This window comes from Hyalella azteca, unplaced genomic scaffold (assembly GCF_000764305.2).
Source record: "Hyalella azteca isolate HAZT.00-mixed unplaced genomic scaffold, Hazt_2.0.2 contig560, whole genome shotgun sequence".
Taxonomy (NCBI): domain Eukaryota; kingdom Metazoa; phylum Arthropoda; class Malacostraca; order Amphipoda; family Hyalellidae; genus Hyalella; species Hyalella azteca.
Genome location: NW_025930907.1, coordinates 4,468 through 65,415, shown reverse-complemented (window position 1 = coordinate 65,415; position 60,948 = coordinate 4,468). Strand labels below are relative to the sequence as shown.

General features: G+C 37.4%; 2 protein-coding genes across 2 annotated transcripts; one reads left to right on the top strand and one right to left on the bottom strand.

Moving 5' to 3' along the window:
• The first annotated feature begins 2,765 nt into the window (after positions 1-2,765).
• LOC108683228 (zinc finger protein 91) lies at positions 2,766-29,406 on the top strand. The gene is made up of 7 exons (XM_018172523.2): positions 2,766-2,867; positions 5,256-5,605; positions 19,848-20,022; positions 23,205-23,277; positions 23,996-24,164; positions 25,147-25,288; positions 25,587-29,406. The coding sequence occupies exons 1-7, from the start codon at positions 2,766-2,768 to the stop codon at positions 28,620-28,622; spliced, it is 4,047 nt and encodes a 1,348-aa protein (XP_018028012.1). The 3' UTR covers positions 28,623-29,406.
• A 21,661-nt stretch (positions 29,407-51,067) lies between these two features.
• Positions 51,068-60,617, bottom strand: LOC108683227 (solute carrier organic anion transporter family member 74D). The gene is made up of 13 exons (XM_047880351.1): positions 60,501-60,617; positions 59,988-60,222; positions 59,532-59,729; positions 57,157-57,297; positions 55,870-56,079; positions 54,982-55,146; positions 54,238-54,421; positions 53,510-53,633; positions 53,284-53,337; positions 52,424-52,617; positions 52,001-52,104; positions 51,673-51,774; positions 51,068-51,279 (listed from the first exon to the last, which is right to left on the bottom strand). Exons 1-13 carry the CDS (start codon positions 60,615-60,617, stop codon positions 51,116-51,118), a joined length of 1,992 nt encoding a protein of 663 aa, XP_047736307.1. The 3' UTR covers positions 51,068-51,115.
• Between the last annotated feature and the right edge of the window lie 331 nt (positions 60,618-60,948).

The following is a 60,948-nucleotide window of genomic DNA, read 5'->3' as shown; positions in this document are numbered from 1 at the left end:
CAACAATGCGCATTTTGCCCTGTGCGAGTCACCTTGACCTAGCTTTACCCTTGGATCAAAAAGGTGGTATCAGAGCTGCGTGCAGAAAGCGTGTCACTTTTTGGATAACTTTAACCATTAATTTTTTTGTGGGTGCACATAGCACACTTATTAAAGCTGCGCCGTTACTCGACCGCGTTCGTCACAACGCCGACATAAATATATCAGAGCTCCTCTACATCCAACATTGTTTTACATTTCCAAATTATTACAAGAAAGCTCCAATGATAAATCAATAAATTCATGTTGTACACATCAGTGAAATATAATCAAATTAAACCGTAAATTAGTTGTACACAACTGAGAAAGTTTTCGAAAAGCTCCAGGCAATCCATCTTTGATGAACCATCTTGGTCCGTACTCCACCTGGTCCGTTTTGCCTACAATGGTCCAGTGAAAATCTTGGAATGTAAATCCTTGTGACCAACGCCAGCAAGAAAGATAGCGGAAGAAATGATAATAAACTGAACTATAATAACGGGATTGTACCTTCAGTTTTGAATTCAAATAAGGCCCCCAGCGTTTATCGTTGTTGTATTTTTTATTTCCACCGCCTCTGCATTCACTGTCTTGTTTACTGCAGAAAAAACTCAACGATAGAAAAATTTAGCGATAATGACAGAAAAACTTTTTATTTTTTCTGCCTCTGCATTCACTGACTCGTTTACCGCAAAAAAAAAATAAATCACAAAAAATTCAATGAAAATGAGAAAAACTTTTTCATTTCTACCGCCTCTGCGTTCTCTGTCTTGTTTAATGCAGAAAAAATACAAATAATTTACTGAGCTGATAACCTGCAATGAATCGTTAGTGTTGAATTAATTGTTGAGAAAATATCTTCACTATGAATTGAATATATTATTTCAATTATCTTAAACATAGCATTCATTTGGCGAGCTATTTATTGACAATCATCCGTATGACATTCCTATGCTTTCACCAAAGATTAGAAAAAATGCAACTGGCATGTACATGAAAGAAATAACTTCCCTGCTGCGATCTTCAAAGAGTTCAAAAATATAGTTCTATATTTTGATTTCACCTTCATATTTATTGCCTTTCACTATGAGCTTGCCGCATGCTAACTAAGAATTTAAAACCAACAAATTGCCTAGATAATTTACAACATTTTCGTTGAAAAAATTTTGGAAACCGGCTCCTTCCTCATTTAGTTTGGAAATATTTTCAGTGAAAACATGGTATATTTTTTTTCAACAGTATTTGTTTCCATATTATTTGTTAATTCACGATTTCAACAATCAATCGACCTCGATAATTTTTAATTTGTTCCTTCAAGATAAGAGCAAACATGTAAAACAAGCTTGGTTGGATGAAACACACGAGACAGGTGCTATGGACATGGGACAGGTGTCTCGTGTGCTATGGACATGGGACAGGTGTCTCGTGTGCTATGGACATGGGACAGGTGTCGTGCGCCCAAACCTAGAGTTTGGAAACGTCGTATGGTCGCCGAAATTTGAAAAGGACAAAAATTTAGTAGAGAGTGTTCAAAGACGCGCAACAAGAATAGTTCCGGGCTTGAAAGGCAAGTCCTATGAGGAAAGAAAAAAATTACGAAGCTTCCAAACCTCTGTTATCGACGTCTGCGTGGGGAGATCATTGAAGTATACAAGAATACTCATGGCTTATACAAGGTCCCAGAAGGATTACTAGAATTTGAAACAAGATCCAACACCAGGGGCCACGGCTATAAACTAAAAAAACAGCGTTGGAACATATCCATGCGACAACATTTCTTCTCGGTTCGAGTCACCAACATGTGGAACAGCTTCCCTGATAGCATCGTTGACGCTGCGAGTATGAACGCCTTCAAGAACAGACTAGACGAAGCTATGCAGGAGCATATGTTCAGTCTTAAAATGCCTAGCAAATTACGGATCAGGCAATAAGTCCAGCAGCTATCTCAATCAATCGTCAGCTGTGAAAAGATCGGGTTCCATAGGCCGGATCCCTTGTGTATCAATTAAGTCACGAGAAGTTCAAGAATCGGCAACAGGCCATGGGCCTATTTCTTTAGTGCCGACACTTCTATTCTATTCTATTCTATGGACATGAGACAAGTGTCTCATGTGCTATGGACATGAGACAGGTGTCTCATGATCACAGACAGCTGTGGTAACTCTCACAAACCGAAATCAAGCTTTAAAAACTTGGTTTTGTGGCCTGAAATTCTGTAACAAATTATAATTTCCATCTTACGACAAAGAGTATAAGTCTCCTGCAAACAATTCAATCATTTATGCAATGATTCATCGCAATGTCATGAGCACCTGCGTCAAGTTATTGTGCATTGAAATGCATGATTTTTAAGAGAATTAAATTTTTTAAAGATTACTTCTCCATATGAATTAATAAATTAATGCAATGCATGAAAGATGTAGTCGAGTATATGTGAAAAGGCTGTACAAAACTAGATCCCTACGTTAATTTTACTACTCGGAATAGACGCGCCTGGCATCAAACTCAGTGACATTTCAATTGAGCGCAGAGAAATACTGAAATGCATTGATTGCAGGAGATGCGAAACCTGAATTAAACAATAAAAATTTAGGAAGCACACAAATTCTGTCATGATTCATATCCATCCAGCGCCTTTTCCAAAATTCCAAAATTACATTCGTCTAATTCATGCTCCTGGGATGACGTTTATTTACCCTATACAGCTGCAGCTTGAGCGATCACAGGTGCAGACGTATATACACGCAATGCTGTACACGCTGTACGGAGGCGCAGCTATAGATGCTGCAATGGTGGCCGAGTATCTATTTTGGTGGCTGCACGAGGAAGCCATGGCGTCGCGTGGATGTGTCTGTCCTCAGAACTCAGGAGTTGAATCACATGATTTACATCGCGTGGGTTCAAACAAATGCAATATGATTATATGGGACTCAGTGCTTTGATTGATTGGCTTATAAAACAGAAGTTTTTCAGGTTTAGTATAACGATTTTCGCATTATTAGATTTTATAGAATGAATATTTAAATTTCATTAGATTACTTAAACTTTATTAACCTTTGAACGTGTGCTTGCAAAGTCGGTGTGTATTTAATTCGATATTACCTTAGCACAATTATCGACCTTCATCCCGTTTATTAATTCGATCTGTAAACTTTGCAGATTTATTTTTACATAGTGATTACTTTTTGACGTTATCTACGAACAAACAATATGCGGTGTGTTAAGACCATTTACAAATTTTAATGAAATTCGGCTTAGAATGGTTCTGGTGCCGGCACTGGCCTGTAATTTATTAATGTAATGCGCTACAATAACCTCTAACACTTATTTTCAACGATCTGTTCTGGAAAATCCAGTCCTCGGTTGTAATCGGTACGTTATATATATATAAAACTGCTTGAGATTTTTCACTTTCGGGAATAATCTTCAGATCATTAAGGTACTTTGAAGGACGATTGATCGGTTACCATATCCCCCAGACAAATGCTGCATTCAAACATCAACAGTTTGGTTATTGAGAGTTCCAGAACTGACGTGCGAGCAAAGGTAACCGATGATAGCGACAGAGGTAAAAACTCCCTAACGATGGGAGAAGCTGGAAAAGTTCACTAATCAGTGACAACAGCTTCCCTGTGCACATATTAAACGCTCTTCGAATAGCACTATTTCTGCAAACTCAATGTGTCTACCGCAACCGACAGAGTTAAATAATAAGCATTGTTAAAGAGTGTTGTACATTTTCCGGTTGTCGTTTTGGTTGTTGTTGTGACTGCCTATCCTGGTAATAGCGACCATGCAGGGAGGTGGGTGACAGGTCAGTTTTCAGTGTGTTACTGGTAGTTCCACGGCCATCACTGGCTCGCTGACCACCAATTACCATTTTGTTGGCATTACACTACACCCTGCATAAGCCGGGTACTTATTTATAAACCAGAAGCTAGTGGATGAATGGCAGAGTTGACCATAAGCTGAGTTTCCCGGGAAAACTTGTCCCGCGTGGGACTCGGACCTGCAGAGAGCTGGGTGCCAGAGACGGAGTCTCTCACTACTGCACCATGCAGCTCTGTCCTTCTGGCAGAAAACCTTTCCTCACGGGAAATGAGGCGTTTTAAACACACGCCGAAACCCGGAGTTTTAATATTTATAGAGGTGAGTTTTATTATTGAAAAATTGCCATCAACTTCAATCAAAGGCTTCGGAAATTTCGTACTCTATTCATAATTATAGCAACTTTTTCTGTACAGATCCTGAATTTTTGGCGCTTAATTATAATGACCACTGAAATAGTGTCGGTTATTGTTTTATAAAAACCATGATACAGCTGCCGGTCTAGCGACCAGTTTTCAAGATTCAGTGAACATGAAATATCTCCCAAAGAAATGAACGCAACTCGATGAAACTTTGCACATGCGTTTATTAGGCTATATCGGTGATGTTTAGGCCTTGATTATTTCATATATTTCGCCGTCGTTTCCAACTTATACGGACATACTGACCAATATTTACAAAATTACTGAGCAGATTTGAACGAAAATTTGTACATAAATATCTAATCATTTAACGGTGATGTTAAGCTCGTGGTAATTTTTCGATTTCGCCTTTATTCGCGAGTTAAACAGCTACAGTATACGGAGAAACGCTACCGGTATTTATGCGGTGGATTGTCAAATTTGTAGTCAACAAGAAATATCTGAGAAACTAATAAACTCAGCTCGATGAAACTTTGCACATAGGTTCATTGGAACTGAATGGTAGGGTTTAGGTCATGATCAATTTTTCGATTTAAATTTCGTTTTAGACTATAAGGCTATACGCGGAAACCAATATAATGAATACATGAACGTAATTTGAAAGAAACGTTATCACTTTATTCACTTACGTCGCAAACGCAAGCGAGTTTGGTGCGATTTTAGTTAATTAAAGATGTCCCAGCATACTTAATAGTGCTAAAGTGATGATTTGACCAATAAATACCTAATTAAGTTCCTGCGAGTGAGCTTATAAGAACGAGTAAAATTCAACAATGCAAGGCTGCCATGTAAAGAACATCTTGCTTTTGTGTGGCCTCGCATGGAGCTCCATAGCACGAGGCAGCAGAACGGCCACGGTCAACGATCGACCTCCACATATGTGTGTCACTCAGCACAAGTGGGTCACCCGGCACAAGTGGGTCATTCAGGACAAGTGGGTCACTCAGCACAAGTGGGTTGGTCACTCAGCACAATTGGGTCACTCAGCACAAGTGGGTTACTCAGCACAAGTGGGTTACTCAGCACAAGTGGGTTACTCAGCACAAGTGGGTTACTCAGCACATGTGGGTCACTCAGCACAAGTGGGTCACCCAGCACAAGTGGGTCACCCGGCACAAGTGGGTCACTCAACACAAGTGGGTCACTCAGCACAAGTGGGTCACTCAGCACAAGTGGGTCAATCAGCACAAGTGGGTTACTCAGCACAAGTGGGTTACTCAGCACATGTGGGTCACTCAGCACAAGTGGGTCACTCAGCACAAGTGCATGGTCACTCAGCACAAGTGGGTCACCCGGCACAAGTGGGTCACTCAGCACAAGTGGGTCACCCGGCACAAGTGGGTCACTCAGCACCTGTCTCTTATACACATCTAGATGTGTATAAGAGACAGGTTGTCATGTATCGCGATGTCTTAAATCCATGATATTATTCTGTATGTTGTCATGTATCGCGATGTCTTAAATCCATGATATTATTCTGTACGTTGTTATTATTAGTCAGCGAAGTTAACTTTTTTGAAACGATGGTGGAACTGACGATACAAGGTGTAATTTTATTGGTTCAACTGTCGATCATGCGTACAATTGTTGTTCAGTAATCAATGCTGACTTAGAGTCATGGTCTGAACTTGAAGTTCTTACCCAACAGTCCCCATATGATCACAAACTCCCTACTATAATTTTGAGCCCTAACTCCTGGAAAGATCAAAGCATACTGGAGCCAATTAAAATCTGTTGTAACAGTTATTTATATTTAAGGTTATTTCATGTCACTCACAATAGGTAGAAAGCTTTAGGCTAATAAACTTAATTCTGGAAAGCTCCAATTTGGCTGTTAATAATAAAGTAATGGGAGTTTAAATACGAACATTTCTCAATTGTTCGAGCAAATATTTATTGAATCTTGTCATTATAAAAAAGAGAGTGACAGGTTGGCACGTTACTAGGGTGAACAATTGGATGATGGGTATTGAAATGTACTCTGCAATAAAAAAGTTATATACTGATTAGCCTGCAAAACTGTCTAGAATAAGAAAAAAAACTTTGATTTTTTTTCTGTACCAACATTTATTCTGCATTGCTTCGTCGAAATCCATGGTACGTTAATAAAAGTTTACACACTGATCAAAGTTCTGTTCTAACTGATGATTGTGGAGTAAAATACTTACTGTGTCGAATATTTATAGTTATAGTTAAAAAAATTCGGGTGCAAGCCGCATCCTATACGAGAATACACGGGATTTTATTGCGTGCGCAATATCAACAGGTATCATATGCATTTGCAGTAAGGCGATAATTTTCAGTTAATCACATGCACCATAACACCGCAAGCTCCTAACTTGAACAACATTCAAAATTATGTGTTAGTAGCATATGCAACATCAGGAAAAACTCTTATAAAACGTCGCAATTCAAAGAATAAATACATGAAGAGTAAAGTATAGAGAATGAAATACAGAATGTGTGAATTTATACAGGGTGTCCCAAGAAACGATACTCAACTTTGAATGGCTGTAACTCGAAAAGTAATAGAGTTAAAAATTTTTTGGAAGGTCACGATTGGTTTCCTATGTTTTTCTCCATCTCTCCACCAAAAATCAGACAGATCGATGTAGCCTCAAGCGTTTTATAGAACTTTCAGTGACATGTGCTAAAATCGTGCTTGCGCAAAGTTTTAGTAAGATCATTTTGCATAATCATTACGTTTTCTTGACATGTTTTCTCTTCGCTGTTTTATTGTTTGTATCTTTGGTGAGACAAAAACATGGCACTCTTTGGTGAGAGACAATCGTGACAATCTTTGTGAGAGACAATCATGACAATCTTTGGTGAGACACAATCATGGCAATCTTTGGTGAGAGACAATCATGGCAATCTTTGGTGAGACACAATCATGACAATCTTTGGTGAGAAACAATCATGGCAATCTTTGGTGAGACACAAGATCATGGCAATCTTTGGTGAGAGGCAATCCTGACAATCTTTGGTGAGAGACAATCATGACAATCTTTGGTGAGACACAATCATGGCTATCTGTGGTGAGACAAAAAACATGGCAATCTTTGGTGATGTCTCACCACAGATAGCCATGATTGTGTCTCACCAAAGATTGTCATGATTGTCTCTCACAAAGATTGTCATGATTGTCTCTCACCAAAGATTGCCGTGTTTTTATCGCACCAAAGATACAAAAAATAAAACAGCGAAAAGAAATCATGTCAAGACAACGTAATGATTATGCAAAATGATCTTACTAAAACTTTGCGCAAGCACGATTTTAGCACATGTCACTGAAAGTTCTATCAAACACTTATGGCTACATCGATCTGTCTGATTTTTGGTGGAGAGATGCAGAAAAAATATAGGGAACAAATCCTGACCTTCCAAATTTTTTTAACTCTATTACTTTTCGAGTTACAGCCATTCAAAGTTGGGTATCGTTTTTTTGGGACACCCTGTATATCTGGGACAGAATATTGAAAAAGCACTGCATAAACAGCTGTAATTTAACTAGCTGTGTATGGCCAAACTTTTTAAAATTTAGGGACGATTAGTGAATGGGAATGCTGGATTGATCGACAACTAGCTGTAATTAACAAGATAATTCGGTTCGAAGAAAGCGAAGAGCCTTGGAGGTGAAACTCGGAGATTGAGGTACAGACAGAGATGCGCGGAAGAGACATCGTCAGCTTAGAGATTGAGGTAAAGATGGAATCGATAGACAGAAACGGCGATGAATTGAGCGATTCAAGCAAAATTTTAGAATATTTTTCGTAAGATTTCAGGGATGGAAAAACGAGAAAGATACAGAGAAGAAAAGGACAAGTTTGTGGGGCAGTGAGAAGCCCACTTAAAACTAAAAATTTGTGATGCAAGGATGGCATAGTGAGAAGAAAGACATAGAGGCAGTAAGAAGAGAGAAGGAAGTAGAGGGAAGGTAAAGAGAGAATAAGTTAGTAGTGCTTGGTAGATTCAGCATATATATTACGAGGAATGTAAAGGATGTAGAGATGGTAGAAGGGGGTAGGGGTAGAGAGTAAAGCAGATAGGAGAGCCATTATAGAGAAATATAAAGTAAGTTTTTGGAGGCAGAATCAGTAGACGGAAAAGGAAGGGATGAAAATCGGGATGTTTTGTGATGCAATTTTAGTGACAGCTTCCTGCAGGATAGGTGTTATTAATTGGCTTGAAAGTAAGAAAGATGCAGTATTTCGAGGAAGGTTGAGGCAACTGAAGAAAATGAAGGCATTAGAAATTAGTCACAGGCAACAGTTTCTTATACTGGATGACGAGTGGAATAAGTTTAGGTAGTAGAGAGAGGTATAGGTATTAAAGGGAAGTGAAGGTATTCAGAGACTTTAAAGTAGAATAGTAGAGACATCAGATACAGCGATATTACTTATATACAGCAGCTTCCGATAAAACGGATGGAAGAGTGCAGAATTATAGCTAATATTAGTTACATGTAACAAATCCTCACTGGCAAGGAGAGAAAAGCAGTGGATGAAAGCAAAGGCAGTAGAATAATAGTAGAATTAAACATATATGTATATTAGTTACATATAACAACTTTCCACTGGCAAGGAGATAAAGGCAATGGAAGAAGGCTAATGCAGTAGAATAAATAGAGAAATTAAATATAGCTACATTAGTTACATGTAACAACTTTCCACTGGCAAGGAGGTAAAGGCAATGGAAGAAGGCCAATGCAGTAGAATAAATAGAAGAATTAAACATAGCTATATTAGTTACATGTAACAACTTTCCACTGGCTATAGGAGGTAAAGACAACTGAAGGAAGAAAAGGCATTAGTCATAGATAAAAGTTTCTTATACTGGATGACGAGTGAAATAATTTTAGGAAGGCAGAGGCAGTAGAATAAATAGAGTAATAAAATATGTAATGTTATATTAGTTACACATAACAACTCGCTACATCATGGCGGGCCGTAGGGTCAGAGAGCGACGGACTTCAGGGATCTCAACGCACCCTATGACCCGCGGTCTGCTCCGACATCGCTGGGATATGCTGAAACAAAATGGCTGCGTTTCTTTTATTATTACAATATAGAATTATCATCATTTACCTGATTACATTCATTTATTACCTATTTTTCATCCTGAAGTATATAAATTGTACATCAATCTTTTTTACAAAAAGGGAATAAATTTTTCGTTTTATTCATTCTTTATCGCTCACAGGAACGCTAATTACTTTAAGATGGTAGATGTCAAACGCAGCACTGCATTATCGATTTAATTTCACTTTATATTTTATGTTATTTTCTATGTTGTTGGACATCGAAGTCACCCTTAGATTATATCTTTCTGTTTAAATTTAATTTAGTTTTACCTGTATTTAATTACTTAAGTTAATTATCTGGTTTATAAACGAATATTCATAAACATTTATAAAATTTTCTTTATGCACACTAATATTTTCATACTGAAGGCGAATAAAATTAACTCTGGACGTACCTATTCCTCGAACTTTTGTCACATTTTAAGAAATTTAATCTTATAATTTTGTCGATTCCAAACAAATTCGGCACGTGTATCTATTTGATAAAGAATACAATATAAAAATACATTAAAATATCCATAAATAAAGGTTTTCCCTACACTCCATATTCAAATACAATTTTTTGCACCTGCAAAGAAAAAAGCCATTTGTAGAAAAAAATGTAATATTTTGTGTAATGCATAGAAATTAGAATACAAATTTATTTCTCATTCAAAACTCTTGTCATTGATTTGCTACATAACCATGCCAAAATGATAGTCTGTAATTTATAAATACCAGTCTATTTTTGGTACACTTGTTGTTTTCAAACCCATTAAACTGAGCTATTCATTACTTATGAATGCTTGATGAGCAAGCATAATAAACGTAAACGTCACTGAAGCAAAGTTAAATAATAGAGAGAATGATTTTCAACTGTAAACAACGAAAAATGTTGGCATACATAATAAGATTTTCCAATATCGCTTATCCTTATTATTGAAAAATATAATGAAAATTGAAGTTGATATAAACAAGTGTTTTACGAATTATAATTTAGCGATCATTGACAGTAAAATCCAGTAACTGAACTTAGCGTGCAACAGTTAATATGGCAACTGTATGGAAAATAGATCCTCGACGGGAGCAGCGGTGCTTGGTCTGCCGCAGTCAACAGCTCGCCACAAGTCAATATAGCAACTGAATGGAATATACCGCCTCCTCGACGAGAGCAGCGGTGCTTGGTCTGCCCCAGTCAACAGCTCGCCACAAGTGCAGGACTTGCGCGTTTCCTGCGTGCCTCTCTTTGGCTTCCGGTGGAGCCTCCAGCGGCTGTTAACGGGGCAAGATATTGCTGCTTCAGTTACGGGCTTCACAAGCGTTTTAGCGCATTTTCTCATTTATGGAAAAATGCCCTATTGTGCTCGTCATGTCCGTCAGTCTGTCTGTCCGTCGGTCTGTCCATGACTTCACGTTTTCGTCGATGAGAAAATGTGCTCTCTGTCGCTCCCTGCAGTGAGTACTGAGTTATATTTTTTCTTAGTACGACTTATCAAGCTTCCTTCCAAGCTTAGTACGACTTATCAAGTACACGCTTTCAAGGAAAGCTTAATAGGACTTATCAAGTACAAGCCCAGTGAACCTCTTTGCAAATTTCCAAGAGCATACGTATATCTCCGCAAGTGTCACAACTTGCCTCTCAGCCAGTCTCCATGTCTTAACTCAACATGTTTCCAGGTGTAGACATATATACCTCTCGGCAACTATCCATGTACTCACGCACGTCTCGTCAAGTTTTCATGTACTAATGCCTCTCTCAGCAACTTACCACGTACTTACGCCCCCGTCGATAAGTTTTTTGGGACATTCCATTTACGTGCGACTCTCTCTTTCAATTTCCGTGGGTGCTTCGTTTAATTAAAAAATCATACATATAAATGAATTAATGTGAAATTGTCAAGAAATAATTTGATATAAATAATACTGACTTTTTTAATTAAACGTCAATTTATGCTCAAGTTTCGCGAGAATCAAAATTGCAAAATAGTTCTCTCCACGCAACATTACGTTAAATGCGAGATAAATGCAGCATTCTCGAGTATTAGAATAAATCACGTTCTGTGCCTGTTCAGACGAGTATTGGGTGCACTATTCATTTCTAGATCATCGATCCGTGGCTCCAAACTTTTCGAAAACCTTTTTATGTTTTCATAAATGTATTCGTGCTTGAATAACGTCTTTTACAATTCATCATGAAAAAATATATCACACTTCTATGCAATTCAAAAAGTCTTTCATGTGAATTGATTGACATTAAATTTATTCACCCTTTGTCTGTACAATGTAACACAGGTTAGGCTCTAGAAGGACATCATATGCATCCGTCTAGAACTCAATCTTCTTCAATATCAGGGGCATCTCGGTTCTGCTATAGCTGGGCAACGTGTGCATTCTGCAAGAACTCAACATGTTTGAGCATCAAAACTTGCATCCGCTGAAAGAGCATCAATGGCGTTTTTGATCCGTTTCGCCCTGCATATCATAAATGTGCTTGTGAGGCATCAAGTACAACTGAAGAAAAGTAAGTCTAAACTTTTTGGTCCAAAAGCCTTTTAATTTGCCGACAATGTTTCCAGCGGTGTTTGCTTCTCCATTCATTTCTATCATGATAGTCTTCGCTATTTTTGCAGCAATTCATGCACTTCAAACCTGCTTACTCGAACACATCAGCATAAATTACCATGCCAGAAGAATGTATTACAATATAGAATTGTAATATATAGAATAATATATTAATATAACACTCCACGACATGAGAGAAAATATTTTAGAACCTAAAATTTCTTGGCGACCTTTGATGTAGTTTTGTGCCTTAATTGGTGATTCAAATACAAAATTCATGTCTATGGCAAACGCGAGAATCATTCTCAGTGTTGATCGAAAACACTGTTGATTAAACGAATTGATGTTGATTTCTCAGTGTTGATTAAACAAAAAACGAGCAGCTTATTTATTTAGAATAATTATTCAACTTGTAGAAACTGTACACTTTTTACCCGCTAGTTCGTGAACCTGACGGTTGTTTGCATAAGATAAGATTCTTAAAAAAAACTATTAAATTATGCAATTGCCATTGAAGATTAAGTAAACAAAGGAAAATCTGTTCAATGAACGGGAAAATAGCATATAGTGCATATATTAAGAATTACAATAAACTGCTCATTAATGTAAATTTCATTTTTTAACTATTCAGCTTGAAAATTCATAAATTTGAAAGGTACACAGGTGCGTTTCTTTAGCCAGAAACGTTCACAGCGAATTTAATTAAACCGGGTTACGCTTTGGGATGCAGTTCTTGATATTAATAAACAATTCACTTCGCCTTTCGGATAATTCCAGGTTCTTACCTGAGTTTTTGATCAATCAAGTCCACAACGAATCATGATGGTTATTTGGAAGAAGGTGGAGTTGTTGGTGAACATCATGGTAATTATTGGCATCCCTACAAATAAGTTTCAGCCAGGAAATATCTACAGATTTTTGAAAATCTTCAATTCAGAAAGAACGTGGATGAGCGAAATTAAGGGGGGGGGCGAAGTGCTTGAAGGGGAGCGAAATGCATCAAGCACTTGGTTCTTTACTTCATGTGTCCCACATGAAATAATTATTAGCTCTAAATTTCAGGTAAGATGCAGGATAGTTAGAATTAAGTAACCAAGACCAAATTGTTATCCAATGATTTGCAAAGCCGTGGCACAATTATTATTGAAAATGTCAAAGCTGAAATTAATTTTGAATTTATTAGCTCCTTGAAGTAACAAAAATATATTTTTAATTTCATATATTCTTTATTTTAATTAATTTTCAATTTTTATTAATTTTAATTTAATTCGGGGAAAATCCAGCTTCCACACGAAATATAATCAATTAATAACTTTCCATACATATAGTATTCATCTGGCGCTAATAGGCCTGTGAGGCTCGTCTTCTTTCTGTTCTGCAATTTTTTCTGCAATTTGTTCGATTTTAAAACACTAAATTACGGAGCACGCTACGAATTCACCAAACAGGTGCCAACTCGGGCGTAATTCGGCAGCTGTGAAAAACTAGATTCACATGTTGGATACTAAACGCTTATTCTTCATGAAATATTTTTGGGACAAAGATGTGGTTCATAAACATGAAATGTCGAGTAACCAACTGGTCGTAATTTATAGTCTTGATTTCGAGTAGAAAGTGAGAGATCAGATTTTGGAAAGACGGACACGGAACGCATGCAGATTCCTTGACCTGCTTCAAGAGGAAGTACCAAAACCCATTGACAGATGGAAGGAAAGGAGCTGCATGCAATCTTAGAGGATAAGAAGAAGAAAGAATGCTGAGTCGTAATATTAGTATTACATTTGAATTACAATCTCGTAACAGCACGAAAAAAAAAAAAATTCCAGCTGCAAATCGAATCATGAGATAACCATTGCAGAAATGAACTAAGTTCCATGCCAACGTGCAGAAATCAATCAAGCTCACAAACGTCTTCTATTTCGGAACAACAGCACCTAAATGCCGAGGAGCCTGGTTTTGATAATACTTTGATTACATGGCAAGCGCCACAGTTTCCTAGGCCTGCTAAAGAGTCCAAAGGCATCAGTCCAATGGAGCTTAAAAACTGGACATATAAAAAATATATAAAAAAGAAATTAGTCATAGTATTCTCTTCTGTGAAAACCGTTATATTACGGGAAACCCATGCACTTGCTGACGAGGGCTCGGTAAATATCAAAATGCCAAGCCGACGACTGTCAAAAGCACCTCACAATTGCAGACTCGAGAATCTAGCACAGCCAAGCCAAGCGTTCTAGGTCCCTGGCTAAAGCTGGCGTGCATCGGGAGCGTCGTCGTGTACACGCGTGCACATGGGCGTCGAGCTGTGTAAGTGTGTCTCACAGACATGGCGCTGCTTGTCGATAGTGGAGCCTTTATACTGCTGCGCTAGCTTCACTACTCCCCCTCTGGCTCCTGCTTTCGAGCGGAAAAAGACCACAGCAACTGCACCAAAACACACCAGCCTCTCCCCGCCATGTTGGATTTACGTTTCTAAGACTGCTCAGAAGAGGATTCTTGAACCGCTGGCAATTTAGAGCAGCTAGGGAATATTAGATAATTTATCTGAACTACTTTCCTTTTGAAACTTTGAACTCATGCTACTGGAAGCGGAATAAATGATTACTTCACGTATAACATCACCTACATATTATTTCAACGTACATTTGTTAATGTGCGTAGAACTAGTTACCTTAAAGACTTTAGTTACTTTTCCTGCACAGAACATTCAATAATTTCTCGTGTACCAAAAATATGTCTTATAATTATACATTGTAACTATGGTTTCAAATCCTTCATGTAATATTCAGTTATTTTTTCCTCTATTACGAAACTACGTACTGATTGGAGAATTTCTGAAAATTCCAGACTTTCGTTTTTCAACATAAGCAACGATACCTGATCTATAACTCATCTAGCGTTTGTTAGAGTCTAAGACCCACGCTAATGAAGAGCAACTCGGGAGAATATAGTAAGGGCGTTCGAGTGGAGAGTGAGGTTGAGAGGTGCGTGTTCTTGCGCTGGTTGCTGCTGCCGCCACTAGAGTTCTCGTCATTGCTTCACCAGCCAGCAACGCCAGCGTTCGCGAGACTCAGTTACTCATTAAAACGGTGAATGTGACTAAATGGATTAAGTCAGAGCTTCAACTCTTCTTGGAAAACATGTAAGTATACGTGATAAATCATTTTATGTGTCTTATAATTCATGCATTTGTTAAATTGTGGTATAAGTTGGAAAATGTTCTTGGCAATCGGGAGCCTCGACGACAGTTCACTGAGCCAGCCGCAGCGGTCGGTAGTTGATGGACTGGTGGTGGTATTTGCCGTGATATTCTCACTAAAATTTTGTTCATTTCGCTCAAAGTACGCTTAGATTGATCATAAGAATCATTTCAAATTTGTGTTTCTGTTTAGTTAAATTAGAATCGTGACTGTTTTCGTGGTGGGAAGATTGCAATATTTTATTTTATAATTGTTGCGACAGTACTCGTCACGTCGCGCGTCTGGCAGCCAAAGAGCTGCGGTTCAGCTGTGCTTCTTCTGCCACGCAAGTACCAAATCAACCTTGACCTGTTCTATTTTTTGAAAAGGAAATTGGATTTTTTTCGCTTGTTATAGTTTGGCTTGTTATGCTAATATCCTAAGTTATATGTGCAGTATGATAGAAGATTTCAAAGTTTCTCCGTTATTGTAGTTTTTCTGAGTTGTTTCGGTGAACATAACTGGAGGCAACGATAAGATAGCGAGCTTGTGCGATTGGATACCGTACATCGCACTGCAAGTCTTGGACCCACGGCCTTAGCTCGAGTTTTTTCTTATGGCATGCATGAATAATATTCGATTAAGGATGCGATTTCCCAGTAAACTTTTGTGTTTAGCATTCACGAAAAGTGAAGAGTACGGGATTGAATTTTATTCCTGCTGCTGAAATGACAACTGAAATGTTTTTTTAAATTAAATTTCGTGTTTACTTTAGAAATTATGCGCGCATTCATTGTATTCCTTGTACTGTAAAAAATGAAGTTTTTCGATAGTGTGCGCATCGCGTCATACAACGATCAGACGCAGCCAGGAAGCGTTATTGAGTCAAGCACTTCATGAAGTTTTGAGCATTAATTCGTTGTGTAACTCATGTTAGCTCATGTGATTAATGCTGACGCACGTGTATTTATGAGCTCCAGGATTTACCAGGCGCGTTCTTTCTTGCATGGAAGTTCAGTGGAAGCTCGGAAAAAATGGGTTGATAAATAATACTACATTCGCTAAATGGTATCGGTGAAATGACTACTGCTCTTCAACTGCATGAGGCAGATGATGTAAAATATTGAATAATCGACGATTCGTCGGCTGGCTATGATTGATATTGCCAAAGAAGCTCTATTTAATTGCTTCGAACTCAAATTTGTTCAAGAACGAACGAACATTGTAATTACTGTAAGCGAGTTCGCAAGTTTGCGTAAACGTGTTCAACGATATGTCCTCAATATACAGGAGGATTTCCTGCTGTCCGTGGAACGTTTGAGCACCGATCAAACTGGCCCAGCTTTGCTAATAGTTCAGTTGGACTTTATTGGATATTATTTAAAAAGTAAAATTTCTTTTCCATTATTCATTATTAAATTGGTTGGTGTATTGGATTACAAATGTTGAGAGCGGAGTCGCGATTACTCTTCTTGAAAAAGAGCTCTTCAATTGTTAATGTTGCTTGAGTTCGATTGGCGTTCAGATTTATTCATGATTTTCAAATTTTGCCTAAGAAGCTTCGTTAAAAAATTCTTATCGTAATGTAAGCAAACTATTTGCAGCCATAAGAGTTATTCGAGTATGCATCTTTACTAATTTTGAGCTACGACAAAAAATCTAAGCTACTTTACCGCACACTAAACTTTACATGATATGGGAATGGTACAGTCCTAATGTCTTGCGAAGAACAGCGGTAATTTACTGACATTGCATGAACAAAACATGAAGTTTTGACGTGCGTCGGGAGTTCCTGTAGTGTCGGTGGCGCGTTGTACAGTCAAGGGAGCATCCGTGTTGATGAGTAGTGAAATCGAGCTGTAGCTGCCTCGCCTCCGAGCTCTGAGCAAGAATGGAGTGTGACAAAGGAACTTGCAGTACACTGAGATGTCCTTGCTTGGAATCATTGCGACAATACTAACTATATTAAACTGCAATGAATGGTTTACTACATTCTTCTAGAGCTACACATCACTAACATTAGTTCTACAAAAGTTATCGCTGGTATATGAAGTATGTGAGCTTCAAGGTCCGTGTTACCAATGCGGACAATTAAGAAATTATTCGATTGTGACGATTAAGTTCCTTATTGCGATGTATCCACCGGACACATTCGTCCACCTTTACGTTTATTTAGTACCGGAAGCTACCATGGGGAGAAGTTGTCTTATGTGTGTAATGTGTATGCGTTCTGAAGTCCACTATAGAGCACATGATTATTTATTTAACTGTTAAACTTTTCACAATTATTCTGCAGAAATCATAACATGCGATCATCCATTTTTATTTTTTTGCTCTTTTGACATATTGTGAGCTTCCAGAATATTTATTAAAGATATTTAAAAGAAAAATATATGATTTTTCAATCGTATTTTCGATCAATTTGTGTCTAGCTCATTCGGATAAAGTGTAAAGGATGGCTATTTTCATTGAATATACATACGCATATAGTGCGTGCGTTAATTCTGATCATACTTCGACGAAAAGTGAAAAAGACCATTGTTACTAGGTGCACAGTAGGTGAATTGATTAATATTCCTCATAAGTTTATTAGTACGAAAATATTCTTTATAAAAGTAGACCTATGATGTTTTCTGTTACTAATTTTCATTTTTTTTCTTGTCTTATAAATCAAAATTGCTGATTTTTGGATAAAGTGAAAAGCTTGATTGGTGTGAAATGAGATTAATCATTTGGACTTCTTATATCATTTTTTCGTCACTTATTTACAAATTTAATAACATTATTACATATTTCTTGCATTTTTCTCTATTGAAACTTACAGCAATGTACTCTGTCACTTGTATGTTAAGGAACGCCTTTTGAATGCGTTTAATAACAGTAATGTCTCACCTATCGCTCGTGTTGTTTCAGATCCGGCACCGCGATAGGTAAAATCCGCAATCCATCCACTGAGAGAATACATTTTTGGCTATTTTTAATTTAATTGCTTGGGTAATTACTTCATCATTGTTTGAAATGTTCATTAATTAACTAAGGCATAAGTTTTCAAATAATTTTCAAAAACCTGCCGATCGACTTCCCCAAAAGATAGCGAGCCAGCGTAAATCGGCGTTTACTATTTTCAGTAATATTTCTTGAAAACTCGCGATGAAGTGAGGCCGCGGTGGGTTAAGCGCGAAATACATAGCTGGAGATTACAGTACTACAAAGTGTGCTTTTAGCAGTTTTCTAGTGCTACTCAAATGCACGATGGTAATATATTTCCGTTTAGATTTTTATGACTTTCCGAGTTCAGGAATAACTCGTTTATATTATTTAATTTTAAAGAATACAATTATTACTTCCGCGAAGTTTGATCGTCTTAGATGTCGTCCTTGTTACGAGTTAGTTTCAGGATTCATCTGTAAATACTTTACATTCAATCGACAGAAAATGGCCTAGACCTCGAGACTAAAAAGTGATAAAAGATGCTAAAGATTACCTCCAATCTTCTATTTAGTGAAAAATCAGTTGCTTGGATACAAAGTTTTGCTTCCTACCTAAAGCTATCGATCATTCAAGAAGATGATCTGAGAAAGTCTCGACATTGCGGGATCTGTTCGAGTATCAATCGCGGCCTGTTTTAGAAAATTAGCAGCCGTTCGTGCTCGAGGATGTGGCAGTACAAGCTTCTCTTTGTCCATGAATTTAATTTCATTAGATTTCATGTCACGTGTTGTACGTTTTTGTTGCCAGTAGGTGAAGGATACAAACAGAACGTGATATTATGGTCGCAAGTTTTCCTCGAACGTCATGCGTACAGTCGATTAAATGGAAGATTGTTAGTGTTGAAGATAGTACTAAGATTGTTCATGTGTAAATGGTTTAAGAATTAGTCTGTTTGTAACAATTTATCTTGACAGCGTAACATTGAGAGTCTCTGTAGACTAACACTAACAGCTTACATCAATTTACAATGGTAAATAATGGTTAAATTCTACAGATACTCGTGTTTTCATAATTGAGAGGTCTATATCACGTAACGTGTCCCATTGCCGCTTCACTTCAAATTCAATTCAATAAATATCTACATATATGAACACTGGCGCACTTCCAAGGTTGTAGATTTAAATTTTGTAAATACCTCCTCGTAAGTACTGCCACTGGGGCTCCTTAGTCAAACTCCATTCGATAAATTCTTATCTGAACTCTGGTGCAATTTCAATGCAGTAGATTGACATCTTGTCAATACCTATTCGTAGGGCTACTTCCAGTAATATGTTACGGTGGCTCTCGGTGATTCATAGACCAGAATAATTTTATACGAAGAGTGTTCATCGTGAAATTGTGTATGCTCTTCTAAAATTAACTCGAGGTGCGCGAGTACGGAGCCGGTTTATGTGAGCTAGAGCCGTCAGTCCATCAGGAGCCAGACGCGCCTTTTGACTCCTTTTCTTCTTATCTACTCTGAAGTCCTCCATTGTAATGATCTGTTATTAGCTCATCTCACCATCTCTTTAGCGGTCAGTCTGTCCAACAGGAGCTGTTATTAGCTCCATCTCACCATCTCTTTAGCGGTCAGTCTGTTCAACAGGAGCTGTTATTAGCTCCATCTCACCATCTCTTGAGTAGTCAGTCTCTTCAACAGGAGCTGTTATTAGCTCCATCTCACCATCTCTTGAGTAGTCAGTCTCTTCAACAGGAGCTGTTATTAGCTCCATCTCACCATCTCTTGAGCAGTCAGTCTCTTTAAAAGGAGCTGTTATTAGCTCCATCTCACCATCTCTTGAGCAGTCTGTTCAACAGGAGCTGTTCGCATCCTTCGACTTTCCAAACGGAAGTGGCAGCCTCCGTCGCTCTTGTGGTGATCACTTCAGCTTCACATTTTCTACGTGACTCTCAAGTCGACGTTCTCGTGCCACAGCGCGATGACAGCGGCAACAGTCACTTGTACGCCGACCTTGCAAGGGTGATTTTGTCACCGTGGTGACTACTTGTCTATCTTGGCGATATTTTCTGAAGTCACCATGGTGACTAGTACTTGCCTTTCTTCCCGTCATTTTCTGAAGTCACCATGGTGATTATTTTGTCTTTCCTCCAGTTATTTTCTGGATTATTTTGCGATTAATAGTCTTCTTTTTCGTGAATCTTTGGTGATTACTAATCGACTACGTGAATCTTTGGTGAACCCATCTTTGAATCATTGTGGTGATGACTTGTCTTTTGAGATTTTCTGCAGTCACAAATGGTTACTACTTGTCTCCCTTCCTAAATGCGTTTGAGTTTCTTTCAAATCTGTTCCGGTAGCTACATACTGGAGCTACGTCTCTTCAATCTTATCAAATTTTTTTGCTCGATTCCTAGTTTGATTCTATAGAGAACCTCGATTAATTCATCTTTGCCTTGTCATACGAGTATTTCGACGTGCGCAAGTCTATTTAGCCCACTGGATTTTAGGTTGATGGTTGATAGATTTTAGTTTGTAAAATGCAAAGTGTATGCAGAGGTGGGCAGTAGCGGTAGCGGTAGCAGCGCTACATTTAAGCAATTGTAGCGGTAGGGCCCGCTACATATTTAAGTAGCGATATGAGGTTTTGCCGCTACAGCGCTACCGCTCCATTTATAGATAAAGCCTTTAGATTTTACTTAATAGTATTAATATTATTTAAAAACCAGCTGCTTACATGCTCCAGCTGATACATGCTTAATATAAATTACAGAATAAAACTGTACGAAAGATTTCGGTGTAATGTTGTCAACCTCAGCCTGTTACTAGTTTCAACATGTTTACACTTACCGGTATTTTTTCATGTTTCAGTTTGCTTGCAGTTATTTTTACACAGTTATTTTCATGTTTCACCTTCCCTACATGGATGTCTACTTTAATCTACCAACCTCAAAAAAATCCACATATATATACAAATAAAAGACTGATTTTTTATATGTATATGTGGATAATTTTTGAGATTGGTAGATTAAAGTAGACATCCATGTAGGGAAGGTAAAACATAAAAATAACTAATTTTTATTTACTGTAATCTAACCCGTACTAGTTCGGTTAGGTTAATTGCAATAAAGTTACATTGATATGTTTTGAAAATGTTTTATTCTCATTAAATGTTTATGTGTAAAGCCCAATAGCAGAACAATAAATATTTAGAGATTTCCAATAATTTTGACCATTGTAGCGGCTAATGTAGCGGCGCTAGATTTTACTGTAGCGGTAGCGGTAGCGCCCGCTACATTTAGAGCATGTAGCGCGGTAGCGGTAGCGGCCGCTACATTTCAAAGTAGCGCTGCCCAGCTCGAGTGTATGTATTTTTGCGGCTACGAATTGAAAATTGTAGCAAATTAAGGTACCGTACTAGCTCTTTTTCCGGGCTTTGAATGATCATATAAACTCGTGTAAACTCTAAATTTGTCAAATGTTGAACAGTCTTCACTTTCAACTTCTTCCATTGTTTTGTTCCCATTTACATTTCCAGTTTTTGCCCATTTCCTAGCAACTTAATACATTTTATCTGTATACATCACGACGATGATTTTGATGCTTCATTACTGAAATTTATCTATGGTATCTGAGTTTATCAAGATCAGTTATATTTTCGCTATTCAATTTAATTTAAAATTCATTTCATCTTTTCATTCTTCAGTTTATTGTTTATTGTATTAATCGGTCAGTTTATTGTATTGATACTTGTTATCCATGAATGGTGTTAAAATCACCCATCAAAATATCTAACTTTATTTTTGCGTTGTGTGATTTGTGATTCCACCGTGAACTCCATCTTTGAATATTTTAGATCTAAATGATGCATTATGAATCCCGCCGTACGTCGCTAAGCAGGAGCTGCTTTGCCGAGCTCGACACAAAGATGGCTGCCAAGCAACGTACTCTCTCCGCACTTGTCAGACTTGTTTAATCTATAACTTAATTATTCAAATTATAACTCACTGAGATAAGTTCACTCAATGTAGTTATTAATTGCCGAATTGAAGACCATTTTCATTATGGATATTTTATGGATAATGGATATTTTATGGATAATGGATATTTTATGGATAATGGATATTTTTATGGATAATGGATATTTTATGGACAATGAATATTTTATGGATAATGGATATTTTTAGAACGTCGTAATGACCAGTACATTGCTGATTTGTTGATAGATTTTTGCCGTTTCTTCCTAAATATTGATCCAACTATGGTGTCTTACGAATATTTATTTTTCAATTTTTTATTTTCAGTTGTGAATTCACAAAAAAATTGTATCTAGGATTCGTGATATCTTTTATTAATCCTAATTTTTCTTACTAATAATTCTATAAATTTTAACTTTACCAGATTAACCCAAATCTTCATCTAAATTACAGTTTATTATCTACCCATAGGAAATTGAGAGACATTTTCACTCATTATCTTTGCAGTGACTATAATTCATTCGCAGCATTACATTAAAGTTACTGTCTCTGATTTGCTCGTAGAGTAACAAGCAGATTTGCTTCTCAATTACGCGAAACATTGAAAAATTATTATTTCTTGTACAGCTGATGTAACTCATCATGTGTGTAGCTGGTAATCAACTAAGTTTGATGGATATAAGAACTCGTGAATATTTCGTACTACGCAGAAACACCTGTTTGGCTGCATTCATTGATAGTGCGATGAGTGAACACCACACACACCAAACCACATTTCTGAAGGTGGGATAGAACACTTGGTCGTATCGATCTCATGCAGCGCGGCGACTCAACAAAAGCCTGTTGGACTGCCCCAGCCCGGCATCCTCGCCGGCTTAGGGCGCACGTCGCGACATGTGCTGAACCATCTTGACGCACCATGCTGTCTCTTATACACATCTAGATGTGTATAAGAGACAGATATTGTGTGTATGACGTACAGGGTAATATTGTGTGTATGACGTACAGGGTAATATTGTGTGTATGACGTACAGGGTAATATTGTGTGTATGACGTACAGTTCAATATTGTGTGTATGACGTACAGTTCAATATTGTGTGTATGACGTACAGGTTAATTTTTACGACGCATGTTCACACGTTTAGGGAACTTGTCCTGTCAAGTTCTCACATGAATAATTTATTTTATTTAGTTTTTACAGCTGTGCATTTGATTTTTCTCTTACAGCTGCACATCGACAGTGCCCATGGTGGCCGTGGAGGCATCACCAGCAGCTGTGAAGGAGAGAGTCCTGGCGCTGGTTCGTGTGATGATATTTGGTCGTAGATCATGTATTATATCGCGGGAAATAATAATTTTGTACGTTTCTCTTCCGCGATGATAGATTAGGCTCAATTTTTATTCAGTTAAGGAGGCAATCATGCTTACAAGAATTTGAGGTTTTATATCGTTACACCGCACGCCTCTTAGTTACGGTACATGTTTGCTAGTAGATGTTTTTTTTCAAGTTCAGAAAACTTAGCTGATGAAATTAGTCTCTTAGAAATACAGGGCCGTTAAGTTGATTATAAACCATCGCGGTTATTGTCGATTTCATAAAGTTATGACTTGGTTCTAAATTCATTAAATTCCATGACCTAGATGTGAAATTTTTATTGTAAATTTGACCTGCTCTCCATTTACTAGATGTCGATACATTGAATTATTTATTTATTTTTGTCTCACTTGCAATAATTTGACAGATTTTATTTTATTTATACATACATTTTATTTTTTATTTGGTCTCACCTGGAATAATTTTACAGACTTTATTTATTTTCCTTGTCTCACCTGGAATAATTTTACAGACTTTATTTATTTTCCTTGTCTCACCTGGAATAATTTTACAGACTTTATTTTATTTTCCTTGTCTCACCTGGAATAATTTGACAGACTTTATTTATTTTCCTTGTCTCACCTGGAATAATTTGACAGACTTTATTTATTTTCCTTGTCTCATCTGGAATAATTTTCTCCAGACCCCAGCACGGCACAGGGCGCTGGGTCCCCAAAGTCGTTCTCATGTCGCCTGTGCCCCTACAAAACTTCTCGCCGCAGCGTCTACAAGCAACACTTGAGTCGCCACACCCCACGCGCCGACTGCATCTTTAAGTGTATGGCCTGCCCATTTTATGTCAACAGTAAAACGTGAGTTTATACTTTATAGTTTATACTTCACAAGAAATCCAGGCTTGTTTCAAACTGTGCAGTGGAAAGTGTCGCGAAATTAACGATCGATATAATTCATTTCTTTTTGGAAATTTTAAATGATAATATCATTAATTAATAACTAAAGATTTTGTGAAATCTGTTAGTGTAGTAACTTACGGGTATTTTTGCTATAAGGGTTTAAGAATGAAACTCGTTTGTTCTACAACGGTAAGTTTAATAATCTACCATGTCTTGGTCTTTAACTTTCGTCCAAGCTCTCAAATTAGAAAATCAAGACATGTTTCAAGCGCGGGAGGTTAGAGTTGACTTTGGATCAATTCCATCCATAGGCTGTCGTGAGCTCGGTTTTTCATATTTGTCTGCTCATTATTGTAGGTTTCTGTTCATCATTGAAGGTTTCTGTTGAGCCCATAAAGTTATTGAATTAAATACATTGGAGTCTTGTAAGATGATCACTCCTTGCCTGGAGTTGAAGTCTCCTGTATTTTACTGCGATGAACTTTGTTTAACGGGGTTAAGTTTTCAAATTTCCTTTCTAAGTTGATATTCTTATGCAAAGTATATACATTTTATTGCTATTCTAAGTTATTAATGTTAATCACGTGCGTGATAAAAATGATTATATCTAGCAATGATAAATTCTGTACTTGGCTGACATTCCAAATGTTCGCAGTATCAACCACGTGAGACTCGATACACCTTATGTTATTAAATAGACTTTAATTATCGTGTTTGTGGACAATATCGCGTTACCAAAGAGAACTTACGTGGATGCGGTTATTAAATGCTGTTCAATTTCGACTCGAGTATATGTTGACCAATTGAGCTGTTGAATCAAGTTCCGTGAAAATTGTAATTAACGCTTCATCTTAACTTGTTAACGTATCATGTCGTCTCAAGAAATAGTGGCCTAAATTTAAATATATTTCGCTTGTATTAATTGAGTATTAATTTGCAGGGAGTTGTTCGAACACTTGCTGGTACACGGCGTACAGGTGCCTGGACCTATTAAAGCTGCTACAGAAAGCGTACCACAGCAACAGCAGCAGCAGCAACAACAACAACAGCAGCTACCGCAGCAACAACTGCAAGAGAATGGGGTAATTTTATTTATTGTCTGCTAATAATAGAAAGTTCCAAGTACTTAGAAGGTAGTTTAGAATTTAAAATCTGCTGCTTGGCTACAATAGGTAAATTACCTGAATGGTTTTTAAGTTGATTTTGCTTGTATCAAATGCTTTTGCAACTAATGTAATTATATTGCTAACAAATTGTCTTACCATTAAAAATTTTGAGCTCTGAAGAAACTTTTTTAACATCATAATTCCACAAATTTCATCTAAATAATAGAATAAAATTCGATGAAGATATTATAACAATAATTTCGTTCACTGACAGTCCGAGTTTGCACCTCTGTACCAGTGCGGGTCGTGCCCCTTTGAGAGCCACAACCGCCCCAAGGTGCTGCACCACCGTCAGTTCCACCGACCTCGGGGCCTGGCCTTCAAGTGCCCACAGTGCACATACAACGTCACGAGGAGGCACCTCCTTGCCCAGCATATACGCGTTCACGGGCTGCCCCCAGAAACACTGGAACAAATTTTCGGTCCCAATGGCGGAGGAACACAAATTTCAAGTATGGAAAACCAGCGGGAACGCAGTGATAGTCCATCACCGTCGCTCACAATCACGCCCATTAACGGTAGTGGAGATACGATCGGCAGCGCCGTGGAAGTTTGTAAAGGTGGAAATCGTCTTTCTGTGTCAGACTTTCTGCCCATATTGCTGGACTCGGCTACAGAGAAACTCTTGGATGTCCCAATGGTATGGACGTCGAAAGGGGATCGATTCTTCAAGATGTTCAAGTGTCGATGGTGCCCACATGTGAACTTGAGGAAAACTAATGTGCAGGATCACGAGAAAATGCATTTTCCTAATGAAGGCAATGTGTCTTTGCCTGAGGGGAGCTTCAAGTGCCCCCATTGCAGTTATGTTTCAGGGAACATTAATATCACTTCGGCTCATGCAAAGGTGCATGAAGGAAGTTTGGGCAGAATCCACGCCTTTATTGATCAAACTAAATCTGATGAAGAACAAATTCATCGTTTGAAATCTCAAGCCATGATGAATTCATTACTGCACAAAGCCAAGGAAGCCAGCAAGTTGAATCTTGCTACTGAAGACATCCTTAGAAACGAAAAAAAGATCAAGCTAGACTCAGCTAAGGACGAAAAAATGATTTATTGTTGTCAACATTGCCCAGCTCGTTTCTTCGTCGAGAAAGAAGTGCTCATACACACACGTTTCCACGGGGCAAAATTTAACCAAACTTTCATTTGCGAAAAATGTGATTATGGCGCTCGTCAGGAACCACACTTGTTAGCACATGCTCGAGTTCACTCTCCGGAGTATAGGGAAAACACCCGCCATCTCTTGACGCAGTACAAAAGTGCTGCTTTGTACCCACCCGTACCAAGCATGTCGGTACCTTGTTCGTCAGTTCCTCCTGGACCGCAAATGGAGACAAAACACAAGGATACTTCAGATGCTCCAAAAGATCCCTCTGGGGTTACACGCTTCAAATGTTCTTTGTGTCCATCGACTTTCAGTAAACAAATCACTCTGCAGTATCATCAGTCGCTACATGGGGCTGATAATCCCCATAAATGTAACCGCTGTACGTACGCTGCTAAGACGCAGGACGCACTTAGTCAACACGTATCACTACACGAGCAGTGTGAGAAAGAGAAGAGAGAAATTGCCAGCAAGAAAGAAGAAATACCGCCCGATGGATTGTCATTCATAATCCAAGGCGCTGGTGATAAATCTCCCGACAATAACTCGTTACATCCTCCCATTAAACTCAAGTTCATTGGTGTCAAGTCACAAAACAGCGCAAGGAAAGCTTCATCTAGCAATGGGTCTTCGTCTAGTTTGCCAAGTTTACCAAAGAAACAATTTAAGTATTACGTTGAGGAACAGGTTCCTCTATCAGGAGTGGATTTACTGAGACACAAAACTGAAATGGAGCAACAACAAATTCCTAAGAGTAAGTTTGACGATGCATGTTTAGCAAAGACTCAGAAGGCCTCCCAGCGGCCATGCAAAGACCAAGAAAACGAGGCTAAACGTATGGGTGATCCGACAATGCATTATCCTCTGCACGTTGACAAAGTCTCTGGAAAGACAAGAGAAAAGCGCTACAAGTGCAAGCTTTGCCCTTCTGCCTTCGAAAAGATAGACCAATACAACGTGCACGCAAATCTACACGGCGCCGATCACAAGTATAAATGCAGAATTTGCGATTACTCGGTAAAGTTTTTCGCTAATTTCAACATGCATATCAATAGGCACAAATACAATGAACGGGTGGAGTGTAAGAAAACCGGGAAGGTAACACCGGATGACAACGACGTTCGATACGAGCCTGTGGTCCAGGTCGCGGATGACAACAACGTGTCGCGGGATACCATTGTCGCCGATCCATCACAAGTGGACTTGACGACTTCAGAGCGCCAGCACATTCTTATTCAGAACAAGAAAGGTCTTGATCCCAAGTCCAAGGAGGACGACAGCAAACGTGTGTTTTACTGCCAGTATTGCCCTTACGCCAATGTTAGGAGAGACGCAGTTGACAGTCACAGTTTACGGCATATTGCTAACGGAGGTAAAGGACTTCATAAGTGTAACTTTTGTGACTACATTGCATCACAACCAAACTTCATCAAAGATCATACCAAAGTTCATTTTAAGCCTTTTAAATACGTCATCCCTGAAGGTTTCATTAAACACGACCAGCAAGACCTTTTCAGTGTGGAATTAGTTACGGAAGAACAACCGGAAGCAAAAGTTCAAGAAAAAGTGAATGTTTTTTCTCACAAAAATGGAACATTTGGTCCCATTTATCGTTCACCTCTTAAATGCGTTGGATCCGATGGAAAGGAAAACGTGATTTCCGATCTTACCGAACTCAACGCCATGGCTGATTCTGTCCGAGACGATGGTATTGTTATTGAATTTTTGTCTGGGGAAGTCATCGAAGCCCCGCCTTCTTATGTCATTACACTGAAGCCTTCCAAGTCCAAACGCGATGCCTCTCAGATGGACAGTGACGTCTCGGAAACTAAGAGCGGCAGAGAATCTCCTGATAGTGGTGAACCGCTGGCGAAAAAAATCCACATTGAAGGCGATAAAGTTCATTTGGATAATGCATGTGTTGAAAATTCTGAAGCTGATAGTAAAAATAATGGCTTCTCTTCACAAAGTAGGCCTGACGATGGTAGCTTGATCAATGGGAACGCAGAAGCTATGGTAATGGGTACTGACGGTTCTGGAAATTCGGCGATACCGGTATGTGTGAAGAAATCCGACAATTTTCTTGGATTCGAGCCCTCAATTCCGGAGAAAAAAAATCTCCCATCTGGGATGCGATAGTTGACCACATTTGGCATTTGGCAAGCGCTAAGTTTTAAATAATTTAATTAGTTCGGCTCCGATCCTACTAATATTCTATAAGAGAAATTCAACTACCATAGCGCATTGATTACGTGAGAACTCATTGGGTAGGAGTCAGTGTACATGAATTATTATAAAGGCATTAGCAAGGTTTGCTTTGCTGGTTTTGTTCTTAATTATTTATATTTTTTTTCTGTAATTTTAAGCTTATCAAGGCGCCCTCGCTTCAAAAGTATTTATTCAAGCTTCAAAACCAAATCCATTGTTTTAAGGTAATCATGAGTTTTAAATTGCAATGGATTTACTGAAGACCTTACTTCACTTCCACCCTCGTTAAATTAATCAGGTTTTAATTAACATGAAACGAACCTGTCATGGTAAGCAAGCCAGTCGCATACCCGCGACTTAAGGACTTTTCTTGTCTTTAAATTTTCTCTTGATTATTTTTAGATCATTCAATAAAATTAAACAACTAATTATTCATCGAGACACACAGTTTACTGTCAGTTTTACTTGAAATTAAATTGATTTCATCCTGACTTTATAATTTTTTTTCGTAGCAATATGTTAATATGACTATATTTTTCTTTTATTGTCACTGCCAATCGTGTTCATACTTAAGCCTTGTCTCATTAACTAGTGATACAGAAAAATAAATGGTGCTCCGCTAATGATGACTAGAACACATTTTAATACTATGACTCGATTTCAATCTTATTATTCATTATTTAACTTTCTCTTTCATCAACAATTCATTTTTAGTTATGCTACTTTATGAATTGCTCAATTTAAAATTCGCTGTGTGAAGAATGTCTGGGGCCATACTTTCAAAACTCGCTGAGTGAACGTAAATACTTACGCTCTATTTTCTTGTCTCTGATTGGTGGATTTTGCTCGAAAGGCCGTCAATGATTGGCTGATGAAGTTACGATCTCTTAAATTTTTTTGAAAGTATAGGCCCTGGTTAACAGCAATTGGGCACCTTGAACATCTCTCCCTCCAAAATTCGTATTTTCAATAATTTTAATTACTAAAATTTACTCGTTTTAGACCGCTTAATTAATAGTTTAAATGACGACGTGCACCTTGCAGGCTCTACTATTTTTTGCAAATACTATCATGAGCAATATTTATTCATTTATCTGTACAATTGTATTAGAAGGTGGATTCGAAATAGAGAAAATTTCTCGCCTGTTTGTAGCTTGATATTGTTATTTTACTTGTGTATTCTAAACGCTTGCTTGCGAATTTATTTGCCGTGTGCGCTTTGCCCAACAATTAAAGGTCTGTCTGAATGGGAATTCGGAATTTTTTAATTGAGTTTCCGCGCTAGGTCCTTACGTCTGCTCTTTTATATTATATATATTTCTTACGGTTTTTCGAAGAACCCATAGATATGAATTAAACTATATAAAGTAAAGTTATTACATCTGTTGGAGTCAGTTTCCTTACTCGTATGAATAATTACTAACTAACTCGCGGAAATTCTGTTATCGTAGTCGTAGTCCCGTGTTGTGTTGCATTTGAAATGCTAAACTTAATATATCTTAAAAAAATTTTGCCCAATGCGGTAGTGTGTGAATAGTTTACAGCTTTATCTGTGATACAGCACGGATAAAGCTCCTAGATTTCCAACTGTGTTTTTTACGATTAGTGTTTTTTCATTTCGTTATTGTATCCTCCTATCGTCATTAAATCCTCTTCAAATGCGAAATTTCAAACCCTGCTCGTGTTCCATGAAATAATGTGCAGGATCGTTGCCCAAGCGACTTCAATAGGGAGACCTAGGCGCCCTGTATTGATGAACGACAAACGCGATTATCGCAGCTGCTATCTTTCTGTTGTTCATTCGCCACTTGTTAGTCTTATTTACTGAGATTGCACTAGATGGAGTTTGTATGCCTGATAGTAAAGATTGTACTTTTGTTTCAGCCCCTTCTAAAGAGGATCTAATCTTACAAAGGATTAATCTTATCCTTTGTAAGAATAAGATTTATCTTCTATTCAAGGATTATAAGCAAGATTTTTTCGTATCCAATTTTATATATTATCCTAATGTTATTGACCCATTTTGTGGCAGCGACCTGCTCGTAATCTACTGACGGGTAGACTTTCTTCATGAGTACTCGGCTGCTGCGGCCAAATAAACGTATAAGCAAGCTACTGCAATTACATGTGTAATTGCTCGATGTTACTCTGGGGTATATGAGGCGGTTTTTCTTCAATTATGAAGTATCCACTGTACCTTGAAGAAGAAAAATAAGACGGCCCAATTTAATGAGAGCTCTCAAGTTCTCTAATCCAATGTGATATTCCCTGCCTTAATAATTACCATCTCCGATTGTACGGCTGCTCAAATCTACATGACTTGCATCGAAGATATTAGAACATTCGAGAGTAATTTATTTATATTCGCTAATTAATTTTCAATACTTAACATTGCTTTCGTAACACGATGTCCATACTTGAACGTGGGAAGAAATTCCGGTGTCACGAATGCCTTTCTGTGCGCTTGGTTATTGACTCGTAAGTTCTCATTCTTCTGCCATTGAATCGTTGGAAATAGTAAATTTAATTGTGAAATTCAGAATCGTAAATGAGATTAGCTTACTTTAGCCTTGCACTGCCCAGCTGTACCTATTTCATAACTATTGAAAATAATAGGTTTGTAGTGATTAGTGTTAAATGAACTCGCATAAGCAGAAAAGATCCAGTTTACATTTGGCAAAGTCAAGTTTGCTGATCTGCTTTGCGAGTTTAGTAGTAAAGTCGCCTGCGACAGATCGGCCGTGAGTTTTTTCGGTAACTTACGTTTTTATTTTAATATATCACTGATATGTATTTATGGTTAAACGCGCTCAATTCCTGTACATATTTTCCTCAACTGGAGCACGTGGAGAGGAGTTCGGCAATTTTGGATTAAGTGTTCTCGTTAGGTTCGGCAATTATTTATTATTTGTTAGGTTTAGGAAGCCATTTTGTTCGTGTGTTTTAATTTTAGTCCATTGATCGGTTCGTTTTCGAGTCGTTACGACTCGTAAAGATAAGCTGCGTAGATTGTAGATACCGAGGTTTGTTCAAAGATGTTAGCTTGTTCCTGCGTTCATTATTACGTACGATATCCTTTATAATGTTTGAGTGTTGATAACCAATTTCGTGTTGAATATTTTCCTACCCACGACAAGTGTTTCCAGTTATTAAAATCCACGTAAAAGATATACCTGTGTTTTAACTAACCCCATTCGATGTTTATAATGATTGAGTAAGACGACATTTTAATTGAAATTATATCTAAGGGTATGAAAAAAATCTTGGTTTCCCCGAAAATTCTCAATGTTCATATATTCAGAAAAGGGAAAACAATGATTGACGAGATATTATATGAAGAAGTTTCACCCACGTTCAAATTCTGTGTAAAATTTGTCAATTTGGAAATTCCAAGTTGTCGCGAGAAGTAACGTAAAAAAAGTGATGCCGTAACAAGCTGTCCATACTGTAATATGCTTCCAATTTACCAATCAGAAGAACCTCGAATCAATTATACGTGTAGCGCAAACTTAGGTTCCTTATATACGCCGCCACCGAGCAAAGTTAAACCTAACCCTGGCATAACGAATGTGCGCCCGAATCTAGAGTTTGGAAATAGAATAGAGAATGTTCAAAGACGTGCGAAAAGGATAATTCCAGGCTTGAAGGACAAGTCCTATGAAGAAAGATTGAAGATTATGAAGCTTCCAAGCCTCAGTTATCGACGTCTTCGTGGGGACCTCATTGAAGTATACAAGTATACTCATGGTCTATACAAGGTCCCTGAAGGGTTACTAGAATTTGAAACAAGAACCAACACCAGGGGCCACGGCTATAAGCTAAAAAAACTGCGCTGCAACTTCTCCACGCGACAAAATTTCTTCTCGCTTCGAATCACCGACATGTGGAACAGCCCCCTGATGACATCGTTGGCGCTCCAAGTATGAACGCGTTCAAGAACAGACTTGATAAAGCTATGGAAAAATTTATGTTCAGATTTGAAATGCCTAGCACCTTATCCAACTCGGTGGAAGTCTAGTAGCTACTTCAAACTATCGTCAGTCATGAAAATATTCGGTCAAATGACACGATTTTAGATCTTCTGTGAACAAGGCACGAAAAGGAAAAGAATCGGCAACAGGTCACGAGACAGGCTTGCCAAACGTTCGATATAAAGCATAATAAAACGCTTGGTCTCGAAACAATCGCATCACACTTTATATTACTCCCTCCCATTTTATTAACCTCAGCACAGAACAGGAACTTTAAATGAAATTCATTACTTGAGTTATTTATTAATTCGCTCTCAAACTACGTTCTATACGTGTTTTTTTATTGTTTCCTCTTTATGATATCGTATTCAGGAGATTTCGTGCTGCTGTCTCAAAGCACATGTATAAATTACATTCATTATATTCATATAGCATTGTAAGCGTGTTTTGGCTATTTTTTTTGGGGGGTGGGGAGGGATTCCGATCTCATTCAACGAGTATTCGGAAATAATAATTTCAAAGTTTGCATGCTTTATTTTGTTTCTTCGACTGCTCGGAGATTTGTACTCTTACTCCGCCAATTTATTTTGCTTTGCGAGAGCAATCCTATTTTCATTCTAGCTCACATGAGTTGCTGAGGTATCTTAAGATTATGTAGGCGGCAGCAATTTCTCAGTTGAAAATTCTGTTAATTCAATTAAATTTTATTGCCCTCATCTATGCCAATTCAGTTATCTTACTATATTTGTAATGTACTACGATGAAAAGAGTTCAGTTGATTTAATATTTGTAACTCACTTGCCTCTGCCTGAACGAGATGTACAACAATAATTACTTTAAAATATTTCTGGTATTGCTGCCAAGTCCGTTCAGTATAGCCGAGCCACGCCAATTCCTGGGTCATTATTTTCTGTAATAAATCGACAGTCTTTCTCGAGTAACTGCGAGCTTTGCTCAGCGCCACTGAACCCGGCGGCTCGTCATGGCTTTTAACGTCGGACCTTCGAGCAGAAAGGCTTAGCTTCAACCTGAATAACCAGGACAAATTCCGAGATGAAATGCTCTTTCGCACATTCCTGACATCAGCGAATCATCTAAGTCCGGTTTTTAGCCATGTTAGTCTGGCTGGCAACCTAGCTTATTTACAGATGTTTGAACATGAACGCATCCGCACGCATGTTTCAGTTACTGAAGCATTGACATGTCAAGCATATTCGTGTGAAGTTGGCGTGATTTGTTACAATGTGAGTCGCATTTGTCGTTGTCGTTCTTCGGTACAGGGTCGCACTGAGCGTAAAGAAGAACGCCTGAATTTTTATATCATATTTTAGATATCAGTCTACTGTTGCTTCATTGTAAATTCACTAATGACCAATATCCTTCCATGTAAGTAGTGACCGTTAACTAAGCAAATGTGCTACTATATCGCATTTTGAATAATTGCATCAAAATCGGACAGGCAAGAAGACGAAACAAAATTCGCAAAAAGACGTTTAATAAAGCCTCTCAATCCTCCATTTAATCTACTTAATTTAATTTTAACAAAGGCGTTCTTCGTGATCGAAAGAATTTCCTGGATAGGAGTAATAATCATTGAGTCCTATTGCTCATGAGATGCTAGCTATCTCTCCGGCGATCTCGCACTTCAAGTCGAACGATACAGAAACTTTCAAAAGAAAATGGGGATTACGAAAACTGGAAATGATGTAATTTCCAGTCAGGCAATCTGGATGCTGGCTTTACCGCTGCACCCATCGAGATGCCAAAGTTCACCTCAGCCAAGTTTTCCATTAGCTTGAATGCTTCGAGTCATTGGAGGGAAGGAAGCAAGCTTTTCTGCCTCCAACATCATCTGGTTGGAACTTCGCTGCGTACGGACGGGATCACCTCGTTTCCCAAACGAATTGTCCATCTACTTAATGGCTCTCAGTTGATTCTGCGATGGCTCGGCCTTGATAGATTTCTTCTCATTGCATTCGTTCGTTCCAGCTCACCGGTGATAGACAGAGAAATTTTACGTGCTATTTGATGGTAGCGCCGCTGCGTAGGCTGGATCATGCAGCGTACTTCATGATTGGTTTCGTCTTGTCCAGTAGCTCGTATTTTCGAGGGAATACATTCAAAAGAAAAAGTACTTTTCGTCACTTCTTCTAGAGGGTTTTTCTTGTTACTGTTAGAGGATGAAAAATATTTTAGCTCTCAGGTAAATGGAGAGAGTACTGTACGTTTGTTAAACTTTATTTTGCCGAATCAATTTAACAAATAGCGTCACCACTGTTCAATCCAGGTTTTTCAGAAAAATATGATGAAAGGTAGTGTATTAAATGAATAGAAACGTTGTCTGTTGTTATGTCCTAGCTATCAAAATGAAAGCCTTTGACGAATTTTCTCGATCTCTGGAACCTTTTGTGTACAACTCCAAAGTAACTGAAGCTATTGCTCTCGAATTCGAGAATCTAACAGCGAGATTTGTTCAATACCGAACTGGTTCAGGTGGCTGAGTGGCTCCTCGCCACGGGGCGTTCGATCGCTGTCGCGTTATCGATGAAGAGAAATTCGTATCGATGCCAATATCCAATGACGAATATTAAGAACATGGGCGGTGAAACTGCTTAGGGCAAGTGTGGTGAAACTGTTGGGAGCAAGGGCGGTGAAACTGTTGAAAGCAAGTGATGTGAAACTGTTGAGAGCAAGTGATGTGAAACTGTTGGAAGCAAGTGATGTGAAACTGTTGAGAGCAAGTGATGTGAAACTGTTGAGAGTAAGTGATGTGAAACTGAGATGTTTGTTACGGGTGCTATATAAAATGCATCACGTAAGAAAATTCGAGCGAAGGAGTGTCTGTTAAAACATTTTGTTAAGCAAATAAGAATAAGAAAATGAGAATACATGTTTTTTTTTCACATGCATGTATCTTTGAAGTCTTCGTTAAAAATTCGTTAAGCTTTGTGTGGCAAAGGAATTTGTGCAATAGATTAAATAATTATTTATAATTAGGAATAACCTTTGGTTATGCCCTTGGACGACATTTTTAGTATTCTTGAAGTTTTTATTAATTGATAAATGCGGGTATATTATTGGTGATAATAATTAGAGGTCAACCAAGTTGCTGAAATTTGTTCGTGAAATCGCACTTTAATTGGCTAGTATTTTAATTCGTGTGATATTGTATTAGAGTGTGTGTTGTTTAGTTGCTTTTTAATTTTTAGTTTATCAAAAAATTTGAAACATGCAAAAAAATGTCTAACTGCATGAGACGAGTGTCATGGGGTTATAATAGCGTATGAGTGAAATAGTGCACAAATTAGGATATTAGTGTAGTATGGCAGAAGTTGTTCTTTAATGCAGGTTTCATTGTGTTAATCAAATGAAACCTGCGTTAAATTAGGGATAGCAGACCTACAGTTTCCTTACATTAACTCTGGTTAGCTCGGCGTTGCCTGGACTCGATAATTCCAGAAATTAAAAAAAATGCCTTTTAGAATCCCGTTATCCCAATTGATTCGATAATCAAATTTCAATTTTTTTGCCATTAATTTCCTCCCTGTTTGGCTCCCACGAAGAATTAATTTTTTGGTACAGGTAATATTCTGAAACGATAATTATCATGGATATGCGCTCGAACAGCCCCTTTAAACACGCACACTCCCATTAACTTTGACAAAAAAATAAAATTTAAAAATTTAATTGGCTTGTTCCAAGTTGGTTTTATGTACGTTCATAGCAACTTTGGTACACATTAGACCGATCACTGACATTTTTTATACTCGTTAGAAATCAATTTTGTATTTCCCCCGTAATATCCATGTGATTCCTCCATTACATAATATACTTCAGCTGATGCAGATGACGACACCATCTTTTGTTCTCAGTGAAGACAGCTAAGTTAGTCGAGGCGCGTGCCGAAATGGGCACTATACCCGCCGACGTTTGTAGAATATCGTCCTCACTATCGATCAACGCGATAAATGTTCCCAAAGTATATTGTTCGTTCCTTTAAACTTCCCATAGCCCAGCAAGTAACCAGCCACTCTCATTATGCTGACGCTCTATACTTTGCCCTCCGTTTCCTTCATGGCGACACTTTGTAAACAAACTGGACTAGCAGGCTTCCTGATTGAATGTGCCTGGGGCTCTCGAGGAAACTGGCCTGCAAGGGCCTCTTTAAAAAGGCGTGTGAATTATAAAAAAAATATGCCTTCGTGGTCAATGATCTTGTAAAAACTCTTGCCTCATTACATTTTGCCTATGGAAGTTAGGTTAAAAATGCTAATTTATAAAATTCACCAGGTACCTTGACAAAGACAAATTTGATTGAGTTGTCAGAAATTTCTGGCTGGTAATTTCAGCGCACGAACTTACGTGCGCGACGCAGAGTTCTTGAAAGCGAAGAGAGTCGCATGCAAATTTATTGAGAAAGTTTTACCAAATTATGGAAGTGGATTCTGTGATCGATGAACATCAGACTATCTGGGCCTATAATGTAGCGCATATTGCGTGCTGACATGAGTAAGAGCTCAATCGCCACGCTTATGTTCGGCAAAATGCAAAATTTCACTTAGCGGAAAGCCACTATAGCATTGGAAAAACGACAGGATGAAATTTGTCTTTATAAAAGGTAGGTTATTGAAGTTACTGCTGTGGCTATCATGAAAATAACTTCAAAGCGTTGCTGCAAAATTTTAGCGACACAGACAAATTTTAGTTCAACATGATCTATGTTATCTTTTTTGAGAGGACGATCACTGATGACCAGGTGGTAGGATGCACCTGTTGCACAAATATGGGAATTTATATGTAGTATGTGTAAAGGTATTTTTAATTATGCTTTTAAAACTAATATTAGCGAATGTCTTCAATTCGACTTCATTACGTGCCGCTGTTTTGCAAACACATAATTAAAAAATACCTTAGGCTAAGAAAGGAAGACTTACGGAAGCGGTTTCAAACAGATTCACTGTTACAATTATTAGATGACTTATCAAAAAATATTTTAAAGTAAAATAGGCGAAAAATTCTATTAAAGCATTTTTACTACAGTGAAAACATTGCATGGTAATTAATTACATAGTGTTGCATATAGGTGTACAATTTTGAACTTGAACTGCCCCCAAAATTGCGATTTTCTGATGTTCATGTGCATTGCCGGCGCCCTCCATCTGCTGAAGCCGCTATTAAAAATAAGCCAATAAATTGACTGGACTCAAATTATCCCAGGATTTATAGGGTTTTTCTCAACCTCGTTACTTACGAGCTTCTTTTTCATGGCGCCTTCGACTCTTCCTGGTGGAGAAAATGGGGTGCACATTCCCATTATTGCCACAAAACTGGAAATCATGAAATATTTTCTAATATTACATACAGTAAATAAGAATAAAATAATGAAGCAAAAGTGACATGAATTCTTTAACTTATATTGCTCATTTCGTTTCAACGGATAATTAGTCACGGGACTTCCTAATAATTCATGCTTAAATTTGAACTTTGTCAATTATGACATATTAATTATCAAAGTTCACAGGAGTAATGTAAATTCATAATTTCGTCATCATTATACTTACGAGTATATATCCCCGCCTTTCTTCTCTATAATCGCGTGACAGTGTATGATATCTATGTTTTATTAGGTGATAATCCAGCCTATCTCGATGCATATTTTTCCGCTTACCATCGATTGCGCGGAAAGAAACCTCGGCGATTTCTATTAAGACTTTCCAGTAGCTATTACATAGTTCAAGGAACGGCATTTATTTCACGCTCATTCAGCCGGAGGCGAAGGTCTCCTGATATTTGTTGGCCTAAGGCGTGTTTTAGATGACAGCTCTCGCCCAATTATTAATGAAGAAGGTGTAACTTTCAGACAGTTTTCTTAGCCTGCGTGCGATCTAGGCATCTTTACAATTGAACTCTTGGACTCCAATATAATGGATCACCAGCAGCGCTATTGCCGTTCTTTCCACAGAAGAATGTCTCTTATATGAGAGCAATTATTAATATTAATATAACAGTTTGAGTTGTATTAACAGTATTAATATTAACATTTATTAACATTATATTAATATATAATACAACAGTTTGAGAAATGAGAATAATTTTGTTAATATGACAAGACTTTTACAATGAAGCCAAAGTTCATCAAACAGTTTAACATCATAGCAGTCTCTTGAAATTCGAGGCAGTATTGTTACGAGTTTAAAGAAAAAACATTCCTGAATTGTATGTATTTCTTTGAAATTTCTTTCATTTCTTTGTATGTAGATTGCATTTCTTTGTATGCAATCTGTAATTTATATTACAGAGTGTTTCCTAGGAATAGTATTAAATATATCTATTATATTTGGCTTAGTCAGAATATAACATGCTTTACAGCGCAATTGTTGTAAACTTTACTATTTTTGGAATAGTAATTGACCGAAAACATCTCAATACCAGGTGAGACGGACCCAAACTCAAATATTTTTGATCAATAATATCAATATTGAGATATAGAGTCTTCCATATTTAATTTTACGCTGAGGTTAATAAACTAAACTTGAACTCATTCATCCATGAACAAACTTTAAGATCCAGCTTTCGTAATGTACGGTGAATTATTTCGAATTTGATTTAATCTCAATTGCCAACTAATATTTTCTCTATTATTTTAATGGTAAACGATTTCCTCATCATTCTTGCCCTACTCCATCGACTCACATTCGCTGCTTTTGCTTCAACGTCTGAAGTGTTCTTTTTCGCTTGACTTCGATTCATACCGACCCTTACATGTTCTGTTTCTATTCAATGCCTAAGAAATCTTTTCCGTTCTTTTTCGGTTGATATTGAGTCGCACATTTCCTATTTCCTCTAACATCGTGACGCTATATTACACTTTTTCGATCGGCTAGATGCCCGAGAGGCTGTCGTTGCATGGTCGTTCATTCGCGTCCTCTCACAAATATATCTTTCGGCAGCAAATTGTCTGCGAGAAAAATGAGCCATCTCCATCAACGGACTTTTGAAACAGACGATTCTGCAGTTATTCCAGCTCCTCGACGACGCCCGACACGGTGCAAAAACATCGGTTCTACAAACGTCAGCTTAACATTGAAACATTACTTAGTTTCAATAAAACTTTAGAGCCCAATTTCATGCCATTCGATAAGGTGCATTTATTCGTACCTACGAGCATACTTATTCCATAAAATTTATTATACTATTTTCAGTCGAGCTTTTTAGCGACAAACACAAATTTCACCAATGATAAGCAGTACACTCCAAGATTTGCTTACCTTATTTGTTAGGGAACGCAGTGCAATAGTGTTTTTTTACATTTAGGTATTCTGATTTTTGGTTTTAAGTCACCTCGGACGTGACCTCGTTCAGATATGCTCAGCACTTATTCATTGCCGTGTGATGCACCACGGAGGTACGCTTTACTTTATCAATTGGTTGATTTATTTTTGTGATAATTTTCTGTTTCAATTCGATCAGTGATGGTTTTTAGAGGTGTTCATGGTTATTATTTTATGGATATTACTTCTGTGTCTGGTTCTCCTTATATTCTGCTTTCGTTGTTCATTTATTACCAGTTCTAAATTCTTGTTTATCAATTAATTAATCACAATGACTCCGAATCTTGAGTCCAAAGTAAGAACTAGAGCAAAGCGAACACATAGTTTATATATCTGTATTTTTGTTTTTTTTTTCGTTTGATTATCATTAAAATTTTTTAATTATAATTTTTATTCATCCTATAACTGCTACTATACCCACGACACCGTTCTTTTGAAGCAACAAGCGCAGAAAAGAAAGGAGTCAAAGCAGGCAAGAATTATCGACGAAGACTACGTAATGCTCGAAACTTTTAATATTTACTTAGCTCGTCGCCAGAAGTTCGGTGGAGCGAATGCAGGTACATCTCTTCTCTGCCTTGCTTGCATCTCAATAGCTAGGATGCGTCGCTGATCCTTAGGGATGACAACGTGAGATGGAAAGCAACCGGAATGTCCTTTGAGTTCGCTCGATAAAATTTTTAACTCGACGAGTGGCTGCCGGATTCAAGAAAACATCCATTTCGGTACAGCGTGAGTAATTGGGTGAGCTAAACAGAATTTCACTTCAGTGAAATGGTTGAGTAGAATGTGAGCGAATGATGGTCATTATTCGCTTTCGTTTTCTTATGAAGATGGTTTAGTCATAATTACTGGTAAAGTCATAATTATTGGTTTAGGCATAATTCCATCTTACTTGAACAGCTGAACTATGAACTTAGGGAGCGAGCACTGATTTTTAAGCTCTTGTGCTGGAAATAATTTATAAGTGAGCAACTTAGAGGGAATTTGATGTGAGCTTGACCATTTATTTTAGTTTCTGAAATGCATTTAACGTGAATATTTGTTTCATTTGGTGCAATAGTAAAAAGAATGATGACGCATAGAAATTTCTCCGCAGTATCCCGCGCCGGTGCTTTTTTTATTTTAACAGGGGAAAACTGGTTAGAAATTTCTCGACATTTTGTTTACTAATATAAAAAATTATACAAGACTAAAATTTAACTGACATAACACTTGTCATAATCTATTAACACTTTACACAGTAGGTTGATATTTCACAGGTGACATCGAAATACTCCATGCAAATATGGCCGCGCAATGCCTCTTTATCTCTCAAAAACGGCTGGAATTTTCTGGCTTGTGTCTACGAGGCCCATAACTTCCATGCAATATCCATTTATGTCGACTGCGAAATGAACGCGCATTGTTGAGATTGTCAATGGCCAGGAGCTTCGTCACTGAGAAGAAACGTTCTCTGTTTCACGATGCACTTGATAACTGTCAATGTTGAAACGCAGTATACTGTCTATTTTGATCGTTTAATTTTAGTTTTAGACGTAATTATAGTTAGAGATTATTCATCTATCAAAGAATTAATGGAGGTTATTCACTTTGATGCATGGTTGTACACGTCTTCATAAACATGCATGTAAATTATATGTTGTCATGTGTATAATTACTCGATAAATTCTCTCTTATTTTTGCATTTGCGTTCTCGCGCAAGTCCTTTAATTTTTCCCTTCAAATCAATACGATGTCATAGATAATTAATCCATACTACGAAAATGTATTAGAGATTTATAATAAATATAACATAAAATTTATCAGTGTAAATATATGAACGAAATAAGGACTACGATGATATACAAATTTACGCACAATTCATATAAAAACATTTTTCGTTGACTTTTTCCTCTGTTTCCATACTGCTAATGAATAGCATTACTAATTTAAATTGCTTTTCTTAAGGAAAGCGAGTTGCATTGGAGCTTAGAGGACTCCATATTTCATTTGTGCTCTTTTAAAATATAATGTGATTTTCTTCATTATTCCCGTGACTTTGAAAGGCTGTAGAGCAATTAAGGGACCCGAGCAAGATTTGCTGAGCTGAAAGTTAGTTTTATATATAAGCTTATTAAAAATTTGGGCTTTGATGCGCGCAGACTTCATTACTTCAACGCAGCAAAACCGCGACAGATTAAGCGTATAATGAGACGCGTGGAGGTCTGCCTTCCTCGTCCTAATATGGGCTTTTAAACTTGATTTGTTCTTCATATGCTTTTTTATTATTTTGCTTGAATAAGATTTTTTTTCTTCAAAATTTGGACTCGTGATATTGCTTTTATTTCGTGCAGTTTTGTTAAGACCTTCAAAATTAGTTTCTGTGTCCTAAATTGCTGTGGGACATGGACATTGGTAAAGATGGATTTCGGAGTTTAATAACATCAAGAAAAGTAATAACATCTCGTTCTCGTTTAGTGCAATTTTTCCATTAACTTTTCTTTTTCTAGCAAAATATTTAAAATCTGAGATGCTAAGAATCGGACAGTTTTTGACCTATATAACTTTTTTCGACTTGTATGCCATACCCATGAATATTATTATTTGCTATATATCATAATATAACACTAAAATCAATCTGGAAAGAATTAGACGTAGTAGAAAAGGTTCTCAATAATTAACAATTGATATTGCAAATTCTACATTTTGTGTTCCCAGTTTTAATGAGGCTATAAATTTTATTCAAATATCATTATTTCCTTGAAATTTGATAGGAGCAATATCTTCTAGGCCGAATTAAGAATCAAACGCAATGGCAGGAATGCTCGTACTGATTGAAATCCGCTTTAATTACGACTCGAGACATTTTGCAATTCCTTCATTAAGCCACACCCTGTAAAATTCCAACGGAAATGCGATAACCTACGCTGAAAGTTCCTCTTTTAAGTATCTGCGAGGAATTTAGAGGCTCGGCGATCAGACTCCCATCGCAGGCAATCGACTCGTTTTTGCGCGGAATTTTCCCTCAGGCAAAATTGGGCTACGAGAGATTGCCTTCTAACAAGCATTTCACTTGCGTAACTTTTCCACGGAAACTCAATTGTTTTACTCCTAGTGGTTCTTCGTTCAATCTAAGCAGCATGAAAATTATATGAATAGCTACATAAATGAAAAATTTTTATGACCGACATGTTTCAATAGACTCTTTAACTCTGTAATATTTCTCGATATTACTATGGGTTACTAGATAAGTATAATTGTCTCGTCAGAATGCCTACAAAAATTGATAGTGGTGTCAGATAAGCTGCGAGGTCGGTCAGATTGCTATCTTTAGTTTATAGATATATTATCTGCCCTTCTCTCTCTATTGTCCTGGGGGCTTTTCCTTTCGTTTTTTTTATCAGTTTACGAGTCCCTTTTTCGTTTCTTTTTACTTTCCCGTCATCGTTCTTCGTCGATCGGAGTTGCAAAGGCTGCTACCGCTTTCTTCTTGCCAGCGGTGCCGCGTATGCTAAAAGACATCTTTTGCCGCTTCTTGGCGACGAAAAATTAGTTTTTTAATAAAACTTTTCAAGCTTCAGGCTTCCCAGCTTGTTGGTGCGCATAAATTTTGCCTGTGTATCTATTCTGTCGTCTACTTCAAGCTGCACCATTTTGAAATATCGTTAAAATGTTTTGAAAGTTTTTTATGGAACTTGTATAAAATTTAGTTTTCAAATATCGGAATTATTGGCAGATTATATGTATTCAGTCATAGTACGCTCATTTATTCGGTCGTGGATCACCATACTGAGCTTCTTCAGCATATATTTCTGACTGTCAAAAATTATTATTTTTTAAAATTTATTCGATCATATGGAATCTAAGGATATCATTTGTCAACGTTCATTCTGAAGCATACGGTACTTTTTTTTAAGAGTGTATTTGAAACAATAGTCGGACGTTTTGCAAATAGCTATTTTGTATTATTGTTGGCCTTTCTTTATTTGGGTGTTAATTTTTTTCTGTTCCCAACTAACGACAGAGATCTAACTGGGCAATGCATAAGCACTTGAAATATCCAAATCCAAGCAATCAATCAAGTCGTTCCGGATTTTCAGTCTTAGAAATCTTATAGGATGAAGACTTGTAACAAAGCCAACTGCTACTCCAGCGGTGCACGCATGTATAGCCAGCCCAGTGCTTGTGACGTTTGCATTGCTAACGATGTCGCCGTTCTCTACTAAATTCTAATATGTTCACGAGCTCGAACACCAATATTGTCTGAAGCTAATACATCTTCTGAAAACATAGTGACTGTACACTCAGAGAAACAAGTGGAACTTTGTCCATACTGAGATGCGGAGGAGGATTTTGCGAGTCCCAGTTTGGCCCTCTTCCTGGCCCAATTTTGCCCCCTTCATGGCCCAGTTTGGCCCTGTTCCTGACCCAGTTTGGCCCCATTCCTGACCCAATTTGGCCCCCTTCCTGGCCCAGTTTGGCCCTGTTCCTGACCCAGTTTGACCCTCTTCCTGACCCAGTTTGGCCCGGCATTAGGGCGTTTCAGTGCTACGTACGCTCTCTGCTCGTGCTGCGGGTAAGAAAAAGTGCGTCACTTTTTTAATAAATTGACCATTGATTTTCCGTAGTGTAAGCAAGTGCGGAGCAACCCTATATACAGTCTTAAGCGGATGGGAAAGGACTGCTGATGCGTGCCAGTGTTATTCTGACTTCGCTCGTCAAACTCTTGCTCTTGACGTTGAACATAAATAAAGCTGTTGTCCAACGGTTATTTCATCATTGGAATGCGGAACGGACCATTTTAAGACAGAGGAATTGAACATATAATGTAATTGATTATAATTTTATCCTTGAATGGTACTCATGGCTGAAGTATTTAATTAGCTTACCTCCATAAATTCATAATTGATTTAAATGATTTAAAACAGTTCTATGTAGGGTCAAAACTCTTTTTTATTTTGGTTTTCTGTTGCAAATTAATTTTTTTGTTTAAATGAAAACGGACAATATTTCAACTAGAAATTAAGGTTCGTCGACCAAATTTCCATTATTGTCTTATCGACTTTCATGTTGACATTATTCGTTATCTTGATGCTTTTATTGCAGATAAAAAATAATGAAATAATATAACATTTTTTTAATCGTAAAGAAGATAATTTATTATTTATTCGTCGAACATAAAAATGCATCCTGTCTCACTTGATATTTTACTGCATTTCATGAATTCCCTGACTAAGTTGTTAAATATTAGAGCTTCAATGGGATTCATGCGCGTCTTTCCAGCATTCGTAAATCCCACATCAGGCCAAGGTAACAAAGTCAAGCTTGCTTCAATGTGGAAAATCTCTAACTAAGTTTAAGGATGCTTGATTAAAATTAATGACGGCGAATTGGCGACTTTTCGATGAATGATGTATGGCCACCAATAATGCGCCGAAAATATCCAAAGTAGGCTTACCCTCAGCCCTAGCTCGGCCAAGGCCATAAAATATTCACGGTTTTCTTGTGATTTTATTTAGACTCGTAAAAGATGGCTGTCTGCATCGGCGCCTCAGGCACCTCGGTAAACACAAGGAGTTTTTTGCGCAGGGCTTAGCGCTTATTCTTCCTGGGATGTAAAGTTGCACATAAAGTTTGTTTGTTTCGACATATCGGATCTTTTTTCAGTGATTTCCTCCCTTTGGTTATTATTAATGATGGAATGTTGTACAGCGGGGATTTCATTGCGAGACACAACAGCTGTGCGAAAATTAATTTTTAGTTCTAGTGATATTTTTTAAGTGAACTAACGTTTAACAATCTATAACGAAATAAACATCGCCAAGCTTATAAACACGAGAGAAGTACGACTAAGGCGATTGTTTTCGTCCTCCAATGACTGTGTTGCTGATGTGTTAAATTAAAGCACATGCTTGGCCATTCATCAGTATATTTTAGCGAATAAATTAAGCATGAAGAGACATAAATCTCTTCATTGTTACTTGCTTGCTCTGCTGGCTGATAAGAGTCGGAGTTGAAGGCGTCTTAGGAAGGTCTCGCTTAATTAGCAGAGTCACGCCAGCCAAAACTTCCTCGTATTAGCATATAAAGAGAACACTTAGAAGTGAATGGGCTTACCTGAGAACGCCTCACTTCACGGGCTCTCCTGATAGCCTCACAACTTTGCTTCAAGTTCCCAACGAAGCATAGGGTAATTTAATCAATTTAAAGAGGACATGCGTTGTGAAATAAATGAACCAACGAGCCCGTACCAATGAGTGCTGAAAAATAAATGTTTTTTAGCATTTTTTTGCCTGTCGAACCTTTCATAGTATATTTCTATGTATTAAAAATCTCTTCGTGCGCTTACTTTTGAATCGGTGAAAAAATTTCTTAACTCTGGTCATTAAATCGCAGGTAATGTTTACTCATATACAAAATCTTTCAATTGAAAATTTTCGTTCTTCATTTCTTTGATTGAAAGTTGATCAAATTTAATTTTTTATACTATAATTGTTAATCTAATTACTCGAAAAATTTGAACGATTTTTACGGCTCTTACGATTTTCATTAATTTTTGAACCCCTTTGCTTGAGTCCTATTAGGGGTCGATATCGACCACTTTTTTTATCATGGCGTAGTTGGCATTAGATGTAAATAATATCGGACATTTATTACGGGCTGCAAATATTATGAAATGCTGTAATGCCCCCATTATTTTGTTTCGCTTATTTTCAATACCCACTTTCCGATACATACAGGGTTCAAAAGAATATACAAGACATCTATAGAATTGTACGTTTTCAGTATCAACCACAAGTTTCGCTGAAAATCAAACATGGAATCGGAACTTTCCAATTTTATCATTACATAAAAACAAACTTTTTTCAAAAAAATTTATCGGTGGATATCGTATAAACATATCATACAAAATTTTGTCACCGCTCATTTATGGCTTTATAATGCCGTGTTTTAAACACGCAATGTTATCTCCGCTCTAGATTGCGGGCTTTAATGCGAAGCCTTCTGAGTTATCTCGACAAGTTCTCAGTAATATTGATCGATATTACATTCATATCTCTACTGAATAAAAAATAAATGCCGATGTTTGGCCATCCTCTATCAGCCCTGCGGCCAATGGATATAATTATAGGAAGTTTATATCACCTTTGTATCCAAGGCAAAAGTTGATGTTCTGAAGCTAAAGATTAAATAAGAAAATATTATCCCTGCATTGCACTTGTTCGATAAATTTAATGAGTTCACGTTTTAAACTGGAACATTTCATTTTCTTTTCGAAAGCTCCATTGATTGACTAAACTTAATGCTGATTAGTGTACAAGAAAAGTGTCTTCGTTTCTCATTAAATATAGATACTAAATGTTCAATATAAGGACAGGTCACACTTAAGAACTGAGGCTTAACTTTTGAGGACAGATATTAAGAATTATTCCGGTTTTTCTAAGCGATCTATTTATACTTGAACACAATATGGTTTAAATTGCAGAGATAATTTCCCATCCGAGATCACAATTACTTTTTACCTGCTAGAAATGTTGTAGTCGTGTTGTTGACATAGACATTGGGCAGTTTCTCGGTGTAGTCATCGCAGACTTTCACGCTATGGAGACAGTGAGACTTGCTTGCTACACTATACCTCCTAGCAGCCGTTAAAGGTAGCTTTACACCTAGCAAGAGCAGTTGTGTTCCAGGATCTACCGTGAACTCTATGCGCCCGACCATATTTACTCAACTTTCTTCAATAGAACAGCACACTCTTGAATGTCTGCTACATCTTGACGAGCACCTCATGAGGAGGGCGAGCTTACCAGGCAGCAGTTCTTGTAAGGACAAAAGAGAACGCAAAACATTCGCACCTTTGACGTTTACATGTTGTTCACAGAACCCATCTCGGGAGCGAGCAGACAAGGAAGTGGCGATAGTGCCAAAGATGCCTGTGCCTTGTACAGAGCATCCCTGTCTGGAGTCTTGAAGTCGCTCTTCTAACACTCTATGTGCAATGAATAATTATAAACTTATTCACAGCCCATGTTTCAAGTCAATTTGTTAATAAATAAGTGAAATCTACTATACTTTTCATTCATTTCAAACTCATAACGTTCAAGTTCGTAGAGTGTTACAAATCGAGCTATGTACGATTCAAATTAGGAAGTTATTGAGAACAATTCCCGCGATACTCATCAGAGCAGAGAGACAGAAAAACTGTATTGCTGAAAGATGGGTTTTGAGGTTCCGTTTCCGACTGCTCAAGTTGACATCGTTCTTGTTGAGTAACCCCGCAATGGGTCTACACTAGACGTAGAAAATATAAAACCAGGATGTAAGCGTAAGAATTTTCTTCCAAACGAAAATGGTTAACAAATGATATTGCCGCCAGTTTACGGAAGACAATTATAAAATTCTCCAACTAATTTTTTTATTTATACGGCGATAAACCCGATTACCTCATTGACAGGATGGATAAGCAAATGCCGCTGGTGTGACTTTTTTTAAGAAGTGCTGAGAAATAAAGGACTGGGATCTATCAACAGTATAAAAATTCATTGATACGTCCTTGATATACCTTCATAAGGAAAAAATATTTACCGCACCGCAGGTTAGATTTTTTTATTGACAACAAAATTTGTCATTAGTATTCAATCTGGCTATGCAGATGTAGTACAGATTCGAACAGCTGAAACTAATTCAACGTTGGTGCGCAACTTTCCATTCAGTGCATCTCATTATCAGGACGAAATTCTCGAGCTTCAATGAGGCCATGTTAACGAGACTGCAGTTGTTGTCATCTCCACGCTACACCGACGTTGACAATTTTCAGTAAATTAATGTGTCCGTAGGCCGATCCTGGATGCTAAAATTTACTGGCAACATTGAATTTTGTTCGACGTCTAACTGACGACATGCCGTTTGTGAAGAGTTTTTATTTCAAGTTTATTTGGTAATAGGCGTTTAATTCTGTTACCCTTTTGTGACAGAGATGTGTGCAGGGAAAATCAAGAACATTTTGTGTCGTGACCCACATTTCTGTTATCTAAAAAAATAGCTTCGTTACTGCTTGACTGCAAACATCGATTAGTCAGCCACTATATAAATACTTTCGGCGCTAAGCTTAAATTGTTATTGTGTTAGATATTAAGTAAAACTTGATATGCATTATTTTGTTCTGACTCCTTTTTAGGAAACATGGCTTTTTACAAAAAATGGTTTGACATCTTATGTGGAGCTCTGTTTGCAGCATCATTTGCAGACAGGAAGGGTTTTGGAGGTGGCTAAGGAATTCACGTATATACCCGTACATATATAGAACGCCTTATTGCGTGTTATTTACACTGAGGAAATAATCAGTAAGGAGCACGATATCGAGACTGAGTTTGTTTTTAATAGTTAATGTTTCTATATCTCAAATCTAAATGAGCTAATCAAATTAGTTTTTGTCGAAACAATTTATCTTTAAAGAAAAAATGTGATTGATGAAACCAGTAAATAATGACGCGAGTGCCATAACAGGGCAGCAAAGTTGAAAGAACTTCACCGTTCACCGCGCCCGACACCTTTGACAAAAACCATTTATTTTCCGAGGGAACTTTTTGTTGAGGGACAACATCGTCGTGCTCCCAAAAGAACCGAGAGAGTAGGATATATTTGACATATTTCGATCGTAATATATTTTCCTGGCAGCATTAAGAATAAGAGAAAATTCAGCGGCTATTGTGAGATGATTTTCGTAATGAAAACATTTCTATTCACAAGTAAAATTTCGAATTGACTAACGAATTAATTAATACTCTATAAAATATAATTATTCTTAATTGAGAATAGTTTGCAATCAATGAATTCAAATGAAACAGTAAGATGAGTTGAAGACCTAAATTAGAGGACGCAGAAATTTTTAGAAACAGTCTATGTCAAATTAAGTGTTATGAATTTTAATAATTTTTTCGAATCAAACCTGAGTAATTCACTTGTTTTGTTTATTTAAACAAGAAGTGTGTTCAAAATAAGAGTTCATTTTAGATATAAAAATATGCCTTGTATGACGGTCATATGTTTAAAATCCAAATAACGTTCTTACTTGATTTAAGCAAACGTATTTAATAATTTTTATCTAAAATCCCGCTGCACGCTTCAAACACAACGCGGAAGGAAGATTGAACGCAACCCCCAACTCCACACCTCAAGCCATGGCTGCAGGCCTTCGCTATGTATCCGTCGTCCAAAGGACTAATCTTGACAAACTCAGTTTTTAATCTCACTCTACAGTACGCGAGTGCAATTTTGAAACTCGCACGTGTGAACAAACGGGGCTTAGCAAATAAATAAATAAATAAATAAATTGCCGGGGTTCTGTCAGCCTTGCAAGCGTTATGAAGCTCGCCATGCATGGGAAGCCTGCCGGGAGTGTAGCCTCAGTAATGTGAGGCTGACACAACTAGTATGGAAATATTGTCCTATTCAGAGAGGAATTGTGATCCAGTTTTTGTACTTCTCAAGTTCGAAGCCGAAAAATAGGTATAAATGATGTTTTGAAATTAAATTATCGGAATTACTAGAATTTAATGTTGTTCATCATTTTCATTCAGAGAATCTTTATTAATGTATTGCATGAATCTTTTTGAGTTATTTTTCGTGGCGTTTTTTTTTGTGATGAGTATTTCGTAGTGCAAGAAGGCTTCGATATACCGTCAAGTGTTATGAAAATTTAGCTTTTTCAATTGGTAATTTAGGAATAGTAACGAATATATGATTATCTCTATTTAATCTTCCTACATTTTATTGTCTGTCACGACGAATTTTTGTTTCTTTGTGCCAATAATTTTAATAAATAGTTTTTGTTTTATCTAATTATAGATAAAATAAATAAATGAGCGCTCACGATTATATCCATTCATTGCGATTTAGTAGCAGAAATCAAATGTTTTTTATCACATATTTTCGACCCCGGGGTGGAAGCCGTCAATCTCCAAGTTGACTAGGGATGAAAAGGATCAAGTCTATCCAATGTTTGCGGTTAAATTTAAAATCTATCTCAAAATTCAATCAATAAATTAGTGTGAAATTATTCTTGACTAGCATAGGTTAAGAAGACGCGAAGCCACAATACTTATTTATAATAATACATTAAAAAATGAACATCACAACATTATAAATTAGGTTTCTTGTCATTTTTAACAATAGATAAATTCGGTGCTTTTTTCCCTTTAGCTTCAAACATTTCAACTATTTCTTCAGGTTCTTTGTAAAGTTCGATGTCTTTGCTGTATATGAAGACCACGATGTCGCCTATTATTGACAGAAGCATCAGACCTGTTAAAAAATAATATCACAAATAACAAAATATATTATAATAAGAACAAATAAACACAGAGAGATAAAAACAGTCCAGGTCCGCACTTTAGAAAAATTTGCTCAAGTACACGCAACGGACGATTTCTCGTCTGGGATTTGTGAGTATTGCTTGAAATGAAATGTCCATTATTGACTGATGGAGTTACTAACATGTTTGTAACTTTAGAGCAAGGCATCAATCATAACATAACATAACTCACATTACAGGACCATAAACCTTGTACATGGAAAATCAAAATATATAATATTACTTATTTTTCCATTACTTACACTATTACTTATTTTACTTATCTTTCTCATCTCATGTTACTGTACAGCAAACGTTGATGAGTATAAACTTGTAAGACTCACTTCCTGTCACGAGGTGCATCAATATTCTGAACTTGTCCGTGTCGTAGAGCCAACAGTTGCCGCGCTGTCCGCATTTTGTGTCCCACATCATACACGCGGAGTCTGTGTACGACACGTTTATAAGGATTTATATTGGAAAATTAAAGATATGGTAGAATAATAAGATTTTGATAAGAACAATAAGAGTTATTATTAGTGTTGTTAAGTTATGTTTAATGTAAATGTTTAAGTTGTTAATGTTTAAGTTTAATGTTAAGTATTAGTTATTAGTGTTCGGTTAAAAAATTGATTTTTATCTTTAATTCCCGAATATTAATTTTCAACTCACCCACGATGGCGCCCATAATGATAGGGCCCGGAATGAAGGCAATTAAACTGATCACGGCTGTCATGACGCCAAGTGCCAGCGCTTTATCTTCTTCATGAACAGATCTGCGCATGTAGTTGTATATATATTTCTTGTAAAATAGTATAAACCGGGAGACTACAGATGAAAAGGTAAAAATTTACGATCCTGGATTATTAGCTCTACAACATTAATTATTGCAACTCAATTAAGCTGGATTTTTTCAAATTATTTTATATCTATAGACAAAATATTTCCTAAATTCGTTAATCTATATTAGTAAAACTTGTTCTGAAACTGGAATTATTCTAAAATTCCTCCTACACGAAAAACCGTAGCCTAAAATTAGTCAATTAATTATTTTCGCAATTGAAATAATGAATTGATTACTCCCGTAAATCTCACCGTAGGAATACCATAGTGCCTCCCACCCTGCTGGTAGCACTGATCAGTTTACTGACGATGGTGAGGCCGATGTAGGTGAAGAGACTCGAGCACTCGTTGGGGCAGTAGCCGTCCGTGGCCCAGCTTCCTGACGCGGTGCTATCGCTCACAGGGGCGTTGTTGTAAACCAGCGACGATGACGGAACGTTCGAGTCCTGTGAAAAAATTCCAAGGTTATATTACCTGGATTTGGGTCCATGATAATTACTTATAAACATTAAATAATTAATAGCATTAATTTGCAATGATATTTAACTTCATTCATACGCAGCATTTGGGTCCAGGAACAATTTTTGATAAGTAATATAACGTTTTCTTACGCTGCAAATGAGTCCATGAATACTTTTTAAAATGTACCTACTTGAACATTTATTTTCTATCACATCAAACTCCTGGAAAGATTTTTGCAATGTGATTGAACTTCTCTTATTAAGAGTATTGCTGCCTAGATCATATATCAGCCAGAACGAGAAAATTCTTAGGAACACATGAACTAAACTTACTTTTCTCGAATATAATATAAACTCGCAAAATTTAAATCCAGATTGAATGAAGGAGTCCCAGCTGAATGACCTTCTTTTTTAGCAGAAGTAACGAGATTGGTAGGATAATGTCTTGATATAAGTTTTAAAGCTGAGAGATAACTGTGAATTCCAGCCATGATGCAAGCAAATATTGTTTTTATTTTTACAGAATGCCGCTTAAATGTGGAAAATTTTTTGTTTTGGCTTCAAAATAGTAATAATAAAAGAATATAATTTTGCACATAATTTATGAGAATAAATACTGGTCATCAAAATTTAACGCAAGTATTTACTTACGAGAGTCTGTATAGAAATTAGCGGTTCCGCAATACACGTGCAGTCCCTGTAGACCTGGGGGAAAAATGAGTCCTCATTGGGAATAATTCAATCACGAGTAGTAGTTATTAGTTTGCATTATTTAGAAATAACTCGTTTTAAATTATTATCGCAATAAAACTTGTCCAGATATCGAAGCGTATGTAATGAACGAACGTATTGTTTAAATGTACACAAATCTACTCACCACTTCAGAACCATTTTTCGACATTGAAGTGCAGCCGGCAGAGCAAGCAGAGTAATACGTTTGTAGTCCTTGGGAACATACAGGCTGGAACTTGGTACTGCACTCGCAGTCCAGTGAACACACACTGTGAACAATAATATACAGCTGAAATAAGAACACTTCCTGCGGAACAAAAACGTGCAGCTAAGNGCTGAGATAAGAACACACTCTTGGAACAAAAACGTGCAGCTGAGGTAAGAACACACTCTTGGAACAAAAACGTGCAGCTGAGGTAAGAACACACTCTTGGAACAAAAACGTGCAGCTGAGGTAAGAACACACTCTTGGAATAAAAACGTGCAGCTGAGGTAAGAAAACACTCTACAAACAGTAATACATGGCGGTTAAAGGAACATATATGTACTGTACACTGGCAGTGATGCAAGCAGTAATATACAGAAATTGTAACAACACATTTTGTAAGTATTAATACACGACAGTGGTGAATGCAAACATTTATGGAGCCATAAAACATATCCAGTTCACTTCTGGTTGAATACTATTTACTCTACTCATATGTTTAGAGTGAAAATATTGATGACATATCTTGTTACTTAACCTAATTAAACATTACGGCATATTTGTAGTGAAATTATTTCGAAAGATGTAAAAAAGCTGAAAATAATTTAACAACTTGTTATCTAATGTTATCTGTTATATAGGGAACGATTAGAAAGAATTAAACTCACTCGTCTATTCCGAGTATATTGACGTCGGGACACTTTACGAATGCCAGCGAGAACATAATAGAGGCCGACACTATCGTGACGAAGACACTGTAGGCTGCAACATATCGAGCTCTTGGCTGCTTCCACTTCATCACCACGCCACCCAGTATAATACCGAACATTGATGCTATCAAACTCGCTAGACCTGCGGAGAGAAGACATACAGTGAAATGTAATAACGTGAAGTAAAGAACCGGAGATGTGCTTTGCTTGAAGCGATCGATAAACGGCGCAGTCAAAGTTAAAAACATCCATCGACTAGAAGTCAGATGATAGATAATTTCTTAGATAATCATCGATCGACCAACTTCGAGGTAGTGTAATCATCAGAAATGCGATATCAGGATGAAGATTCACGTTTCAAGCAATCCAACAGAAGCGGCTTCATTAGTTTAAAGAGACATTTGATTTTTCAGACGAAGTAATGAAAATTATTTCAACTGTGCGTCTATATAATAATTTGCACGTATTACACGTGCGTCTCGGATGCAAAATCTTGATGTGAACACTATACTAATTTCTTATTAACATGAAGTCTAAAAATGGGATTTAAATTTTTTGCAGCGTAACTTCTACTATTATGTTAGGATAGTAAAAACCCTAAGGATAATAAAAGTAATTAATACTTTTCAGGGAAATCGATAGATTTGCTTACAGGAACCGACACAAAATGATCGTTTTTTTTATTAAACTTATAAATCTGACCTGTGTAGAAATTAGCTTCGCTGGCACTCTTGTGGAACTGAGTTTCGAGATACTTTGGCTTGAAAGTCCAGTACCCCGAGAGAGCGAGGAGAACGCAAATCGTGTCGAAGCAATTGCCGAGGTAGACCTTGTTACTGAACAGTCTTTTCAGTGCCATAGGAAGTTCTGTGATGGATAAAAAAAGTTGCAGTTGTTAGTGAAACATAAGCAGCTTTCACTCGGAGTGAAACAGCCGCAGCCAGAATTGTAGAAGAACAAAGGACGATTCACGCAAGTAACGGAATCCGAAATTATTGCAGGCTTTTGATGACACGCGATTTTTCAATGATAAAACCCGATGTGTTTCACTTAATGTAATTCATCAGGTAAATTCGTTAAAGAAACTTTGATGTCGGAACGAAAAAAACAACCAAATGATGAACGTGGGCACGATACTACAACTATCAGGAGAATAAATTTTGAAGGAGAATTATGGCCGAAATATTTCTTGACATTTTGTAAAACCTTTTTTTCAACGCAGCAAACATAATTAGTTTTAATATCAGGTCATTCGATGACACAGTGTGGATTTGTTATTAATGATTCAGTATATATTAGTATGTTAGTTAATAAATATATTTACAGTGTAAATTCTGAATATTTTTATTACAAATGCGGTAAATCTCTATAAGAAATTCAGTAAATTTTATTAGTATTTTCTCTGTTTTCAATATAGGCCAGTTGTTGCTCTCATCGACGTCGCTCATTTTAATGTTCTACAACTAATCCGGAAATGCTGTGCGTATGATTTCCGGGATCCGTATCTGGGATAATCACCGGATTTATGCGCTCAATTGAAACGAAGGAAACGAAATTAAACGAAGTTTACACGCATGCACGATAACTCACTTTTGAGGGAAGGCTTGGTATGCTTCTTCTTCTGCCGGGTCAGTGCTAGGTAATGGTCCACGGAAAGTACCTCGCTTTTCTGCGGATTTTTCCTGATTTCCGCTTTTTCGAGTCGCTGGATTTGCGCTGTCAGGCTCGACGAGAGTTGCTCCGGGAAGAACATCAAAAAGAAACCCGAAATGACGAGTATGGTCCCCAGGATCAGAAAGCCTGAGCATATACAAATTCAATTTTCTTACACAGTATTATGGTCCAGCGCAACACGTGCCCCTCATATGGAGCTTTTTAGTAAATTTCAGATTTTTTCAACATATTTGATGTCTTAAGTTAAGTCTTGACTTAAGTCAAGACATCTTGATGATGTCTTGATGTTAAGGTCCAGCGCAACACGTGCGGTGGAGGACATATAGAACTTTTGAGTAAAGTACAAATTCGTTTTCAACATGTTTGATGTCTTATGGTTTTACTTACATGCTGAATCGTAACAAAATTGAACGTGATAGTACGATAACGCATCAATAATGAGATGTATTTGGCATGATCTTCCAAGATTGGTTAGAATAATTAGGAAGTAATGGGGCTCTTAATCTTATGAACGTTCATGGTAAGGACGCTCCATCTAGCCACCCAATTTTTGCACCATAATATAGGCTTATTCTTCACGCGCATTCTTCATTATATATGAATTTGAGTGAGACAATTTAATCATTTCTAAAACTAAGAGTAAATTTATCTTTGAAAAGTTAGACCATCTAATTATTTCCCACTGTTTCAGTAGCATTTCTCTATTGTACTGGAGACATAATTTATCGGCCTATACGGTAACTGTGATTTCGGTTTTAAGTAACTGAAATGAAGAAACTAAATTCAATGTTCGCATTCAGTGCTATGCTAAATCTATTTTCATATCTGATGTGGACAAAACTGGAGTAGGATAAACTGGAGTAGGATAAACTGGAGCAGGATAAACTGGAGCAGGATAAACTGGAGCAGGATAAACTGGAGCAGGATAAACTGGAGCAGGATAAACTGGAGCAGGATTGATCTACTGGATCTACTGGATCTACTGGATCTACTGGATTTACTGGATCTACTGGATATACTGGATCTACTGGATCTACTGGATATACTGGATCTACTGGATCTACTGGCTCTGCTGGATTTACTTGATCTACTGGATATACTGGACCTACTGGATATACTGGATATACTGGATATACTGGATATACTGGATATACTAGATATACTGGATATACTGGATCTACTGGATCTACTGGACCCACTGACCCAGCCACCAGGCGCCGAGCCAGCGCGGGTCCCGCCTGCTGATCTCTGGGTCGAGGCTCGGGTCGATCCAGTACGAGAGGCACTTGCTGCCCAGGAAGAAACCCATCACTGGTCCCAGCACGCGCCCAACCATCGATATTCCTGCTCAATAGCACAACAACCATAGCTGTTATATACATATGTGGGGTCGTTAGTTATTTACGTAGGGCGTTATTTATTTATGTAGTGCGTCAGCGCGTTTATTTTGTTTCCAGAACATTACGGTAATATTTTCATCCAGTAAGAGAGGCACTGGCTGCCTAGGAAGAAGCCCATCACCGCGAACCATCGCTACAATAACCAAAGGTATTATTTATTGCGTTTTTATTGGTTTCCAAATATTCCGTCAATTTTTTACAATGTTAATCAATTATTCTAAAAAAAATTCTGAGAAAACTATTATTGATTACGCTTATAGTGTTCGACGAGAACTCTTTGTCAAGTATGTCAATCATCAAATCTGTAACATAATTCACATCCCACGCCTGATCTCCGTACTGGAGATCTGGCATTTGTTGACGAATTTCTGCGAAACAAGTTCATTGAATAATATTTGTTAGCGCAAATTAACAATATCTGCACAAAGTATGGTTCTCAAAAAAAATGTGGATCTCCAGATGACACAACATGAGCAATAATATAATGCTCAGGATTACTTTTCCACACTGTTAAATATCTCGTATCGATGTGAACCTATTCGCTGCCTTGAAATCCCGATCTCCTCATTTATTTGAATTTCTTTAAAAGAAAAAAACTACATTGAAATACCTTATTTCAAAATAGCGCTTAAATTGTTTTACATTTCTGACTCAAACGATTCATTGACATCAGGGAACTGTATTGTTTTGAGAAATACAGCAAACATTTTTGTGCTACGTACTCTAATACTTTGCTTTGCACTTGAGCAAAATTAATCAATAAACTGTGAGTGTAAGGTATTTTAAGTTTTGCAGTGAAGCGCCAAACCTATAAAATTCCATATATTTTACAGACTTTAAAACACCTCTCACTTGAGGCTCACTCTACGTAAATAAGATATCCACAGTAACAACAGAACCAATTTCATGTCTCTATTCTAGACCTAAAGCCCTATAACTAAAACCTACGCCCCACAATGGAACCTTTTTGCAATGTCTCCCACCAACCCCGTCGGATTTTTTTTGTGTGGGAGCGGCGTTCGGACAAGAGTTGCGCGTTTCCGCGTCTCTTGATTGCGGGACCACCAAGTTTCGTTCACGACTAATTCTTAAACTTAGCTAGTCCGTCCTGTGCCTGTGCACAGCTGACCAGGTTTTCATGGCTGATACTTGTGTACTGACGGTCTAGTTTGCTTTTTACTGCTCGGGATAGTTTTAGAAGATGTTTTCTGAGGCGTCATTTCTAAATGAACAAATATACAAGGCAGATGACCTAGAAAAATATTGCTTCTTTTGAATGTTATTTGAAAAAGGCTCACCGCATATTTGAGAACCTAGTGTCTGAAAGTCTAGATTGCAAACCATATAACGCGAGGCATGTTGGCAAGCTGTACATTCTGCAACATAGATGTGGGAGAGGTCCCAGCATATCTATGCTACCCCAACAGGATAGTGAGAAATAAAACTGGTCAACTTATATAAAAGTTGGTGAATTCAGGCTTCAGGTTATATTAGAGTAGCTGATAACCTACCCCTAGAAAACGTGATGTTACCCGCTACCAATAAAAACAATTACTTCACATCTATATGTATCACGCAAATTCAATAAACATGTTTTAAAACAGAATCAAATTTGGGGATCTCCGGAGCATCAAAGTTTCTTTCTAAAATTATTGTAGATGAAAACAGATCTCCGTCTCAAAACCAGAACGGTTGTTGTCTGATAAATCCGCATTGATTTAATCTGCATCATTTCCTTAGAGTCAAAATTCAAGGGTCTTAGCCACTGATCTTCAAAAAATGTAGGCGTTACTTGTTATTGACTATAATCTTTCTCATCAAGTCTCCGCTCCAGCAGCAACCTCAAATTCATTCCACGTGGAAAAAATCAACACAAATAAATCTGAAGCTCACATCCACCCGCCACTCAATACGAGATCAACGAAAAATAACTTTGCGGTAAATTGTGAACAAGCATAATGAATTGACCAAGATGTACAAAGAATTAAGTGAAATATTGGTTCTCAGATATGCATTAGAAACTCCGAGCAAGATCACGGTACGCTCTTCAGCGACCACTCCAGACGAGGAGTATTAAAAGAACGGGAGCAAATACAGCGCATTTTACTCGTCACCAGCGTGAACCTGGACAACAAAAGACGGAAGTATAGCGCAAATACAACATTACGGATACCTCACCGTAATAAACGGATGTTTCAGTTCTTTTGACGTTATCATCGATATAAATGAGGCCGATGCTGAAGTAAGAACTGACGGTGATGCCGAAGAAGAACTGCGACAGGAACAATATTATTGCGGGGCCCATGTACGCCTGGCCGCTGTCGTCGTCCTCTATTCCGCATTTTTCCTCAGCTTTGTGAGGGCACAAGTAAGTATCTGCGTGAAAAATTTAAATTAAGTTTAATTTTCCTTTGGACACTAAAATTCTGATAAAACGGTATTGTAGGAACATTGACACTAGCTTTTAACCATTTGTGAGTGTTTTTCGAATTTTCATCGCGCTTGCAAGCGCTGAAGCCTGTCTGTCTAATTGGCTCCGCCTCCATTTGAGTTTAGATTGTTGTAAAAAGTAAACAAGACAAGTTCACGTTTGCTTCCACATTTTGTCTATGTTTTCCCTGTGCTTAGTCTAACCGTCGGTCGTGGAGCTGTTCTGGACGCTGGACAGGAGTGCGGTGGCCAAAGCTTCACCGCCTGATCCGTAAATGAGTTGAGGAGAGGCAGCCAAGATACTCGAGATCCCGGAGCCGATCACCCCGAGCCCCATCCACCGCGGTCTGTTGCCGTGGTTGCCATAGTAGGTGATTACGACGGACAGCAGTACCTGAGATACGTCGTTGCCAGCCAGGACGATGCCTGCAATGGCGATATGTCAAGAAGAAATTGCTGCTCAGGTGAGAGAACACAATTTGGCAAATTAATTACCAAAAATATCAATGATGTATCAACGTAACCTGAATTATTAATTTGTACATTTGTAACATTTGCAAAGATTGTTTACGCGTCGGTCTAAACAATTTTTTTAGGTTCCAAAAATTACAGGTAATTCTTTTCGACAAATTTCTGAATGATGTTGTATGTTAATTTTAATTATTTATTAAGAATATATTACATTAATTATCTCTATATTAAAATTAAAGTTATTACCTTTATTTCCTTCTTCGACCTTCCCTCAGCCTCCTGGTCGTCCTCAGCGCCCTCGGCTGGGCTGGGCGGCAGCGCATCCAGCATGGCGTTGCTGGCCGACAAAACGCTCGCTTCCATTGTTTATATAAATATCGTGCCTAGAGGTATTTTTATTATTGCTACACTAATTGATTCGAAATATACAATAAGATACTAGGTTTCTAATGTTCACATTCTATCCCATAGGGGAGTTTTTTTAATAGCTATATCTACTATTGGTAGAGTAAAACTCGTTTCTCTGAAATTTGGGGTGTAGATTTATGATCAATAATATCATCATTCATCAGTATAATGAAGTGCATATATGGTTAAAATTCCGCTTTGAAAATTAAAAAATATATTCTGCGCAAACGATGTTTAATATTGATCATATGACAATTGTGTAGAGTGTAAGGTGAGTATTACAATC

Bases quoted from the DNA above. Each gene is read 5' to 3' on its own strand.
- LOC108683227 (XM_047880351.1), bottom strand. From the start codon at position 60,617: ATGGAAGCGAGCGTTTTGTCGGCCAGCAACGCCATGCTGGATGCGCTG. The intron at 57,298-59,531 runs GTGAGGTATCCG...GCTATTGAGCAG, and splicing joins TGAAACATCCGTTTATTACG to GAATATCGATGGTTGGGCGC. The intron at 52,618-53,283 runs GTAAGTAAATAC...ATTTTTTCACAG, and splicing joins TAATTTCTATACAGACTCTC to GACTCGAACGTTCCGTCATC.
- LOC108683228 (XM_018172523.2), top strand. From the start codon at position 2,766: ATGCTGTACACGCTGTACGGAGGCGCAGCTATAGATGCTGCAATGGTG. The intron at 20,023-23,204 runs GTGATTTTGTCA...TTTCTCTTACAG, and splicing joins TGTACGCCGACCTTGCAAGG to CTGCACATCGACAGTGCCCA. The intron at 25,289-25,586 runs GTAATTTTATTT...GTTCACTGACAG, and splicing joins AACAACTGCAAGAGAATGGG to TCCGAGTTTGCACCTCTGTA.